The following is a 71,167-nucleotide window of genomic DNA, read 5'->3' on the forward strand; positions in this document are numbered from 1 at the left end:
GCAGGAAGAATGGTCCCCAGGGTACATTTGAAGGAAGTTAGATGCCAGGAAAAACAAGAGAGGGATTGGGGCCAAAAGATAAATTTGATTTATTTTGAAATTTGGCTGAGGGTCAAACTGTCCACAGTTCAGTCCAGGAAGAGTTAACAGTGTACACGTCCCCAGAACTAGAGGCAGATGTTCCACAGTCTGAAGCTGACTTTCCCCTTCACCTTTTCCAGATTCCTGAGCCCTCAAATAGGCATTTGAAAAACCTCTTCTCTGAGTTCCACACCTGTAATAACTCATTAAAGAACTTCATTAGGCAGATGACACAACCCTGCTTGCTGAAAGGGAAGAGGACTTGAAGCACTTACTGATGAAGATCAAAGACTACAGCCTTCAGTATGGATTACACCTCAACATAAAGGAAACAAAAATTCTCACAACTGAATCAATGAGCAACGTCATGATAAATGGAGGATACATTGAAGTTGTCAGGATTTAACCTTACTTGAATTCACAGTCAATGCCTATGGAAGTAAAAAAAAAAATATGGAAGTAGCAGTTAAGAAATCAAACAATATACTACTGCATTGGGCAAATCTGCTGCAAAAGACCTCTTTAAAGTGTTAAAAAGCAAAGATGTAATTTTGAGGACTAAGGGGCGCCTCACCCAAGCCATGGTATTTTCAATCACCTCATATGCATGCAAAAGCTGGACAATGAATAAGGAAGATCAGAGAAGAATTAACGCCTTTGAATTATACTATTGGCAAAGAATATTGAATATACCATGGACTGCCAGAAGAACGAACAAATCTGTCTTGAAAAAAGTACAGACAGAATGCTCCTTAGAAGCAAGGATGGCAGGACTTCGTCTCACTGACTTTGTACATGTGATCAGGAGGGTCCAGTACCTGGAGAAGGACATCATGTTTGGTAAAGTAGAGGGTCAGTGAAAAAGAGGAAGACCCTCAATGACATGAACTGACACATTGGCTGCAACAATGGGTTCAAACATAGCAAGGATTATAAGAATGGAGCAGAACTGGGCAATGTTTGTTCTATTATATAGAAGGTCACTTTATGGCACCTAACAGCAACAATAGCTTCATGCATCTCTTTTATTAGCCCAGGTTTACATCTCCCAAGGTTTTGAAATAGTTTCGTTCCCTGGGACATCCGGTAGAAACAAGCACCACCGGAGATCATTTATACAGAGCAAGCACTTTTGTGCCTCACATTATTGAAAGGCAGAAAATAAATTTCACAACGCCCAAGAAAAAGCCTCAGAGAAGAAGCCAAGGACACAAAGCTGTCCAAAACCTCTCTCCTCACCACTGCACTCAAGTGGATCTGCCTCTTTTGATTCTAACCAAGAGGCTGCTGGGAAGACTGTGAACTCACTGAAGGCAAGAACCAAGTCCTGCCTCTGATCACCCCTGCAGCACTGAGCACAGAACCTCGTATGCAGTAGGAATAAGCACCAATGAAACCGAGAGGACCTAAACAGAGGAGAGTGAGCAGGAAGGAAAAGAGGGAGCGAGAGCTCCTTCAGGCTGTGTGCAAGTTCTAATGAAAAGCCTGACAGACCTCTAACGAGAGCTAAACTGCCAGCGGGCTGTGATTGCTCATTGTGTTTGGTTATAATTAGCAGCGATTCTGCGAAGGCAAAGCAGGCAGCAAGCGGGAGCTGGGCTGAGGAAGGGCTGCCACCCTCGCAGCCACCAGCCCTCGGTCCCAGAGCTGCGAAACCTGGGCTCTTTCCCTGTGCTGTGCCTGGCCTTGCCTGCCCTAAGCCCACGGGTGGGCCTGTGGCCGGCAGACCTAAGCGCTGACACTGTGTCAATGCCATACCCTGTTCCAGGCTAAAGGGTAATAGCATACTGTGATTGGTTGGGAACATTGGCTGGAAAACTGGGGACACCTGAGTTTGAGATCAAGTGTTGTGCGCAATGTACAAGTTACGTGACCTCAAACCAAAAACGAAAAACAAAACCCATTGCCATCAAGTTGATTCCTATTCCTAAAGATCCTATGTGTTAAAGGGTAGAACTGCTCCATAGAGTTTTCTTGGCTGTAATCTTTATGGAAAGGAGCCCTGGTGGTGCTTCACCAGCACTTTGCTAACTGAACAGGCTGCAGTTCAAACCCGCCAATGGCTCCTTGGGAGAAAAAACCCGGCAACCTGCTCCTGCAAAGATTATAGCCTGAGAAACCCTACGGGGCAGTTCCACTCTGTCATACAGGGTCGATATGAGCCAACATCGATTGGACAGCACACCAGAACAACAACAAGCCTCACGGAAGCAGATCGCCAGAACTTTCTTCCATGGAGCCATGGGGTGGGTTCGAACCGTCGACCTTTAGGTTAGAAGTTAAGAGCGCACTCTGAACCACCTAGAGATCTTAATGTGACCTTAGGCAAGTTATTCAAGCTTTTGAGCCTCAGTTTCCTTATCTATAAAACAGGGACAGTAATAATACTTCTCATCTTCCTTGCAGGGTGTGGTGACACTTGAAAGGTATGTCACTGAAGGCACTTGGCAGGGTGGCTGGCACTTGATGCATGGTGGCTGCAAAAGTGGAGGCGGCTAGAAATGAGCATTTGCTCACTCCTTTCTGCACTTTGTCTCACCCTCTTGGTGAGGCTCCCCCCACAGTGCTTAGCGTCCTGCCACTCTTTTCTCCTTCCCTATACAGGGTTGCTATGCGTCGGAATTGACTCGAAGGCACTGGGTTTTTTTTACACCCAACCAGCTCTCAGGGGAGAGCTAGCAGTTTCAGTCTCCCTGTGAATACATGTAACTGGGTGATGTCAAACTTTTTTGACTGTGATGTCAAGTTTTTTTGCCTAGGAGAGGAATGTCAAACTTTTTTGGCTGTGGCCCACAGGACAAAACACATTTACATAGTGACCCAGACACACGTACGTATAGACAAAACAGAAATCAAAGTTTCGTGAAACCATACTTATCCAAACCAAGTGTGATGCATTTCAAAATGTTCTGTTCTCTTCCCTTCTCTCTTCTATTTTACTCTTTCATTAAAATTGTTTCAAAGTTTTGCCAAAGGACCCACTCAATTGGTTTCATGACCCAACAGTGAATCGAGACTGTTGGTGTGAAAAACAGTCTCAGGAGGAAGCAGTCAGTTAACTCTCATCTCTCATCGTGGAATAAAAAGCCCTGTCCCCAGTAAAGGGGTTTTTATCAGAAAGCTGGTGGGAGAGAGAATTCTGAAAAGCTGGAAGCTTTTCTATCAAGCTTCATATCCACCTCTGAGGCTTACAGGTAGAAACAAGTTTGAGTGTCAGTCCATGATGAGGTGCATAAATTTTGGGAGCCTCAGAATCAAGCCATCTCCCCAAAATGGAGAGATCACCCACCTTTGCTCCTACACCAACCTGTAAGGTAACTTTTCCTTAGTTGGAATTCCAGCAAATCTTCCAAATGCTACTTCGCCTAGGTGCCCGAGAAGGGCAAGATTTATGTAGACTCAGCTGGGCAGGAAATGCTCTGAGCTAGGATAATACAGTTTTTTTCCATAACAAAATCAGGGCATGCGGCCTCACAAGTACTTATAAGGACAACAGGATAAAGTATTTAAAACTGGAACTGTTCTGGAAAGTCACCAGCTTGGGAACGCACCATTACCATGAGAAATGGAGAATTTGATGCCAAGAGAGTCAGAAGGAGGGAGAAGGTGTCTCTCTTATGCATCTGAGTCTTACCTTCCGACTTGGGGTGAAGGAGCTTTGGTCTTCCAGAACTTTCTATCACCATGCTAATACCCTTGAGGGTGTTCCATTATTAAATACTTCAGTGGATTGGTAGGAAGACTGGATCTTGAATTGGTAAGAGGACAAGTAGTGAGAGGTAAAGGAAGTGAGAAGCCTCCAAAGTATCCTACGATTTTGCTTACAGCTCCCAGCTTCTTGTCCATCCTGACCTGTTTCAACCACCCCTCCACCCCGACTACCTCCAAAGTGCCCTCAGCCAACTCTACCATTAACAACTTGACTATGGCCAAAGGTTGCTGTTGTTATTAAAAAATGAAGAGCAATTGGACTGCTCTTTTTCACTTGGCTGTTTTCTTCATAGATCATTTCCTTGTAGGAAGTGATGTAATCGTTCTTTGTCATTTGGAGGTTCAAAGGTTGGGATTCTTCCCTTCTACATTTTGTCCCAGATTTCTGAAGCTTGAGTAGGAAAACAGTCCTGTGGAAGAGCCTAAGGACACCCTTAAAAAAAATTAGGCTCCTCAAATATTCCCTACCTCACAATTTCTTCTACTCCCAGTCCTAGTTCTATACGCTATCCACATCCATATATTGACGTAGCATACACTGCAAACGGCAGTTGTCTTCTCCAGCCTTGGGTCTTCTGAGTCCCTCAGAGTGAGGAGGGTGGGCCCACACAAAGGGTGTTGATTCCAGCATACACTCAAGGGCTTCCTTTGGGCCCTATGGGAGGGAGCCAGGTGAGACAAAGTGAGGAGAACCACTCTGAGACCTTTCTCCCCACAGATTTCAAGGAGAAAAGGTGAGGGGAGGTGGGGGTCACCTCTCAAGACCTCTTTCAGCCTCTAAAGCTATCACATAAGCCCAGCCCAGCCCAGCCCAGCCCAGCCCATGAGATAGGTGTCCCATACACCCCCGCCTCACTGCCAGAAAACTCATAAGTTTTTTAATGACTTGCCCAGTTACTTTGTTTCCAACCTCTAACTGCACTCTTCCTTGGCCCTGTACCTTATAAAAACAGTGCCTTTAATTAAAACCCCCAACTGCTGTTGCTTTCTGCCATCTGCCTTCTTTGCCCGCTTGTTTCCTATGTCTATGTTTCTAGGAGTCTAATTGTGATTAAATTACAGGGTAATACTAATAGAGGGGTGAGGACCCAGCTAATGGTTCACTGTTCCACCAAGGGACAATTGTAGTAATCACCAATCCAAAGGCTCCTATGCATTAGCTGGAGGCTGCTGGGGTTTCCTGGCCTACGCTTCCTCCACACCCCTGTCAGAGCAAGTGAATACAGTTCACAGGGCAAACTGAAAACCCAGAGGCAAGTGGAAACGAAAAAGACATTACTGAAAGAATAAGGGGGAATGTCAGAAAACTCTTTCACGAATAAGAATTTGAGTCACAGCAAAAGCAGAACCAAAGGGAATTGAGTTCAAGATTTCAAAAATATCTTGGAAAATGAAACTAAGTAACCACATAAATTATTACAGGAACTTTGGCTGGGGTTTCCTGGGATGTGGTGAGGTTTGGGTATATTGGTTCCCCCACTTACTTTCTCCAGATTCTATACGATGAAGGGCACATATGAAATAAACATGCAGCTCTGCAGAGAAAAGCCACACCTACCAACACTCCAAACAGTCACATGCCAGCAGCACCACCATTTTGTCCTATCACATGTGCTAGAACTGGTATAGAAGAAAAACAACACTACATGGTCCCTGACTTTAAGGTTCTTACTGTCTGAGATGGGATAATAAATAGTGTCTAAAAATTTTTTAAACTACAAGTACCTATTCCTGCCATTTGTGACCCACTTTTCAATTTAGAAAGCACATGACAGGAGCTAATCTGTGGGGAGCATTGTCGTTGTCAGTTGCCACTGAGCTGGCTCCAACTCACGAAGACCTTATGTATAACAGAGCTGTCCTGTGCCATCTTCGTGATTGTTGGTTTGAGTCCATTATTGTGGCTACTGTGTCAGTCCATCTCACCGAAGGTTTCCTTCCTTTTCACTGACCCTCTACTTTACCAAGCATCATGTTCTTTTGGGGAACATAGGGATTGTTATTCTCATTCTACAGATGTGGAAACTGAGGCTCAGAGAGGTACAGAGACTTGCTCAAGGTAATATAACATGGGAGTTTCTGAATTCCTTTGGCTTTTGCCTCCTCCTGCAGGGAGTCCCCAGGAAAGTTTCAGTCTGATCTTAAAGAAGTCTTTCCTTATCACTGTTCCACTATCTTGCACCAATCCTAAAGATGTTTAAAGCAGGAAGGAACTCTGGGGTTAGAATACCATACAGGAAAGCCCCAAGTCCTTACAGAGTTTGGTTGGAACATAGCTCTATTTTTATGTAGAGCCATCTCTCTCACTAGAACTCAGACTTGGATCCCTGAGGGCCTGGGCTGGGAGAGAAATCCAAATTACAGACATTATCTTATGCTTTAAAAATAGAAGTAAAAGTCATTTAGTGTTCAGGATTCAGAAAACGGGACTGTTTGGCATCAAAATGTGTTGTAAATCAAACGTAACCAGATGTTAAAAAGTAATTTCCACCAAAACACAATATTTACCAAATTCCAAAATGAAGTGCTAAACCAGGATTGAAAAGTCAGTGGCCAAGAATATTTAAGGTATAAAAGATTCGAGGGGAAGATTTTAGGTGAGAATTTCTTTGGAGAGAGCTGAGCTATGAGGCCTACCCCATCCCACCTCAATCAGAGATTTCAAGCCTGAGAAATCAAAATGGCCAGAGGCACAGCACAGAAGAGGGTTATTCTTGGGAAGTAACTACACTGATGGAGTTGTTGGGTCCAAGGGGTGGGCCATGAGTGAGAGACACAAAGCTGGTCTGGGGTGGTCAGAGATTCTATCCAAGAGGGGCAGCTTAGATGGTCAAAGAGACATCAGTCAAGAGAAGCTGGATATGGGGCCACATTCCTAGAGATGGAGGAAAGAGTAAGTGATGGGACAGAAGAAAGTGTGTCACCTGAATAGTAGGAACTGCAGGTAAGAGATCCCCAGCAATGGTGAGGAGGGACAGGGTGCAGGAGGCATACCACCTGAATTTAAAGGGACAAGGAAAGAAAAATTAAGGTTCTTTATAAACATGTCTCATGAGTTGTGCTTATTTACGTTGCTCAAAAAAGGTACTGAGAAAGCTAGAAACAGTTATGCCATTAATAAATAGACCTCCCAGCAGTGGATTATCCAAGGGACAAGGTAAGCAGAGTGCTTACCTCGCTTGCCAGATCATCTATCGTAAACAATTTCACATTTTTTCACCACTTCAAAGATTCTGCTTGTAGGTATGGCTGGCATCTGTCTCTCTCCCAATCCCACAGCACCTTGCTACAGAATCAAAACCTCTTTTCAAATTTACAATCCCTGACAGGGGCGAATTAACCAGTAAGCAAGGTAAGCACGGTTTTGCTAGTGCTTACCAGCAAGGTAAACACAGGCTTACTTGTGCTTACTTAACTAATCTGTAGTAATTAGTCCCTGCCCCTCCCCCTCCTCCGACAGGCATTAGGCTATCTGGAGGAGATAAGTCAATGAGATAGAGAACCTATTTGAGGGAAAGCATTCAGTCAGGAGCAGGCCTGCTTCTGCAGAGCGGAGCTGGGGGCAGCGTTATCCATGGCCAGGCCCTGGCCACAGTCTGCAGCTGGTGGAGCTACACCCAGTCAGTTCTGAGGATGCCAAGATCCTGAACCTCCACCAGCTCTTCTGAGACAGGGGAGACAAGAATTACGTAGCGGAGCCTTGGTCTAGGAGGAGCCATTAGCACAGAATCTGCTCCATGTGTCTACATGGGCTAAGGAGGGGAGTTTGAGCAGGTGGTGCCACTTCTTGCTTTGTTCACAATGTACCATCAATAAGGCCTCTTTGTATGTATTAGTGCCTGGGGTGGATCGGAATCACTTCAGCTGGAAGCATGCAGGTGGGCAAGGGAGGATGGAAACAGACTGTAAACTACTGAAGGTAGTTTAGAGGGCATGCTTTTGGAAGGCAGCCAACCTGTTCATCAGGCATGTCCTGGCAAGTCTGAATTCTGTCTGAGCATCAGGCTGCTTGCTCACACACACACTCTCTCTCTCACACACTCATGCATGCAGCATTAGGAAGTAAAATGAAGAAAAAGCGGAAATTGGAACCCAGGAGTTCTAGCACATGCCTCCCCACTGCAATAGTGTCCTCACTGGCCTCACTGTCTCAAAAATAGTTGTCCTCCAGTCGGATCCAACTCGGTGTCTCCATGTGCATCAGAGTAGAACTGTGCTCCATAGGGTTTTCAACGATTTCTTTTTGGAAGTAGATCGCCAGGGCTTTCTTCCAAGGCACCTCTCGGTAGACTCAAACCTCCAACCTTTTAGTTAGCACCCAAGTGTGTTAACCATTTGCACCATCCAGGGACTCCGTCTCAAAAGTATCCCTCCTCAGATGCAGCCTGCCCAACACCACCAGCCTAATATCCCTGAATCCCTGTTTTTACCTTGCCTCTTCCTCAAGCATGAACTTCCCCAGATTCCCTATTACTTATAGGCTCTACTATCCCAAACCCTGGGAGGGCTTTCAAATCACCTGCTTTTCAACCTTCTCTCCCTTTCCTTTGACACAACCCTTCTTCTTCCATAGCTATGCTGCTCTATTTACTGGCCCCTGGCGCCACAGTGGTTAAGAGTGCCACCGCTAACCTAAAGGTGAGCAGTTTGAATCCACCAGCTGCTCCTTGGGAAGCCTATGGGGCAGTTCTACGCTGTCCTGTAGGGTCAGTATGAGTCGGAATCGACTTGATAGCAACAGGTTTGGAAGAGGCTTCATATTTTCCTCCCAACCTGCTGACACCTTTCCGCCAGCTTACGGAATTCCACAAACCTTAGCCATGTGGGGCTGAGGAACTAGCAGAGGATGAAAACCAAGTACCCAGCTCCTGCCTCTGACTCCACCACTCTTCAGCCATGTGACCTTCATTTAACCTCTCTAGGCCTCCTTTCTTTTGTCATAATAAGTATTAGACTGGAGAACTTTGAAGGAATTTTTCAGCTCAAAAGTTCTATGATTTCCCCGCCGCCACCCCCCCGCCCCCCCGGCCTGCAATTAACCCTACTTTTAAGCAAACCTTTGCCTTTCAGGTAATTCCCAAGCCCAGGTGCTCTAAATCCTATGACATGTCATTGTATCTCTTTGGTTACCCTTTGAGCACATTTTCTCTCTTTTTGTCCTCAACAGAGATGGGGATGCTTTGCTTTTGCAAGCATCTCTAACAACAAAGGAAGCTCTGCTTCTTTTTTTTTCAGTATCTCTGGGTCCCAGTATTTGTGTTTTCATGGCAAGCTTGTCTTGAAGGTGCTAAGTATTTCAGATTCTTCTGTCCAAACTTAAACTGGACACAAAAGACTCTGGGTGGTTCAACTGGGGCCGCAGGAATAGAATTCTAAAGGAGTGTGAAGGCAGAGGGTTAGTTGCAGTGACATGTTCAAAGCCCAAGCCAGCCTGAAATTACATCACTCAGAAAAGGCTGGAGACTTCTACATTCCAAGCACCTAGCCAGGAGATGTTATGATTGCCTGCTTATCTGCTATTGGGACCCACTCTGGGAATAAAGGGTCAAAGTGCCTGTCCTTTCCAATCATAAGCCCATTTGAGAACCCCATTCAGATGGACATAGGATCATCAGAATTGACATTAATCCTCAGAAATGCAAACATCTGCATTAAGAACAAGGCGCCCTTGAGTATCAATCCTAAACAGTTGTTCACTAGCTGATTGACCTTGGGTTAAAGTCTTAACCTCTCTGTGTCCCAGTTTATTATGTACGGAATGGGAAATAACAATAGGGTTATCATGAAGATTAAATAAAATAATGCCTGTGAAGCCCTCAGCACAATGCTTATCACTAGTGGTTTATATGACAATAAGGGCAGTGGTCATTCTAGGTCTGCATTGGAGGGAAGGGCTGGGCAGTGAGAGGACACAGAGGGAGAATACAGGGGCCCAGGTTCTAATCCTTGCTCTCCTAATCTCCTTGCCTTCCACATGAATTCCAAAGCACCTCCCTCAACATCAATGCTATGAACAGTCCGAGTTAACATACAGGCAGCAGTATCATCAGTTATTACAAAGGTCTGTTATAAAAGAGTTCTTCTTACATTCTAGTTACCAGTTGCCGTGAAGTCAACTCTGACAGAGTAGAACTGTACTCCACAGGGTTTTCAAGGGCTGAGTTTTCAGAAGCAGATTGCCATGCCTGGGTGGACTTGCACCACCAACCTTATGGTTCGCAGCAAGCACGTTAACTGTTTGCACCACCAGGGACTCCATATACTCCAGATACAAGTCCCTTTTTAGAGCTACGCTGTACAAATATTTTCTCCCATTCTGTGTCTTGTTTCTTGTGGGTTGATTTGTCCTTAAAAGCACAATCTTTGTTTTAAATTTTGATCAAGTCCAGTTTATCTTTTTTGTTATTGTTGTTACTTGGGCTTTTGGTCATATCTAAGAAACCATTGCCTAATCCAAGGTCATGAAGATTATTTGCTTCTCCAGATGTTCTGTTATGTGTAGCAATGTTCGGATGAATTATAAAGACATGATAAGTTATTCTATCTTTCTTCCGTAAAACTTATTTTTCTTGCTTTTATCTCAGCAAAATCACTAATTATGTTGTTGGAGTGCAGAATTTTTTGTCACTAAATATGTGTTCTATTGATGGTATTCATCTAAGGAAGGACTGGCAAACTATGTACAGCCCCCTGGCCAAATTCAGCCAGCCGCCTGTTTTTGTAAGTAAAGATTTATTGGCACACGGACGCATTCACTTATTTTCTTATTGTCTTTGGCAGCTTTTGCACTGCAACAGCAGCATTGAATTTGCAGTAGAGATCACATGCACTACTAACCCCGAAATATTTGCTATCTAGCCCTTTACGGAAAAGGTTTGTCAACCCTCAATATAAAGGTTAAAAATAAAATGTAATTTTATTAAAAATACATACAATTTAAATGTTTTCATCAAAAATATAGATTAAATGTCAAGTATTGAAAAATTTGTGGGAGAAAGATGTGACAGTCTACTTCCGTAAAGATTACAGCCTTGGAAACCCTATGGGGCAGTTCTACTCTGTCCTACAGGGTCGCTATGAGTCGGAATCGACTCGACGGCAACGGATATGGTCCTGGTTTATTGAAAAACTGTAATTGCTTTCATGTTAAAAAAAATGTTTCTTCTCAAAACTAAAAAGTATTTATTAAAATTAAAAGACAAAGTACAAGTTATAATTAATGACTATCGATATTTTAAATTGAAATAATTTAAATAAAACTGAAATTTTTATTTAATTTTTCACAAATTTCAATTAAATTTTATTATATTTTTATTAAAATAAAGCTATTCTCAATTCTAAGCATTCAATGTCCACCTAGTGACTAACGTAAAGGATCTGTATCATGCTTTACGCGTTACCTACGTATGTACACATTTAAGAGTAAAACAAATTGTGTTATATTGCACAATATTCCTCAGTTACTATGTGCAACTTCTGCAAATACCACACTAATAAGGGTGACCCACAAATGAAACATAAAGAGAAGCAAGAAAATGGAAGCTTGGCCCTGCTAGGAAACAATACTTCATTATGCAAGGATCTATTGCATCCGTACTATCTGAGAGGAAGGATTTGACAAGTTAATTTGTCTTTTCTCTTACCTGAGCCCCTCTGCCACTCAAACCCAAAGCAGTCTGTCTCCAACACTGGCAGCAGCACAATCCATTTTGTGTCACAGATGCCGGGCATGAGCTGTGATGAATCATCACCCCAGGGCCTGAAGAGTGTTCATCACGACAGGGGATGTTTAGGATGATAGGTCGTGCTGCGTCAATGCTGAGCGTAAGATCCAGAGTGACAGAGACACCTATGTTTTTAAAATAAATGTGTGTTTGTGATATGAGATCCTGTTAAGCACCGGACCCATAGCAGGAGACTCTCTTGCCTGTATCTAAAAAAAAAAAAATTTTTTTTTTTTCTAGCGGTGGTATTTTCAGGACTGTAGTTTTTTTTAAGAAGGAATTCGCTGCAAAAGACCACTTAAAAGTGTTAAAAAGCGAAGATGTCACCTTGAAGACTAAGATGCCCCTGGCCCAAGCCATGGTGTTTCAATCACACCATACGCATGTGAAAGCTTGACAGTGACTAAGGAAGACCAAAGAAGAATGGTGCCTTTGAATTGTGGTGTTGGTGAAGAAGATCGACTATACCATGGCCTGCCAAGAGAAGGAACAAATCCGTCTTGGAAGAAGTACAACCAGAACGCTCCTTAGAAGCAAGGATGGAGAGACTGTGTCTTACATACTTTGGACACGTTGTCAGGAGGGATCAGTCCCTGGTGAAGGATGCCATACTTGTAAAAGTACAGGGTCAGCAGAAAAGTGGAAGACCCTCAACGAGATGGATTGACACAGTGGCTGCAACAATGGGCTCAAGCGTAACAAGGATTGTAAGGATGGTGCAGGACCCGACAGTGTTTCATTCTGTGGTACATAGGGTCGCTATGAGTCAGATGCAACTCGACGGCACTTAACAACACCAACAATAAAAAGATGGGTACTTCTGTGACTCTGCCAACTTGCCAAGTCACCCACCATTCCTCTATCCACTTTCTACTTTACTGTATTGTGGTTCAAGGCCTCACATGTCTTCTAGTTTCATCAAAGACCGAGTTTATATTTGTTTTATGTTCTCGTGTTTTTTGAGATGAGAACGGGGTAGAAATGTCTTTTCTCTGCCATCTTAAAACCAGAAGTTTTCTAGAATCATGCATTTATTTTGAAATGTTTGATTGATATTGGTGATTTTAATCTGGAAAGTTGAAGAGAATCCAGTTCATTTTCTAAATAGAATTTTACAATTATTGGGTTGGTAGGTAGTGTTACAGTGCTTAGGAAAATTTCCTTTATATTAGATTCACATGGTCATGAGTGCTATATATGGGTGCCATTCCCAACACACTTGTGTACTGGGTATAAATTAAGTTATCCCAATTAGATGTATTGGTGTCCTACACAACAAACTATAAAACTTCCAGCTGTAGGCAACCACTACTAAACATCTACTATCAGCAACAAAACAACTACACAATAATGCCTCCAAGGGATGTCTCTGATTTCAGCTGTCGTGGGAGTGCCATTTATCCTTTCCCATTTCCATAGTACCTACAGTGCATGCTCAGCTGCTTGTAGTTGGTACGCTGGGAATTGAGCTGAAGGGTATGGAAGATTAGGATCATCAATCAAAAACCAAGGCATAAAAATGATAGTATCAAAATAGCAAATCCCAAGCATCAAAACATATTTACTGAGCAACTTGGAGTGCTTGTGCCAGGCATTATGGCGTGAAAACTTTTTTTAAAAAGTACTAATACATTTCTTCATGGGGGTTTCACTTCATTTGAAGAATCACAACATCCATGTGAGCAATAATTATCAATAAGACAGATGTATTAAATTTGTAATTATTTTAAACATTTAACGACATTTGATAAATTACTTGCATAATAGTGCAAATATTTCAGGATTTAATCTTTTAAATATAAGTATTTGGTGATCATTAACCACAGAACAAATAAAAATGATGGATCTTCAAGTAGACACATGAGGCTACGTTGGCATCTCCTATCTGGAGGGGAGATGAGAGGACAGAGGTGTCCAGAAGCTACCCGAATGGACACGAGGAGAGAGAGTGGAGGGAAGAGCTGTGCTATCTCATTAGAGGGAGAGCAATTAGGAGTGTATAGCAAGGTGTATGCAAATTTCTGTATGAGAGACTGACCTGATTTGTAAACTTTCGCTTCAAGCACAATAAAAATTAATTAAAAAAAAAGATGGATCTTATTTTTTAATACAATATATGACTAGATTAATAATTGTCAATATTTTTAAGTTGAGCTTAAAGACTTAAGACAAATTAGGTTTTAAAACTTAAGAGTTTTACTACATTGAATATCAATTAAAACATAAGTAACTATAAATAGTATGCCACCCCGCAATAAAAAAAAAAAAAAAAAAACCCACTGCCATGGAGTCGATTCTGACCCACAGTGACCCTATAGGACAGAGTAGAACTGCCCCATAGAGTTTCTAAGGAGTGCCTGGTGGATTCAAACTGGTGACCTTTTGGTTAGCAGCTGTGGCACTTAACCACTATGCCACCAGGGTTTCCCACCCACAATAGTAAATATGAATACTACTCCCCTGTAAAAAGTCTCCCCTTAGACATTAAAAATAAAATTGCCATTTAGCACTCTATCTCTAGCCCCTCGAGAGTGCCTGGGGAAATTTGTTAAGTGAATGAGTGAGCAACAATACTGTGAGGAGGGTTTTATCATCACAATTTTAATGACGAGGAAAATGAAGTTGAGAAAATTTAAACTATATCAGTGGTCTCTAAAGCCGGGTGTGTGCATCCAAGCAGTGTGTTGTTGTTGTTAGGCGCCGTTGAGTGGGTTCCGACTCATAGCGACCCTACCCACAACAGAACGAAACACTGCCCGGTCCTGTGCCATCCTTACAATCGTTGTTATGCTTGAGCTCATTGTTGCAGCCACTGTGTCAATCCACCTCGTTAAGAGTCTTCCTCTTTTCTGCTGACCCTGTACTCTGCCAAGCATGATGTCCTTCTCCAGAGACTGATTCCTCCTGACAACATGTCCAAAGTATGCAAGACGCAGTTTCGCCATCCTTGCCTCTAAGGAGCATTCTGGCCGCACTTCTTCCAAGACAGATTTGTTTGTTCTTTTGGCACTCCATGGTATATTCAATATTCTTCGCCAACACCACAATTCAAAAGCGTCAACTCCTCTTCGGTCTTCCTTATTCATTGTCCAGCTTTCACACACACATGATGTGATTGAAAATACCATGGCTTGGGTCAGGTGCACCTTAGTCTTCAGGGTGACATCTTTGCTCTTCAACACTTTGAAGAGGTCCTTTGCAGCAGATTTACCCAATGCAATGCATCATTTGATTTCTAGACTGCTGCTTCCATGGCTATTGATTGTGGACCCAAGTAAAATGAAATCCTTGACAACTTCAATCTTTTCTCCGTTTATCATGATGCTGCTCATTGGTCCAGTTGTGAGGATTTTTGTTTTCTTTATGTTGAGGTGTAATCCATACTGAAGGCTGTGATCTTTGATCTTCATTAGTAAGTGCTTCAGGTCCTCTTCACTTTCAGCAAGTAAGGTTGTGTCATCTGTATAACGCAGGTTGTTAATGAGTCTTCCTCCAAACCTGATGCCCCGTTCTTCATATAGCCCAGCTTCTCGTATTATTTGCTCAGCATACAGATTAAATAGGTATGGTGAAAGAATACAACCCTGATGCACACCTTTCCTGACTTTAAACCAATCAGTATCCCCTCGTTCTGTCCGAACAACTGCTTCTTGATCTATGTAAAGGTTCCTCATGAGCACAATTAAGTGTTCTGGAATTCCCATTCTTCACAGTGTTATCCATAGTTTGTTATGATCCACACAGTCGAATGCCTTTGCATCATCAATATTCTTATTATGTACACAATATAATCCTGTAGAAGTCATGTATGTAATACATAAAAATATCCACGTATCAGGGGTTTGTGCTCAAAAATGTTTTACTGATGAGGTGAGTGGTTCTGTTTCAGGAAAGTTTCTAGGCTACTCTACTAGGGCAAGTTGTCCTGGGCAGGCATTATGATTTCTTTATCCCCCTAAAGTCTAGTCTAGGGCCTGGTGTACAGAGAGTACTTAAGAAATGTTCAGAATGAGAAGAATACGTGAGCAGGTACAGAGCAATGAATAAGACGACATTAATTAAGATGCAACTAATACAGCTAGTAAGTGGAGGTGTCAGAATTCAAATTCAGATCTGATTAACTCCAAAATTTAACTTGTACTTTTCCAAAAATAGGCTGCTGCCCAGCACAGCAAACAGATTAGCAAGGGGAAACCTGAGATGTTTTTCCAACTAGTTAGTTGTTTAAAAACACATAGATAAGGCCTGATCAACAGAGAAAATCATTACGTTAATTAGAAGGCTTTATCATTCTGTCAGTTTTTCCACTAGGGAGGTATTTTTCAGGCAGGTAGAAAGGCAAAGAGTCCTATCACATTTCCTCCAGTTATAAATTCAGGTAGTGTTATAGGCTGCGTCTTGTGTGGCCAGGGACATTTCTTTTCTGTACGTGATATACGAAGAGAATTTCTCAACTTTCTTTTCAGCACACGTCATGTCTCGCCCTCCAAAACAAAATAAAGCAAAAAAATTTAGGCAAGAACTTCAACCCCCTTTTCCACGCTACTATTTATGCTACGCTGCTAACCAAAGGGTCAGCACTTCAAATCTGCCAGGCTCTCCTTGGAAACTCTATGGGGCAGTTCTACTCTGTCCTATAGGGTTACTATGAGTCGGAATTGACTCGATGGCACTGGGTTTGGTTTTCTGTTTTTTTTATTTATCCGCAATATCAAATTAGTCACAAGATAGACTGACCTGAATTTCACTTCTTACTCGTTCCTCCAAAGAAGCATACAGTGGATCAAACTCTAGAGTACAACTGTTACAAAACCAAGAGCACGGGTGTCCACAACCGGAATAAGTGTCCTCTCAATAAAAAGACACCCATGGAAGCAGCAGTCAAGAAATCAAAAGACGCATTGCATTGGGCAGATCTGCTGCAAAGGACCTCTTTAAAGTGTTGAAAAGCAAAGATGTGGCCTTGAAGACTAAGATGCACCTGACCCAATCCATGGTATCTTCAATCACATTATATGCACGTGAAAGCTGGACAATGAATAAGGAAGACCGAAGAAGAACAGATGCCTTTGAATTGTGTTGGAGAAGAATACCGAATATACCACAGACTGCCGAAAGAAGGAACAAATCTGTCTTGGAACAAGTACAACCAGAATGCTCCTTAGAAGCAAGGATGGAAAGACTGCGTCTTACATACTTTGGACACGTTGTCAGGAGGGATCAGTTCCTGGAGAAGGACATCATGCTTGGTAAAGTATAGGGTCAGCGGAAAAGCAGAAGACCCTCAACGAGATGGATTAACACAGTGGCTGCAACAATGGGCTCAAGCATAACAAAGATTGTAAGGATCGTGCAGGACCCGACAGTGTTTCACTCTGTGGTACATAGCATCGCTATGAGTCAGAAGCGACTCAATGGCATTTAACAACAACAACAATGAAAAGAACCACTGCTAATTATTGAGAACCTCAGTGTGCAGGGCATTCTATGAATTGTTGGTTTCATTTAATTTTCACAACCCAAGGAGGTACTATTATTATTCCCGTCTTATAGTTGGAGAAACAGAGGCTAAGGCAGTTAGATTTAAGATCACACATCTGGTAAGTGGTATGTTGTTGTTGTATGCCATCGAGTCGATTTCGACTCATAGCGACACTATATGACAGAGTAGAACTGCCCCATAGGGTTTCCTAGGCTGAAATCTTTATGGAAGCAGATCACCAGGTCTTTTCTTCCACAGAGCAGCTGGTAGGTTCAAACTGCTGACCTTTCAGTTAACAGCATGAGTGCTTAACTATTGTGCCAACCAGGGTTCTCTACAGTGTTATCAAAACCCATTGCCTTGAGTCAATTCTGACTCTTAGCAACCGTATATGACAGAGTAGAACAGCCCCATAGGGTTTCCAAAGAGCAGCTGGTGGATTTGAACTGCCAACCTTTTGGTTAACAGCCAAGAAAAATCTGTCCTGTTCAAAGCCTGTCTTCTTTCCACCACACCATTCTGGCTTTTCAGAAACCCTGGTGGAGTAGTGGTTAAGTACCATAGCTGCTAACCAAAAGGCCAGCAGTTCGAATCCAGTACTCTGTGGGGCAGTTCTAGTCTATTCTACAGGGTCGGTATGAGTCGGAATCAACTCCATGGCAACAGGTTTGGGTTTTTATTCTTTTAGTGGATCCAGATTCCAGAGTGATAAGTGTTGGCCCATGGTTGCCAATATGTAACATAATCAAGAAGTAAACCTTTGTTATTTTATCACTCCAGTAGGATTTTGGAGGTTGTTATTGCAGCCTAACCTAGAAGCTGGCTGACACAGGTATCTTCAACTATTTACTGTTTATGTTGGTGTATGTCTTGGTAACTTCTTTAATAACTTGGTAAGCGTAAACCACGCTTGGTGAGGACCTCTGTTAGTCTATACCATCCCAAACACAAGTACTCACAGTTATTTAGACCAGGGCTTCGAATCAGTAGAACAGTGGTTCTCAAAATTTATTATACAAAAGAATCACCTGGGATCTTGTTAAACTATAGGGTCTGATTCAGTATATCTGGGGTGGAAAGGCAAATTCTCAGCAGGGGTTCAAACTAGAATGAACTGGTTCAAAGCCCTGATTTAGACAAAGGCTCAAAAATGATTAAAGCTCTTCAGGGGAGACTTTGTGAATCCGTTGGGGCACAGCTTTGGCATTCAAATAATTAAATACAAATTCCTGCATAAATATCTAGAGAAATATATTTTCGTAAAGGTAATCAGAGAACTTTAAGAGTACATTGTGTGACTTGAAATGTAACTAAAAACCAAATCCAGTTGCTGTTGAGTCAATTTCGACTTATAGCAACCCTATAAGAAAGAGTCAAACTGCCCCAGAGGGTTTCCAAGGACGTTATCTTCATGGAAGCAGACTGCCCATCTTTCTCCTGTGGAGCTCTTGGTAGGTTTGGGCTGTAGACCTTTCTGTTGGCAGCTAAGCACTTAACCACTACACTACCAGGGCTCCTTGAAATGTAACTAGATCCCCATGTATTCATGTGTGTACATGCAAACTAAAAAATTTACAAGAAACTTTCTAGAATTGTGATATGACAAAACATTTTAACAAGGTACCCTGGCAAAAATGCTTATACGTGTCTAAATTTTAACCTGAACTGATTTCACTAAAGCTGAGAAAACACATTTTAAGGTGATAAGCAGTTATTCTGTCTATAGAGGTGGAAGACCTGAATAATCCTTTAAAACAAAAACAAAAAAACTCACTGCCATCGAGTCGATTCCGACTCATAGCGACCCTATAGGACAGAGTAGAACTGCCCTGTAGAGTTTCCAAGAAGCGCCTGGCAGATTCTAACTGCTGACCTTTTGATTAGCAGCCGTAGCACTTAACCGCTACGCCACCAGGGTTTCCAAATAATCCTTTAGAGTAGACTATTCCCATTGTTTTAGGAAACCTACCTAAAAGGGCTCTTTAGTTACACAAAATTAAAGCAACACCCACTTACTCTTCTTTAGGAAAACTCTGAAGAAGGCTTTTCCCTGAATGCAGACATTTTACACTGAGGAGATGAATATATTACCTAGGCATATAAATTGTTTTTGGTGAAGACATGTTATGCTGCTGCAGAAGTATTGTGGGGGGTTAGGAACGTACAAGTGTTCTGGAGTACTTACTTGTGCTCGTGAGGAACCTTTACATAGATCAAGAAGCAGTTGTTCAGACAGAACAAGGGGATACTGATTGGTTTGAAGTAAGGAAAGGTTATGTGTCAAGGTTGTATTCTTTCACCATACCTATTCAATCTGTACGCTGAGCAAATAATACGAGAAGCTGGACTATATGAAGAAGAATGGGGCGATTGGAGGAAGACTCATTAACAACCCGCGTTATGCACATGACACAACCTTGCTTGCCGAAAGTGAAGAGGACTTGAAGTACTTACGAATGAAGATTAAAGACCACAGCCTTCAGTATGGATTGCACTTCAAAATAAAGAAAACAAAATCCTCACAACTGGACCAATGAGCAACATCACGATAAACGGAGAAAAGATTGAAGTTGTCAAGGATTTCATTTTACCTGGATCTACGATCAACAGCCATGGAAGCAGCAGTCAAGAAATCAAAAGACGCATTGCATTGGGTAAATCTGCTGCAAAGGACCTATTTAAAGTGTTGAAGAGCAAAGATGTCACCTTGAAAATTAAGGTGCGCCTGACCCAAGCCATGATATTTTCAATCACATCATATGCACGTGAAAGCTGGACAATGAATAAGGAAGACCGAAGAATTGACACCTTTGAATTGTGGTGTTGGCGAAGAATATCGAATATACCATGGAGTGCCAAAAGAACAAACAAATCTGTCTTGGAAGAAGTGCGGCCAGAATGCTCCTTAGAAGGATGGCAAGAGTGCATCTTACATACTTTGGACATGTTGTCAGGAGGGATAAGTTCCTGGAGAAGGACATCATGCTTGGCAGAGTACAGGGTCAGCGGAAAAGAGGAAGACTCTTAACGAGGTGGATTGACACAGTGGCTGCAACAAAGCGCTCAAGAATAATGATTGTAAGGATGGCTCAGGGCTGGGCAGTGTTTCGTTCTGTTGTGCATAGGGTCCCTATGAATCGGAACTGACTGGACGGCACCTAACAACAACAACAGGAATGTACAGATAGAAATATTTTTTATTGTGCATTAGGTGAAAGCTTACATAGCAAGTTACTTTTCCATTTGATAGTTTGTATACAAAGTGTTCCAAGACATTGATTCCATTGCCCACAATGTGCTTGCCTTCCCCCCATTTCTGTCCTAGTTCTCCTGTTTCATCTTGAATTGCTACCCTGTCCTGCCTTCTCGTCTTTGCTTTTGGACAAAGGTTGCCCTTTTCATTTCCTATACTGGATTGTTCTAAGGAACACATTCCTCTCAGGTGTTATTTATTTTATGGACCTATGGTTTGCCTGATGGGTGGTTTCCAGTAATGCCTTCAGTTCCGGTTCAGAAGCCATAGTCTTGGGGGTTCCTTCAGTCTCTATCAGACCATTAAGTCTGGTCTCTTTAGAAATATTTCTTATCTTTATACAGATGTAGATGTGCCTTTGTGGGGAGGTATATGTTCTTGTTTAACCTTGTTTACTGAAGTTGCTCAGTGAATATACTTTGATGCTTGGGTATTTGGTATTTTGATACTGACATTTTGAAGCCTTGGTTTTGCTTGATTATCCTAATCTTCCATACCTTTCAGACACCAAGATCCAGGAGATAACAGAAAGGATTTTCAGACTTGACTTTCACCACTTACTAGAGGACCTGGAACTGGGAATGGAAAAATGGTGTTGGACCACGTTTGACTGGCAAAGTTCAACCTTTACTGTGTACGGATAAGGTCCTACCTACATGTGGTAGTAATTAAATATGGGCAATCCAGACTCCGTAAAAAGTATCAATGTTGGCTTATTAAGATCTGATAAAACCGTTCTGTTTACAACAGTGGGAGAGGTTACATCCCTGCAGAAGAGAGAGGAGGTTCCTATAAAGGTAAACAATCTCACTGTCAATCGTCCTAGGGAAAGGTAGATCCTAAGACTGGAAATGGTGTCTCAGAGCCAAGGAAGGAATTTTTTTTCTCCCATGGAGTCTGGATTCTAGAGGAGAAGCTGAGTGGCTCCTGGCCACATGTAGGCAGATGGGGAGCCAGACGGAAAAATCCCAGGGATATGTAGACTACAGGGGTATCTACATCTAGTAGACCCTATGGGCCAGCATGGTGGTACCAGCACCAACCTGAAGATGAGGGATCCCAGAACTGCAGAAAGCAATCTGCAAATTTTGTAAATTTCATCTGTAAATTCCACAGTTGAAAGGATGTAGATACTTACTTAAAACAAAAAACGTTAAGGATTCTTTGCAAGAACAGTTACAGAAACCAGCACTGTTGCAATCACTGACCAATTTTGAATCAACTAAACTACAAAGAATGCAACCAACTGGAGCAGGGTACACCCCCTCTTCCAGGTCAGGTAGGTGGCCAGGGGAGCGTGTTTTCGCCAGCTCTCAGAACTTATCACTGAACTACAACGATGGCGGAGGAAGCATATGCAAACAGCTATCACTTGAAGCAGTGTATTACCTATGGTTTATAAAACTAGTATCGCTATAAAATATTGAAAAAACCAAACCCGTTGCCATCAAGTCGACTCCAACTCATATGTATTGACCCTATAAGACAGAGTAGAACTGTCTCATAGGGTTTCCTAGGAGCAGCTGGTGGACTTGAGCTGCTGACTTCTTGGGTAGCACCCATAGCTTGCTGTAGCTCTTAACCACTGTGCCACCAGGGCTCCAGCAATATAAGATTTTACCCATGACAAAAACATCTACAAGAGGGAAAGACCATGACAAAACTGAACAATTTGATTTAGGTTAAGTAAAAATTACAAAAACAGGTCATTATTTTCTTATCAGTCAGGGGTTGGCAAACTTTTTCTGTAGAAGGCCAGAGAGCAAATACTAAGTAAATAGTAAACTTTAGGCTTGCTGTCGTACCTACTCAGTTCTGTCACTGTAGCATAAAAGCAGCCATGGACAATATGTAAACAAATAGGTATGGCTATGTTCCAAAAAAACTTATATATGGACACTGAAACTTTTTTTTATATGATTTTCCTGAGTCACAAAATCTTCTTTTTATTTTTTTCAATCATTTAAACATGTAAAAATTATTCTTAGCTCGCAGGTCTTACAAAAACAAGCTATGGGCCAGATTTGGCCAGCAGGGCTATCATTTGCTAACCCCATGCTGTAGGTCTTATCAGCTCTGCAAGTAAATGTAGCAAAGTAACACTGAGAGTTTTCAACTCACTTAATCTGGGATACATTTTAAAACAATAAAGAGAAAAAAAATAGTTCCACTCATAAAATTTCAAATATAATTTTATTGAAATTAATTTCTAACATACTTAGTAGCAGTACTAACATATAATTCTAAAACTCTATTACTAATAATTGCTAACACCCAAATATGACTCACAATGAAGGTTACTTTGCAAAAAAAAAAAAAATTAGCATTATTAGTAAATAAAGCATACCTGACATTTTTTATATGACTTAAATAGGCAAGTACTCCAATTAGAAAATATACAATATGAATTGGAGTTCTGGTTTTTAAATGAAAGAAATAAGTGGAAAGAGGAATAAAACCAAAACCCAGTGTCGTCGAGTTGATTCCGACTCATAGCGACCCCATAGGACAGAGTAGAACTGCCCCACAGAGTTTCCTGGCGAATTCGAACTGCCCATCCTTTGGTTAGCAGCCATAGCACTTAACCACGACACCACCAGGGTTTCCAGAAAGAGGAATAGAGGGGGGTTATAGTAGAATAGGAATAAAGACATGGTGAAAATATATCTCTTTGTAATACAACATTTTAAGAGCTGTTTTCTGACAGAATTATATCCTGTTGTTATCAATAACGGGATAATAAAGACGGAAGAGGTAGTCAAAAAACAAACAAGAACCAAGGAATGTGGGAGACGGTTCTAAATTAAGATTGCCAAGACTATATTCTTAGATGACTTATTTGGGTTTAAAGAGTGGCCATCTTTATTATACTTGGAAACGAAAAACAATCCTTGTACTCATTGTGTCTCTCCACCGACAGCAACAGGATACGTTTCCATAGAAACAACAGTCTGCTCATCTAACATCCCACCTTATTCAAAGAGCATAGCCAGTAAACAGTCAATAGTATTCGTTTTAGCAGAGAATTTACCGGTAATAAAGGGAGCTACAGCAGAAATCTGTCCTCAACATAATTAGGGAAGATGAGACAAATATGAATGAAATAAAAAGGTATATACTATTTCCTTGCTTTTCAGAGACTGTCACGAAAACTAGTAGAGCAAAGGAATAGAAAATTATGCAAGTGAGCTGCTCCTAGTAGAAACTCCTGTACGAAGTGGAATCAAATATTCCTAACCTTTGTGTAAAGTTAACAGTTATCCCCAGTGAAGACAGTAAGGACCGGCACAACAGATGCTGAAAACTGAATTTCCAGATTAGAGAAGCCATATTTCAGCACAAATTGCTCTCATATACCTCCCACTAGGTATGCTACAAGAGATTTTGCTAAATGTGGAATTATGGAGCTTCCCCCCAGTCATTTTTTAAAAGTTTTATTGAAGTCTAATTTACATACCATATTGTTTAAGTGTACGATTCAATTATTTTTAGTATAGAGTTGTATAACCATCACCACAGCTATGATAGTTTTAAGTATTAAGCAAATCACTGAAAAATTGAGTCTTGTGATTTCAACTCCTTCAGTAATTAACTCTTTGAAGTTCTGTTTTTTCTCTAAGTAATCATTTTCAGGGTAAAGGATGGGGCTGACACTAATATATGCTTACTGGCTGCTTACCAAAAGGTCGGCAGTTTGAATCCAGCAGCCACTCTTTGGAAACACTATAGGGCAGTTCTACTCTGTCCTATAGGGTCACTATGAGCTGGAATTGACTCCACAGCAACAGGTATTGAATTGAAAGTACCTAAAAGGTCTCTTTTTCAAGAAGCAGTTTTCCATAAACAGCAACAGTGTTGAAAATAAGGTTGCTTCTGAGAACTAAAACTAGTAAAAAACATAATAAATTAACTGATTGTGAGAAAGTAATCCATAAGACTGCCTGTGATCAGTAATTGAAGAGTTTAGAAATGTCTCAAATCCAATTAACAGAAGGATGTACTCTCACGAGGCAAAACTGAAGAGGTTGTAATTTGGTCAGCAGAATCCTTTTCAATTGTCTAGTACAGTATTTAGAGAACGCTTGTGTGAAGTTAGCCTATAAAAATAAAATTGCCAATCTTTACCCAGCACTGTCCAGGGAACAGAGATACAAAATTCAGGGGAAATGGATTTCCTCGTCTTTGAAGAGGTATACTTACTCTGTTGTGGGTGGAGCCCTGGTGGTACAGTGGTTAAAGCGCTCAACTGCTAATGAAAGCATTGTCGGTTTGAACGTATCAGCCAACCCTCAGGAGAAACACGTGGCGGTCTGCTTCTGTAAAGACTTAGAGCCTTGGAAACCCTATGGGGCAGTTCTACTCTGTCCCGTAGGGTTGCTATGAGTTGGAATGGACTCGATGGTAAAGGGTTTTTTTAAATCTGTAGTGGGGCAGGGATCATTTATTAGGTCTCATCATCCATGAATGATTTAGGATGACTCATCTCACTTTGTTCTGGTTCCTCATTTACTAAAGCAACTGTCCGATTTGCCTTCCAGACATGCCAAACCAGTTGTACATTGTTGGCACGTACAATATCAGCATCCGGGTCATGAAAAATAAATATGCCTTACCCCCCAACAAATGAATAAATACCAAAAAACCAAACACGTTGCCATCGAGTTGATTCCAACTCATAGCAACCCTACAGGGCAAAGTAGAACTTTCCCACAGGGTTTGGGTTTCCAAGGCTATAATCTTTACAAAAGCAGACTGCCACAACTTTCTCCCTCGGAGCAGCTAGTGGGATCAAACTGCCAACTTTTCAGTTAGCAGCCTAGTGCTTAACCACTGGGCCACCAGAGTTCCTAAATGAATAAATAGTTTGGTTTATTTGCATTATTGTATGTTGACGCTTGTAGACTGAAATATCTTAATCAACTCCAGGACATGATAACATTAAGATCACCTCCTTAATTGCAGCAATCATCAAGTTAATGTTATCCTAAGAGACCTCTTCCTACCATGCCCTAAGCCCATCACCTACAATTTGGTTAAATTAAAATATAAAAAAGAGGCTAATAGATAAACAACAATACTCTATTCACATCTATTAAGCTTTATCTTGTATTCCTCTGAACCAAACAAAATCAGAAATAATTTCATTAAATTGGACAAACGAGAATAAACCAAAACAAATGCACGGTTTTCTAATTTTTTCGGCATGAAAATGTCTTGAAATTAAAAGCACCCGTACCTATTTACTCTGTATGCTGAGCAAATAATCTGAGAAGCTGAACTATATGAAGAAGAATGGGACATCAGGATCGGAGGAGGACTCATTAACAACCTGCGTTGTGCAGACGATACAACCTTGCTTGCTGAAAGTGAAGAGGACTTGAAGCACTTACTGATGAAGATCAAAGACCACAGCTTTCAGTATGGATTACACCTCAACATAAAACAAAAATCACAACTGGATCAATAAACCACATCATGATAAACGGAGAAAAGACTGAAGTTGTCAAGGCTTTCATTTTACTTGCATCCACAATCAACACCCATGGAAGCAGTAGTCATGAAATCAAAAGATGCGTTGCAGTGGGTAAATCTGCTGCAAAGGACCTCTTTAAAGTGCTGAAATCAAAATTGTCACCTTGAAAATTAAGGTGCGCCTGACCCAAGCCATGGTATTTTCAATCACATCATATGCATGTGAAAGCTGGACAATGAATGAGGAAGACTGACAATTGACACCTTTGAATTATGCTGTTGGCAAAGAATATTGAATATACCATGGACTGCCAAAAGAAGGAACAAATCTGTCTTGGAAGAAGTACAACCAGAACGTTCCTTAGAAGCAAGGATGGTGAGACCGCGTCTTACATACTTTGGACATGTTGTCAGGAAGGATTAATCCCCGGAGGACATCACGCTTGGTCAAGTAGAGAGTCAGCGAAAAAGAGGAGGGCCCTCAACAAGATGGATTGACAGTGGCTGCAACAATGGGCTCAAGCATAACAAGGGTTGTAAGGATGGCGCAGGACCGGGCAGTGTTTCATTCTGTGATACAAACGGTCGCTATGAGTCAGATCCAACTCGATGGGATGGTACCTAACAACAACAACATGAGGGTTCATTCCCTGGAGGATATCATGCTTGGTAAAGTACAGGGTCAATGAAAAAGAGGAAGACCCTCAATGAGATGGACTGACACGGTGGCTACAACAATGGGCTCAAACATAACAACAACTGTGAGGATGGCACAGGACCATGCAGTGTTTTGTTCTGTTGTACACAGGGTTGCTATGAGTTGGAAATGACTCAACAGCACCTAACAACAACATGTTTAAATCACTTCAATTACCACTGATTTAGCACGAATCAAGACAGGCCTGAGTAATTGTACACCAATAGATAAAAATTGGAACAGAAAGAAAAGTGTGCTTAGCAAATAACTGTTAAAAGAACTAATGAGTACATGATAATGCCAAAGAATTTTTTAAAACCCTCTTCTGCTATTAACTGAATGGAAGAGTGCTAGAAACTGAATACATCTGTTGAAATGCTATCTTTTTTAATCAGCCTCTTCTATTAAAAAAAAAAATCAGATTCTTTTTTATTAAAACCTCAGTTTCAAAAAATATTGTTGAAGGACAGCCTGAAGGATAGACAATCTATCCTTTCCTCTAAAATTTTCAGAGGTTCCTTCCCTTTTTTATATCTACAGACCCCTTTAAGAATGTGATTAAAATTTCAAATCCTCTTACTTTTTTTTTTTTTTCCCCCTGAAAAAAGTACATGCACAGCACAAAGAGTCCAAGGACTACTACAGGTCCTCCATGCATCTGCTGAGGATCTACAGACCCAAAGTAAGCATTCCTGCTCACAATATTTCAAACTAAATTTATATTTTCAGATCACTAAGAGCTACGGCTGCTAACCAAAAGGACAGCAGTTCAAGTTCACCAGGCGCTCCCTGGAAACTCTATGAGGTAGTTCTATTCTGTCCTATAGGGTCGCTATGAGTCAGAATGGACTGGATGGCAACAGGTTTGGTTTTTGGTTTAGATAGACATTTGAACTAAGAAAACATGCCCTTCTCCTGTACAATTAATCTATTTTTATATCAAGGCACTTTGGGTTTTGAAAATACTTGTCTACCCTTCTTTACTGCGGCCTCTAGGAAGACCAGAGTGAAATCTGCAGTCTATCTGCAGGCTCTTACTGCAGACATTTTGTGTACTAACCTTATCCGGGACTTCAACTTAATCCCCTAACCCCTTATTTTCCCATTCCCCTGATTTCTTCATCCAGTTTTAATGTTTTATGGTATCCCTGTAAGCTGCCTTGCATCCTTGGGGAGAAGGGCTGTTGTAAATAAATACATAATATGAAGAAAATCATCCTTAAACTTAAGAGTGCAGATCTCTTTTAGCATATTTATCACTGCAGGGCTTTTTATATTTGAACTTATTTCCAACATTTTAAATAAGCCCAACATCTCACATAAAAATTCAGATTTCAGGCGTCTCTAGAAAAATGTAAAAAATTATCTCCCTGAACCAACACTCGAGGAGGATCACAGTCCCAACAACTGTGGTCTCCAATGGGAATGAGTTTAAAATCTTGCATATAATTAATAGGGGAAACTTTTGAAAACAAGATTAACTTCAGGATTTTACAAATACTACTTCTTTCTAGTTCTTTGAAAGGAGGAAAAATGACAAGCACAATCCATTTTTGAAGTATTCATGAGCCTCGCCTCTCCTCTCCGCTAGGCCTAGCAATAGGCCATCAATGAGAGGCGGTGCGGTCGGTGGTTGACACCCTTCCTGGTTGGCAAGTGCCGCCCCTGACTGATCAGGGTACGACCTACACATACCGCCGGTAACAGTTGGCGTGCTGAATCGAGCTATTCAAAGTTAAGTTCTGAGCCGAAGATGGAACGGTACTTAATGCAGAATACTTACTAAGGAACCTGAAATGCACTCCCCTAAATCAGACAGGTGTCTAAACAGCCCATGGCTTATTTGCAAGCAGCGGGGTGGGAAGGCAAGGCTACGCCCTGGCGCTCTATTAACTCCCCAGCGTCGCAATTCCTGGACTAGGCGCACTCTTGCCCGTTTCCGGAGCAACTGGCCGATCCCTCCCCCTTTGACTCCGCCCCCGGGAGTCTTTCCCGCCAAAGGCCGTTAACTTCGCGGAGCATTATGGGACAAGGCTCTAGGCTAGGTTTCACCAAATTCTAGCAAGGCGCCGAAATGCTCCAAAAGAGGCTCATTCCTGGAGACCCTGACTATCCTCGACGACCTGACAGGCATCAATAGCCCCTTTAACGAGTGCTCTGTATTTAATTTTTATCACACAACTTATCACCCCGTTGGCAAACTGCTCCGCAGCTGGGGAGCGCGGGGAACTTTTTTCTCTTCGTGCGGAAGGTCACGTCGCGGGTGCGTATGCGTCCTTTCAAATGCGTCCGTTACGCACTTGCGCGTGCGTATTGAGATCGAATAGCTGCTTCCATCCGCTTCTCTTCCTCCCTCCCCCCCATATCCGTGCGCCGAGCAGATAAAGGCGCCATTTTGGAGGGGCCGCGGGAGACGTGGTGTCGCTGCGGGCTCGCTCTGTCGTGCGCTAAGCTTGGTGGGAAGGCCTGTTCTCGAGTCCGCGCTTTTCGTCGCCGCTTTTCGTCGCCGCCATGTCGGGAGGTGGTGTGATTCGTGGCCCAGCAGGGAACAACGATTGCCGCATCTACGTGGGTAACTTACCTCCAGACATCCGAACCAAGGACATTGAGGACGTGTTCTACAAATACGGCGCTATCCGCGACATCGACCTCAAGAATCGTCGCGGGGGACCGCCCTTCGCCTTCGTTGAGTTCGAGGACCCGCGGTGAGGCGGCATGGGGCTTGCAGTCTTTACGAAATAGGTTGGAATAGTTAGGGGAGGCTCTTTTGAGAGGAGAAAGGCGCTATTGCCCATGCAGGAGTTGAGTAAGGGGTCGAGTCGGCGTAGTTTCTCCGGTGGCTGGGCCCCGTGGATATCTGCGGAGCCGACTCGCAGGCTTGGAGCGGGAAACTGAGGCGCCGGGGGCTGTTGTAGTTGTCGGGAGCCTGGCGTGCTTCTGGGTGGGGGAGGGGCCGTTCCTATTATGTAGCGCATGTGGGCTCTTTGGCCTTCGGTGCGCATGTGCGGGGGGCCGCTACGTCCCGACTGAGTTAGGCTTCCCCTTCCTATTCCTTCTCTCATGCCTTTTGCCTCCTGTGATCACGCAGAGACGCGGAAGATGCGGTGTACGGTCGCGATGGCTATGATTACGACGGTTACCGTCTGCGGGTGGAGTTTCCTCGAAGCGGCCGTGGCACTGGCCGCGGCGGCGGCGGGGGTGGAGGCGGTGGAGCTCCCCGAGGCCGCTATGGCCCACCGTCCAGGCGGTCTGAGAACAGAGTGGTTGTCTCTGGTAAGCTTACTGCTTTTGTGGGTTCATGAAAAAAGGGGCAAGAGCTGCTTTAAAGTTTTCCATGCATGACTGGTTTGACAACTGAAAATTTCATATCAGATCCTTTATTAGTTTTTTGGGTGAGTTTAGTAAGCGTGTATAACTACTAGAAATTCAGCAAAATAGATTGCAGCACTAGAGTAGGAAGATGCGTATTCTTTGCAAATCAGTTCGGATTCTGGATTCTAGAGTCTTTCAAGTACGTTCACTAAGTATTTGTTCTGGTGTACGCTATAAATTTAACGTGAAATTTGGGATAGTATTGAAAAAATAAATCACTTTTCAGGACTGCCTCCAAGTGGAAGCTGGCAAGATTTGAAGGATCACATGCGTGAAGCAGGTGATGTATGTTATGCTGATGTTTACCGAGATGGCACTGGTGTCGTGGAGTTTGTACGGAAAGAAGATATGACCTATGCTGTTCGAAAACTGGATAACACTAAGTTTAGATCCCATGAGGTAGGTTATACACTTAATTCTTTTCTTTGGCCAGAATTGGATACAGTGGTCTTAAACAGTGGAATTTGAAGGTAAGGATTCAGGCAAGGGTGTCCAAGTAAAGTACCAGATTTCTGGTATTAGTTACATTGTATTCATTCAGCATGCCTGAAGACAGGTGAAAACTTAGATGTTTCAATCGAAAGTTCTGTCTATCCAATAGGGAGAAACTGCCTACATCCGGGTTAAAGTTGATGGGCCCAGAAGTCCAAGTTACGGAAGATCTCGATCTCGAAGCCGTAGTCGTAGCAGGAGCCGTAGCAGAAGCAACAGCAGGAGTCGCAGTTATTCCCCAAGGAGAAGCAGAGGATCACCACGCTATTCTCCCCGTCATAGCAGATCTCGCTCTCGTACATAAGATGATTGGTGACACTTTTTGTAGAACCTATGTTGTATACAGTTTTCCTTTACTCAGTACAATCTTTTCATTTTTTAATTCAAAATGTTTTGTTCAGAATGGGCTGAAAAGTGTTGAATTGCATTCTTGTGTAATATCCCCTTGCTCCTAACATCTACATTCCCCTCATGTCTTTGGTAAATTGTATTTTAAGTGATGTCATAGACAGGATTGTTTAAATTTAGTTAACTTTCCATGCTCTTCAGACTGTGATATTGTGTAAATGTCTATTCTGCTCTGGTTTGTGTGAACTGGGATGTTGGGGGTGTTTGTGGTTACCTTACCTGGGGAAGTTCTTATGTTTATCTTGCCTTTTCATGTGTCTTTCTGTAGACATATCTGAAGAGATGGATTAAGAATGCTTTGGATTAAGGATTGTGGAGCACATTTCAATCATTTTAGGATTGTCAAAAGGAGGATTGAGGAGGATCAGATCAATAATGGAGGCAATGGTATGACTCCAAGTGCTATTGTCACAGATGAAATTGGCAGTATTGACCTTATACTAAAAGACAAGGATTAAAAATGATTATATACATCAACCTTAAAACAGTTGCAAACATTTTATGCAGTTACCTTTAGCTACAATTGCTTTGCTCTTTATATTTGGCAATTGTGGCAAAATTACATTGCCCATTTTGTAACAAATTTATTTTGCTCCTTTCCCCCTTTTTTTGTTTTAATAGGGACTAATGTGGGAAGAACTGGCTAATTTGTCATAGTGCTTAGTTACAACTGTTAATGTGTGACCTGCTGTTGGTGTACATGTGGGTACAGGGTGTCTTTAATTCCAACCAGATAGAGTATAATATCAATACTGCTAAATTTGCATGTCCTCTGTGTGACTGATATAGCGTTGCTATTTCATTTTTTTTTTTTTTTTAAGACAAAATGAAAGCAAAATATAGAATTCCAGCATATTGGTGTAGATAATCTAGATGGGAATACTTTGTCTCACCTTTCCCTTTAAACTAATATTCATAATTGATTCGTGTTAAAACACTTTAATTTACAAATTGCAGACGAGAGCATTATTTAGTTTAGACTTAGGTGGGTTTAGCAATACCAGTAAACTTTTCAACTACATAACTCTTTTTGCAACCACAAAACCTGTAATACGCTGTACAGTAACAAGTGTTGGCATTATCAGTTGAACTGTAAATATAAATAGCTTCTTCCAATTAGTCTCTATAATGATTAAGTTTCTAAAGTTTATCTGAACACCATTCAGAAACTTGTTTTGGGGAATTTGATAGTTATTGATGTACATCTGTTAAACTGATGACAGACATAACTCATCATTCCCCAGAAACCTTTTTTGATTACAGTATCTAACATTTTGCCTCCTCTTTTTTGGTTTTGCTGGTTATAAAGGTTTGGATTGGAGAGGGCTCACTGGATCCCAATCCTTGGAGCTGGATCATTGGATTCAAATCATAATGTGGATAGGATAGGGAGGATGAATTACAAGGATTCATGGAGCGGGATCAGATTACCAGGAACATAGGAGTGGATTCCTGCCCCAACCAAACCGCATTCGTGTGGATTTTTTTGTTTTTTGTTTTTGTTTTTATTCAACTTAATTGGCTATTCCAAAGAATTTTTTTTTTCCTATTTTTGACGATTGGAGCCCTTAAGATGCACGATGGAATTGTGTTTTGCAATTTTTGGTAAAAGGAGCAAAGCGAGGACCTGGAGATAATACGCTGGAGCAATCTCCTTGGAAGGATTCAGCACGAGTAGATGGTAAACATTTAAAGGGGAAAAGGGGGGGTTTGTTTAAAATAGTAAATCAGTAAGTCACTTCTAAATTTAAAGAAAACAAAATTGGAGTTGAAGAATAAGTAGGTTTCCAATTGGCTATTGCCGTTTTTCTTTGAAAAAATAAACATTTTTTTAAAAACTATGCATGGTTGTCCTTTTTCCTCTTCATGTAAGTTGATTTTAACTGGGTGACTAGTGTTATCAGTTAATACCTTAAATTAATAAGTAAGGTAAGGTCTGACCCCATTTATGTGTCAGTAAATTAAAAGTTCTTGAAAGGCAATCTCTAATAAATGGTATCAGCCACCTTTTACTGTTAATTGTTAAAGTCTTAAGGGAAAAATAAGAAGAGGTGGGAGTAAGTTATTTAATGTGGTAAATGAGAGGGTGGTCTTTAGAAGATAAACTTCCATTACTGTGATAGAAATGATTAAAGGCTTAGAGATACTACTTATTTTGGGTGATCATCTAGACAGTATAGGCATTTGTGCAAAATTGGGTGGTGACTAGTAAGTCAGTGTTCGCTTGGGGATAGCATTTGAGATTCTCAGTGAAACTTATGTCAAAAATTGGTAAGTATTAAATGTTAATTCAGCATAGATCTATTTGAACAATTAACACAAATCACATTTACCTTGTGAAATGTGAGTGATATACTAGAGTGAATCATTAATAAAAAGCTGGGGCCATTCTTCAGAGTTTTGTCTTGTAAATCCTTCTGAAGCATAAGGTAATTCTGCACCCAAAACATACCAAAGCAGTGGTTATATCTTGGGGTTTGTTTTTGTGCCTATACTGGACAGCCCCTTGATGCTAAATTTTTAAATTGTTTAGGGTATGGGATGAGAGTTTTACTTAAAATTTCTAATGTCTTTTTTTCTGATACTTGGATTGGTAGTCACAACTATCAAACCACTTTTCTGCAACCCAAGAGGAATCACTGGCTTTCAGCATTTCCCTTGGGCGCTTAATTATAGTTGCATGCTGAATTTAAGATTGTTCAGGCGACAGTTTGAAACCTAGGTAAACCAAAATTAATCTTGAAAATGGGCCCCAAGAAAAATTTGCATGAAGTCACTCAACCAATATATTTAAATGAACCTTGTGGAATGTCAGGTGGAAGAGAAGGTTCCACACACTGATAAATAGGTCTTTTTCTAGTACTGATTTAAGAAGATAGGCCAAGAAATGAAGATTTACTATTTAAAGCTAAATTTCTGAAGAATTGAGAATTTTACATGATATGCTTAAGTTTTTTTCAAGTGGCTGAAAGAAAAATGAGAAAGTTAATATGACCTAGACATGTTATTTGTGTTCATTGAATGTTCTAGAAACAACTAAAATGGAAATGACCTTCATTCAAGGTTGAGTGTGTGTAAGCTAAATTGAAAGACGCACTCATACAAAGAGTTTTGGTAGTTCAAGCCCCAAGGTAAAATAGGAAGGAAGTAGTCCTTGCCTGGTTCACAGGCTGTTTGAAGATTAGAGAGAACTTAGTGCGTCTGAGGAAACGTAGAGGAACGTAGGTTCTGCCCAGAAGGTGACGAGGCTGCTGCTCTTCTAGTCGGTTAGGAAAGGAGCCATAGACTGTCCATGTTGGGAGCTATTAGAGGAGAGTCGTGCGCTTTGGGGACTACAAAGGCTGGCTACAAAAGTTTTCCCACTTTTCCGCATATTGATGTTCCTGTAGAATATTTTAGGGAGCCTGTGATTAGTTTGTTATTTTCTAACCAAGGAGAAATTTAAATCTTTTTAAGAAGCAATTATTTTTCATAACATCAGATTGAATAACCCATCTTGCTGTTCAGCCCACATCCTGGAAACAAAAGGTAAGACTCATTTTTGATTCCTAATGGCTTGGGATCTGAAATTTTTTTTTTAAAGCTAAGTTTACTATTTTAAAAATACTGTTTGGAATATGAACAGATTCCCCTCATTGGAAATGTTTTTTCCCTAAATTTTATATTTTTAAGTGCTCATACATCCATGTAGTATAGTGCTTGACTTCAATATGATTAATTCTAGAGCCTCAATTTTGAGAGTTGGAAAACATGTTTTGGTCTTTAGGCCTGATTTTCAGATTTCTGTAATCAAGGTGAATTTCCTTTGTGCCTTTTTGCTTTGTGTATGAAATTCGTAATGAAGTAAGTTGGGTCTGTAAATTTATTAAATAGTATTAAGAGACATTTTTGAATGAGTACTGTTGTAGTGCAACTGCCCTGCGGTTTAACTTATTTCGATTACAGTACAGAGTATGAAGACAGGAAACAGATTCACAATCTCTTATCCACAATTCTGAAATCCATCAAATGAAAGTGAAGATTTGTTGTTGAACTAATTTAGTGTAAAACCTGACCAGAATTGGTGTATCCATTTCGCACCTACCCATGACTAGCCTGTTCTGCGGAAATACGCATTACACTGTTGCTGCAGATGTGGCTGTTGCTGTTACATAATAAAGGTTGTAGAAAGTGCAAACAACTCCGCCTTTCAAATACACCTGCCCTCAGGAGTTCGGATAAGGGATTGTAGAATTGTGCTAGAATACCCAGGGCTAATGCTTCTGTATGTAATCTTGGATGTATGTGTAAAAACAGTGTTAACTGTAGATCTTTTATTGAGATTCAAGTTCTCCATCTTTTTAAGCTGGAGTAGTCACATGACAAAAAGGTATGACCCACATTTTTTATTTTGTTGGTCTAATGGTCTCATAGCAGTTGCATTTCATTGAAGGAAATATTCATTCATCCTAAAATACAGTGGAAACACTATATTCTCTTTTGGACAGCAGTTGTTGCAGTACTTTCCTTGAAGGAATATTGACCAATATGATCTTAGAGGAAAAGCTGGAATTGGCATAAACTAAAGAGAGATTATAAGGAAACCTCTCTACATGCTATAAATATAGGCCCAAGAATTTACAGTATATTTAAGATAGAATTTGTTCCTGTGATTGAGAACTTTGGATGCTTTTTGCTAGCTTTGAAAGCTGTGGCTGGCAACTTTGAAGGTGGTTGTGAATTTGTAGGGATTGAAAGAACTTTTTACTACAAAAATCACCCAGTGCTTTTCTGATGTGCAGAAAATGAACCAGTTAGTCTTGGCATATAGAAGTTAATTTAGGCAGAAATAACCTCATGATTTTTTACAGCATTTTAATAGGTGTTAGGCAAGGTTACCAAGGAGATTTGAAGAAGGCAACCTTATCTAGCCAAACAGATGAAACAGAACACTTGAAGAGTTCAGCAAATCCTGGGTTTTTTGTCCTTTGATCTCTTAAAAAGGAGGTACACCAAAGCATCAGGTTAAAAAAAAGTCCCTGTCACTGTTAAAATTTAGAAGTCTGTAACAGTAGGACAAAGTAGAGATTGTTCCTGCTCTTATCAATGAGAATAGAAATTGAGAGCTTATTAAAAAAAACAAACCCACTGCCATCGAGTGGATTCAGACTCACAGTGACCATGAAATTTTTAAAAACAGTGAGATTGCCAAATGTAATGAAATTTGTTTACAATAGTCCACTACTTTTTTTTATAGTGGAATAACAAGTGCTAGGGAAATCGCTTAACCACTAGAGGGAGCTATATGATACAAAAGGAACTAGAAAGTTATCCCTGTTAATCCATAGGGGGAGGTGGAGATCAGCTACCTTAATCCTTTATACCAGCTCCAGAGTTAGATGATTTTGATGGTTCCCTTCCCGTAACTTTGCTTCTAACTTCCCATTTGTTGGGCAAACCCTTCCCTTTTAAGCTTCTGGTCCATTTAGGTTTCAAATAGAGCTTATGGGTACTCAACTTCTGTAAATCAGGAAAATATGTCTGGCTTCTGGGACTTTGGAGAAAATGCTGAAGATGTGAATCTGATTTTTTTTTTTTTTTTTTGCCTGTCTTGTACATCTCAAGGCACGAATAGTAAAGCCAGGAGTGAAAATTGGGTACAGGAATAGGTGTGCCACAAAAGAAAAAAAAAAAGGCCTAAAATTGGTCATGGAGTAGAAGACATAAATACACTTTTCAGGCATTTATAGTTTTTATGGTGTGAAATAATTTTAGGAGTGATCGGTATTTTTTGACAATATTGAGACGCATTTTAATGATATATTTGTTTGTCTTAAAACACTGTGCATTAGTCAAAATTAGCTGTTTGTGCTCTGTATTTTCTAAGTCTTGCTTAAGTAGGCACAGAGTATCCTTTGTGATCAAAAAGTCAATACACAGTTCTCTTGGTGTGTTACTGCCATTTTATTTTTAAAAGGGTAACTGAAAACTATTGGGAATTAACACTTTAGCATTTGTCATTCCCATCATCTTTCTCCCATCTTCACATGAAAATGTAAAGGATACAGACTTGCCTCCTGTTTAAAGTATAAATTGCCACTAAGAATAATGTATAACAAGGCTTATTGGATTTAGTTATCAAAGAAGATGGGTATGGGAATAACTGTTTTTAAACACGAATGTTACTTGTCCATTTTGAAGGGTAAGACACTAAAAGTGGACAAATAAGGGTATTTTTCCAAGGGAGAAAAGCAATCTATTAAGTTTACACAATAGAAATTTCCCTGCCTGCTAAGACTGTAACAAGTGAGGCTGCGGAAGGTAGTTGCTGACCAGCATCCTTGCTGCAAGTTGTATTGAGAGCATTGAAGAATAGATTAAGCTTGTTCCTAATCCTAAAAATGTTAGCTCTTTGTGTCTAAATTTCGAGGAGACACTCTGAAGCCACAGACTGTATAAATGAAAATACAGAATTCCCTTTGTAAAAAATTACTGAGATTGGTAAAATACCAGAAGGCATAGCAGAATTGTTCTTTGAGCGTTGGGTATTAGGGCAGTCCTTGGGTGTAAGTTTTGGATAAGCTTTCAGGTTGCAGCAATTATCAGGATCTAATACATTGGAATGAACTACAACGTTAAACAAAGGGAACCTACAGCCTTAAATTAGGACTAGGAAGCCCTGGGCTGAATTTCTTCTACCCTTAGAGAGGCATGCCTAGAAATTTCAGCTAAAATGTTGAACCAAGGGTGACATCTACATCTTAAGACTAGAAGTGTAAAATAGTAGTACAAGCACACTACAACAAAGAAAACTAAAAATTGTCCCTTGTCTTAAAACTAGGCATAAAGTTCTTAAAAATGCTTCTTGGGTTTGTCTTCATCTCCATTTGCCATATTGGTATCCTTGTCTGTGCACCCAAATTCATCCCTAAAGTCTTTTAACTGGCTTCACTGATTCCAATCTTATTCATCTTGGCCATCCTGTAAATTGTTGAAATCTAACTCCTAAAACATTAACATGTCACTCCAGTAGTACAAATCAATGATGGGTTATACTCTATCTTTGTAATTTATCACTATTCCCAATCGCATCTTCCTTTGCTCTGGTTGATCTGGTAAATACTTCTCTGACTGTTCTCATTTTTATTTAATCTCCCCACAATGTATCTTAATGAATGCTTTGTATGTATTTTTTGTACCTAATGTATTTTTTGTAATATTTGTATTCCCGTGAGCCAAATGCAGTGCTAACAGTTTAATAAATGTTGATTGGCAAAAGAAGTTAGTACTCCTTAAATTCAAAGTCCTAAATCTGTTTCACAAACTGTTGCCTAACTGTAGGTAGATTATTACAGAATGTATTTTAATCCTCAAATTGCATCAAATAATTCCTCCTTAGATATGAAGCCAGGAGATATAAATTAAATGTTAGCCTAGGCTAAGTATAATTGGAAAAGTAAATATTGTCCAAAAAGAAAGTTACGTTTTGTGATAAACTGTGCACAGTTTCTTCAGTCCAGATCATGAAGAATCCATGCCATTGTTTCCTAAAGATGAGAGCAGTTCCCTTTTGCTGCTTTTCCTGGGTCTTTTTCTGTTACTTTACGTTAAAATTGATTATTTCAGAGGAAGCTTTGAATCACATGTGAATTTCGTGGTCCTGCCACAGTGAGGATCCCTGCAGATTTCTCACTGGGGTTGAATCATTTTGGTGTTCAGGATTCATGAATAAAGATTTGTTTAGAGTGAAAAAACTGGACAGCATATTATTTCTTTGAGTTGGGAAAGAGTCTTAAACATGACTCTAATACCCTGACCCTGGTCTCTAGGCTGATAAAGGATCAACTGAGATTAAGTAATTCTGTCAAAGTCTAGTAACCCTGCATGCATGTATTTAACACTACCCTTCCCCACCCCCCCAAAAAAAATCCTACAGTCATTCTCAAAAATAATTCCACTCCTTCATGATCAGCTAAAGACTAATTCAAGCATTGTTGGACTAATGGCATTCTGTTTAGCTTTTATTCAGCATGTTTATATAGTATGTCGCATCTAACATACATTGCCTTTGAGCTTTTCTCTAGTCATTTCATGAATATGTTTTATTTCCCCCAGCTGCATACGACCCCAGTATGGTAGTACACACACCTGATACAAACGTTTGAATAAACATGCTAATGGAATCGTAGACAGTGTGCTGCATAGTTGAGATTGGAGATGGCAGTGTGCTTCTCCAATCAGATTGGGCTTATTCCCACAGTAGTGATTTCAAGGGCTTGTGTCCTTTTTTCTACCTTTTTTTAACCATGGAAATTTGAGGGGAAAATGTTTGCAAGGCCATTGACTATTGCCTGGTCATTAAAGTGATAGCTCTTTGTTTACAAAATACTTTGACTCATTTTGATCCTCCAGAGGTATTTGCCTCGTTTTGCAGTTTAAGGAAATAGGTTTAGGAGATAATGTAGCAGGGCCAAAACTTGAATTCAGATCACATTGCTTTTTGAAGTCTTTTCTACAAAATTCTTAGGGGGAGGAGGATAAGTTTGACTCAAGTGGACGGCGCTTGTAATATCTACCTGATGCCACCAGGGTGTCCCATGGTGCTGTCTTTGGTCCATGTTCTTATCCTGGGAGCTGGGGGCTGATCCAAAGTAGGAGTTAATCTAGTCACAGTGGCTATGGCCCAGAGCCCAGCAGCAAGAAAGTGGAATGCTTAGCTTCCTGGCTTTCCGGTGTGCACTGCACAGCCAGCTCTCAGAGAAGCCCTTGCCCTCTTTTGATCCCTACTTTATAAGTCTTGATTTCCCCACTAGAGGACATCCTTATAAATATCCCCCGTGACTAGTCCAGTTACCAGTACTTAATAGGTGCTCAATTAGTATTTGTTGACTGGAATAGCAAACTCTCCATAATAGTTCTGGGATAATTCTACACATGAGCCATTTTTCTAAGGAAAGAGCCTCTGTTAGACAGGTCTTGTTTCATCTTCAACCTGATTAGAAGCCTTTGTGAACACAAGTTAGTCACTGAGGTATCCTTGCTGGCCTTTCAGAATCTTTACTGTGTCACTCTAGGTTGGAATTCTCAGCACAACCTGAATTGGGGGCTGTATCTGAGCTGTTTCTCTTTTATCATCCATGTCATAGCTCTAAGACTGTTTACCAGGGTTCTTAAATCCTTAATTTAGTAGGAGAGACTACTAAATTAAGAATGTAAACATTAATGATTTGGGATGTTGAGCTTGTGCCCCTTTCTTTCCCTCCCTCTTTTCCCAGGTGAATTTCCATCCTCCCACGAAGCCATGGTTTTAAGATCACTGGAACAAATCCCAAATCTACCTTCTAATAGTCCTCTGATGAGAGAGCTCACCACAGATTATAGTACCAACTTTGATCCTTCTTCCGTATTTTTTTTTTTTTTAAACTTGGTCAGAGTTGACTGTCTCAGCTAAATACACTTATGTGTAGAGCACATTGGAGTTTCTAGGCTTCAGCCAGTTTCACTAGATGGACTATATGAAGGAGACAGTGGGACTTGAAAACTATTGTAGGAGTAAGTTACCAGTTCTGATTGTAAACAAAATCCTTTATTCCTAAGAAGCCATCACTAAGGGATTGTGTGTGTGTGTGCCATATTATAAATCTAGTTTTAATAAATTGGTCTGAAAATATTCTTCCATATGTGAAGAACGAGCATATTGTGTCTTTCCATCTAAATTGCAAACTACTAAAAGGCAGAAACTGTATTCCAACCCCGACAAAGCTTAGCTCAGGGCTTTGCTGGTACCTGGTGCTCAGGAAGCATTTTCAGTAGCTTGGATTGACGATTTGCCATCTGCTCTGAGCATTCGGTGCTGAAAGAAAGGGGAGAGAAAGTGAAAGGGGGGGGCAGGGGAAGCAGGTGAAATTAGAGGAAACAGCTGGGAACTAAAAGGGTGGGACTTGAGTAAAATCAGTAAAACAAAAAGCCAAGGGAGGAGAGGGCAGGGTCAAGCCCTGAGGGTGGAAGGCTAATTAAACTTGGGTCAGCTAGTGCAGTAGAGCCTTAGTGTTTTGTTAGAGACTAAAGTTACTTAAAAATCTCAGTTCTCTGAAACTGACCTGTCTTCCCTGCATAGCTTAAATTGTTTATCACATCAAAATATATCCTGCCTTCTAGGAATTCTGGGCCTCTTCAGGCCTACAGATAGCTTGCAGCCTCTGCTCAGGCAACCAGGAGTGAAGTGCTTCAAGTTATATTTGTGGATAGTAGGTAAGCTTGATGTATCACAACTCAAATAAATTCGGCGTATAGCTGCCTTCCCCATGTAGAGCTTTAACAACCAGCTCACCAGGCAGCCCTCAGTACCTGCTTTTATGCCTGGACCAAGTGATTAAATAGCTTTATGTAGCTTCTAGTAAAGATTTCTCAGGATCAAGAAGCTTCCTTCAAGGAGTGGATTCCCTTTCCCATGTGGAGCCTTAGCCAGATCTCTTGCTGTCTAGGCCATGTGTTGCCAATTGTTTTGGAGGAGTGCAGCAGTTTCCCAAAGCTTAGTGTGGCTGGCTAGTCTTGTGATGTCACAGCAGTGTCTTAGATCATCACTGCAAACTTTACTTATGCAGGAAACATACTGCATAGGTTTCTCAACACCTGTGTCATTGCTCCCTTCACTGCCAAGAATGGGGGGCAGGGGAGGTTGGCCCTCAGTTGAAGATTAAAAAGACCCAATGAGGCTTTTTTTTTTTTTCTAGCCTAGGCCAATGGAAGGGAGAAGAGTACTGACAGAGCCATAAAATCTGCATGTATTAATATGCTAACTCTTTGGAGACTTCTGAGAGATAGGATCATTCTTACTGAACTCAAACTATCCCCAAATCTGGTGTGAAGAAGAAACTTGGAGATGTTTCTGTTGGAGACTGGGTAAAGGAGTGTTCACTTGCTATGTCTATGTTTTTGCTTGCCTCTCTAGGAGAACATTTGGGTAAGCATTAACAAATGGTACTATCTTCTGTTTTGCACATAAATAGCATTTTGAGTTTTTCTGGTAATGAACATGGGTGGCACAATGCTACTTAGTATTATTATATCCCTTTCTTAACTACAGGTAGTCCCAGACTTACAATGTATTGGAGTTAGGATGAACCACACTTGTTGGCCTTTTTTTTTTTTTTGGTAGATCTTATCGCTAGTAATACAATGAAGAGGTATTCCTCAGAACTGACTTATGTCAGAGTCGTGGGAACATATTCAGGGACTACCTGTAGTGGAATGTATTCGGGGTGAGGCCATAGACGCTGAAAAGAGCTTTACCTCTGTACCAAGGTAACTTTAGGTAAAGATTTAATTTATTTTCTAGATTATTAGCATGATGCTGTGACTCAGTTAAGCTTTGCAGTTTAGTTCAGGCCCACCAATTTTGTGTGACTTGCAAAATATAAACTTTTTTCAAACTCAGCCAATATCCTAGACCTAGGGCATTGGAGGGCAGTGAGGAACAGGTGTCCAAAGGAGAAATGTTGGTGCCTGAGAATAGGTTTTCTGGCTGTAGAGAATTTCTTACTTGGTGTGTTTTTGACCTGTCATAGTTTTTTCTTTCTTGTTGCCTATGCTGTTTTGCTTACTCTTGGATGTTCTCTGTCAGCCATTCAGGAGTTGGAAAATGGAAGCTAGTATTCCTACACAAATACTTAATGGATGAAATGGACAGATTTAGTATTGGTTTTTGAGAGCTTCTTTCAAGAAGAGTTAAGGTGATGAGTATGTTTATCTGGCTTTGGACTCATTTTTGGAGTCTTGGGTGTGTGACCCTTCTTAGAAACAATAGAGTGTTTAGGAACCCTCAACCACCAGCTGAACGTAATGTCTACTAGTGATCTGAGTGCATTCGTTCCCTATCCCTTTGGTTTCTGTGAAATATTCAGGAAAAATCTTCATTGTTTCCCCTTCCTACCTTACCAGCTGAAACAAATGACTAGTGATGACAATTTAGGTGGTAGTATGGAAACACAAACCTAACTTCTGACCACATGGGCCACAGGCAAGTGGCTTAAGACCTTAGTGTGGTTATTGAGCTTGGTGGGGTGGGGAGATTACTTCTCTTTTCCTCACCAGAGGCTTTTTGTCGTTTTGTTCACTTTGGTCTAGTAAAGAGTTCTTCCTTTTCTGCTCCAGTTTCATCGAAGGGACACGTTTCTCTTTGGCCAATGCTTTTTGGTATTTGTAGATATTGCAATCTTAGTTCTTAGTGGTAGATCAGTTTTTTGCCTGAAGAACTGGTCTGTTACTTGCCAGTTGAAGAATCTTCTAGCTGGGTATTCTGTATTGAAAATTTGGATTTGTTTTTGGTTTGTTGAGCAGTCTTACCTGGGGACAGCGTAATAGACTACAGCAAAGAGGTTTCTATTCCTAGGATTCTAAGTCTGTAATCCATCCAAATCCTTAATGTACTCAGGACTTTAAAATCCTCTCTAGGATAGGAAGGAAATATTCTCTTGCTCTCAATGTTTGCTATAAATTGTCTTTAGAAAAGCAGAAGATCTGAATAGGCATCTTCCTTTGTCATGTGTCTTTAGCCCTTCTGACATTTACCCTAGGGCTCTTTGAAGGAGAGAGAGATGGGGGAGGGCAAAACTTGTCACTTTGAGAGAAAGTGAGAGGAATAATGAACTGGCTCAGAACTGGTATGCAGAGTTCCCAGCCCTGAAGTTAATTTAGAAACACTCAAAGCACCAATAAAAACATCTGCTTACAACCTGTTACATTCCAGGAAATGTTCTAAGCACTTTATATACATTTTCTCATTTAATCCATGAGTCACCCCTGTGAAATAGGTATTTTGTCTTCATTTCCCAGATGAGGAAACTGAGGCCCTGAGAGGGTAAGTGACAGGTCTTAATACAACCTGGGAGGGGGGATGGGGGGGAACCTGAACAAGATGCAGAAGCAGGTGATCTGGGTTTTACTTAGGTGGATATAGAGACCACCATAGTTTTTACTTAGACAGACACTCAACATTTCAGATATCATATTCAAAGGTAACATTTGGTTCACTCACTGAGAGTTGTTCACAATAATCAAGATGAATTTACTGTCTTTAGACTTCCATAGTCTTTTGACTGGACCCCCCAGTATGGTCTGTGGAAGTTGGCTTGAGGGGATTGTTTTTGCTTCTGGTTTGGGATTTTGTCCTAAAGATAGAAATGTCCTTTCTAGGGATAGTCTAATCTGACTGATTTCATTGTATGCCTCATAAAAGGTTGGAGCTGATTATTTTGAGTACTGAGTCCAAACTTTGGGATGTTTTTCCTTTGGAAAATATCCTAGTGTTTAAAATGTCATTTGAATTTTAAGAGTTTATTTATTTGTTTATTTTTTTAAGGGAGAGTTTGGAGAGCAATCAGGAATTCTGACTTTGTCTTCTGAGAAAGATAAAATTAGTCATTTACGTTAAGAAAAAGGGTATTTCTGAATTTGAGCTTTTCAATAATAAGAATTGGCCTGTTTTCACTTGACCTCTACTTCCTATTAGTGGGGGAAACCCCTCCCCAGAGGCGCTGTGAGAAAGATTGCTTGTGAAGGGTTTCGAGATCCCAGGATTATTAGAAACTCAGGAGAGTCTAGCAATATTGTTATTAGAATTGTGGCCTAATGAAGTACTGATTTTCATAATCTTGAAGCTTCATTTTCAGCACAATTTGAAAGGCAGTAAAGGATGAGAGAATACACAGGGGAAAAGGAAGACTCTGAGGAGATGAACTACAGAGCCCTTGGGGTGACTGTGTTAAGGCAGGAAAGAAGCAGAGACTTGCATCCATTGAATGAGAATAACATTCAGTGCCCACGGTAGAGCAAGAACATAAAGGTTTTGGTTTACCTAGTAAATAAATGCCTTAGATTTACATCTTCATGCCCTCCTTATAATACAGGAATATATAAACTTTGAACCATTTTCTTTCCATAAGAAACTTTGGGATAGGCATTTATAGGAGACCTAGGGGCCACTCTAGCAATTTACCTGAGAAATATATCAGAAACTTCATTTTCTGTCCCCTCCTGTTTTAGGCTGGAGGTTCCCTGTGTTACCTGCTTTTGCTACTGATCCAAATTGCAGAACTTCTCATTCATCCTCAAGGCCTCCAGGCAGTATCCAGTGGGGAATCATCCCTAAAAGGAACCAGACCAGCATTTTCCAGCCTCTTCATTCCTGGTGACTGAGGGAAGAAAAGGGTGGGAGGGGGATGGAAAGGAAACATGAACTGTCAAATTAATATACTTCTTCAGTGTCTATTACCAGTATACTTCTGCAACCATTTTTTGGTGTATGTATGGGGAAATTGGAGGTTGTGACTAATTAGAATGTGTTGGTAAAAGGATGAATGGATGGGGATGAAGTAAGAGATGGTTATGAAAAGATGTTGAAGTCTTGAAATAACGTGGCCATCTGAGGAATTTTTTCTTAAACTGCAGTTTATAAAAATTTCACAGCCCCCTCATTTACTGCCACAGGAGACTTCTTAGACGGGAGACACTTGTTTAATAGCTTGTTTCTGATATTCCCAGTAGCCACTTCTATGTGAGGAAAGGATAGAAAGCATTCAGGACCTCATCATACAGGCTCATCTACAAAGTTCCAGTAGCAGTGACGCCTACACGGAAGACTTGGAACTGCAAACTGAGGTTGGGGCCACCTCAGTGACATTCCCTGATACAAGTTCGATTTTTGTTTTGAGGGATGAAGAAGGAAGCAGATTGTACTATACTAAAGGACTAAAATAATTTCCTTGCTTATATTTTCTCATTTGTTTTTAATGTGTGTGTGTTTTGTCTTGGGGGAGGCAGGAGAGGAGGGTGTGAATTCGGGCAGAATTTCACATCATATACGGAATGAGGAAAGGATAGGGAAGCTCAGCCCTTCACCCAAGAATAACCCAGTAATGATATCTCTACGCGTGGGAAATGCTTCCCTCGACACTAGGATGATCCGAGGCTGCACCCCAGTGGGGTTCCGTGCTTGGGTTGGAAGGCCACTCAGTGGGAGATACGTATCACAGCGAGTATGTGGAGGGTTGAGCCAGCCGTGGATGAAATACCAGAAGGGGAGAGACACAGAAGTCGAAGGGAGTTCCCCCAATTTGCAGATTGGGGCTATCCAGTGCAGAGGGGGCTGGAGATCCAAGTGACCGCCGTGGCCTGTGCCTTCCGCTGAGGGTCAAATGGGCATGCAACGCTGCCGGGCACTGTGTCTGAGTCACGGAAACGGCCTGGCTGTGCCCAGCGGGCCAGCGCCAGATCCTGGCGTCCTCCATCTTCTCCTGAGCTCCCCCTGCTCCAGCTGCCTGAGCCACGGACCGCAGCACCACACACCCCCGCGGGGGGGGACGCCACGGCCCATCCCCGCCCCCGGCCCCACCCCAGCCCCCCCGCGGGGGCGCTGACCCCACCGCCGCCGGGCACTGGCTGAGCTCCGAGGAGGCGAGCCGGCAGCGGGGACGCCCAGTAGGGGTCCGGGCAACTGGGGGCGGCGGCGGCCGGGCCGGGGCTCCCCCCCCGCCCGCGCTCGCCGCCGCGGTGGTGCGTCCCGGAGGTTACCGGAAGTGGCCGCGCTCGGCGCTGCCATGTTGAGGAGCCGCCGCTGCCGCTGCCGCCGCCGCCGCCGCCGCCGCTTTGTTGTCGCCTCCTCCGGCTGAGGAGGCTCCCCGAGCGGGGGGAGTGGGGAGGAGGGGGGGTCGGCTGCCGCAGCCATGGAGGCCAACTGGACCGCGTTCCTGTTCCAGGTACTGGGGGCCCCCCCGGGGGGCACGGGGGGGACAGGGGGGCCGGGCCCCGGGCTGGCGGGCGGGAGGGCGCTCCTCCTCCCCTCCCTCCCGGCTCCGCTCTCCGGCCCGGCCTTAATCCCCCTTTGTTTTTCCGCCCGCCAGCCCCGGAGGAGCGGGGCTGCTGAGGTGAAAGGAGGCGGCCTCACGGGGTGCGGGGGAGAGAGCAGGCCTCGGGGTGAGCCCCGGGGCCCCCCCCCAGCACACTCACGCACACACACACCCTTCCCTCCCGCTCTGAAGCGGAAGGGAGGAGGCCGGTCGCTGTCACCACCAGAGAAAGGAGGGCGCCGGGCCGCTGGATAGGCTAGCGCGGGCCGCTCGGCCACTGCGCGTCCGGCCCGGGGCCGCACCGTGGGGTGAGGGGGTCCCCAGGTCCTACTCTGAGTCCCTTTCCTTCCCTTCCCCCATAATTCATCCATCTTTCGCTTTCCTCCTCCTTTCACCTCCCTCTCCTCTCTTTTTTTTGTTGACTTTCTGAACCCCCTATTCCCGCGAATAGCGGGCATCCTGGGCTCCCCGCCACTCCCCCTATCCGCCGCCCCCCCCCGTGTTTACCCCTTCGGAGTGTGTTTTGAGTGTGTACGTCTTCCCCAAACTTTTTCACTGAATTTCCATTTTTCTTTCCCAAACCTCTGCCGAGCCTTGGCAGCTGACACCCTTTCCCTCTGTCCAGCTCTCCCGCCGTCCCATTCAGCCCGGGGAATCCCCCAGCCGATCCCGGGCGAGGGGAGTGGGGCGACAGGGGCGAGGCGGGTGCCGGGATTCCTGGAGGCCGGACCTCTCCAGCAGCGTTTTGCTCTCCTGTCCCACCTCGAACGTTTCCTCTGACCAAGTGGGGGAGACGGAAAGTGGAGAGAGCAAACAAAGTCTGCTTACAAAGCCCCCAGATGAGTCACCCGTTGGGGTGTTGGTGTTCGCTTTTTGCAAGAAACTTGAAAGTGACTGTAGTTGATACGTTGGCAATCCTCTTGCCGGCTTACTTTAGCCGGAGGACCCCTGCATGGAAGACTTGGGCTGGAACTTAGTTTTTTTCCTGCTTCGTTTTCTGTTTGCAAACGGAGCACTTTAATGGGCAGTAGTGATGAGCTCACGGGGAAACTTCCGAACCGGAGGACGTTAGGAAGCTCGTCGCTTTAAGTGCGTTCTTCCCGCCTCTCCGGGTTATTTTCCTTCTTTGAATAATTTCGTGAAACCCCAAAAGCGTAGTTGGGGCGCTTGAGGCCATGTAGAACCAACCAGGAACGGATGCACAATTTTCAAAATACTGTTCTCCTAGCTACTGGACCCATCCCAATGGAGTTAATATAGGGAATTTGAGACCTCAGACGTTCCCTATTGTGTAGACTGGTTTTATTGTTTTAAAACATGTGTTCTTTCAAATGTGGGTAATTTGATTTTTACGTAGTTAAAATGTATTCAGGCTTCTTAAAATTGAAGATATTCAAAATTATGGAATTCAAACTTTCCTCTTATTCTGATCTGGTATTTTTCTGGGCTTCAATGAGCTTGATAATAATGTGATAAATCAACTTAAAATGCATTGGAAAAAAAGTGATAGATAACTAGCTGGTACCCAGGTTGGTGTAAAGGTGGTGACTGCCGTCTTTAGAAAAAACTTTCAAATGGTCACTTAAAAGTGGAATTAATGGACCTCAGCAGTGGTTTTCTTGTGATGAATGATGTAGATTTACCATATTAAACCTGATGTCTATAAACTTAATGGAGATTGAGAAAAAAGAGTTCTTGACATAAAGAACCCATAACTAATCTTTGAAAAGCTAATTGAAAAACCTTTTGAGATTCTTTTTTTTTTAATCTTTCCCTGAGTAAAGTAAATGCCAAGCATTTATTGGTCAGTTTTTAAATTAGACTTTATATTAATGTTTTTAACTATTAAAATCTTCTTTTTTTTTTTTTTTTTCCTGATGGCGAAGTTTGAAAACTAATATTTGATCCTGGGCTTGGCAGTGTATGCAGTGAAAATTGTTGGAGAACTTATAATTTAGAACTGAAGACAGTTGAATAGGTAAAGAGACTATTTCAGTCTTTTCTGTGGAAAGGTATGAATAGACTTAATCAGTTCTGATTTAATGAAATTTTCACTGGGGAAATGGAGAGTTAAACTCTCTTGTTTCCTGGAGCATCCTATTGAATTTATGTTTTAGAACAATTTAACACCTGCTTGCTTTCCAGATAACCTGGTGGAAAGTGAAAGCCATAGCTGTTAAAATGTTTGATGGATGATTCTCCTAACAGGACATTCAAGATATGACTCACCAATGCTAATTTGTTTCAGTACAAAATCTTTTACCCTCTAGCACTGGAGATTTCATGGTGCCATATCCTTCCACCCTGGGTGATGAAACAACATTTCTGTGTTGTTTTTTGCCAGCCCAGAAAAAGGATAGCTTGGGCAGGGTTAAAAAGCCTTGCAGTTGAAAGAGATGGGAGATAATTAAAACTCTGATTTAATGATGCTAATCAAATACAAACCTACACAGAAAGTATATTTTAAAAATAAATCACTTCACTGAAGGCAGGCTGTGGTGGTTACTTTCTCTCTCCCCCAGAGAACAAGTTGGGAAAACCCAATACCTGTCTTAGAAGGGCTTCATGTAAAAGTGTGGGGATCTTAGGAATCCTCAGGGAGTGATTACTGTAGTGGTCAAGGCATTCTACAGCATTTCACCAAAGAAGCAGAGACCTGGTGTGACCCTCGGGTGAGAGTGAGCGTCAGCAATGCTGTAAAAATACTTTATGTTGCCACAGACATCTGAATTGATAAAATGGCAGTAAGTGCTTTTAGTACTTCATTGCACTAATGGTCATTTAGGATTGAAAAATACCTCTAAATGCTGAAAGTCTGAACTTTGTCCAGAAGATTTGCATTCTCTATTATCTGATCTGTTAGCCTTTGAAGTTGTATATGTTGAGCTAGCTCAGCTATTAACTATTTGTATACTGTATGGAAACTTGGGTATCCTACAGCTAGGTTGGAAGTGGGGTAAAATTAGAGTTCAAATTCTGTAAAGTTTCTACTGATGTCTCCTGGGTAGACATCTGACAGTTACAGGAGCCCCATAAATTGAAAGTGGACTGTAAGTTCAGTATGATCACTTAAGTCCAAAAAGATGCTCATAAGTAAGCACATAGTTAATAAGAGTGTTTTCAGGACTCAAAGGAAGATGAAATAAAAAATACAAAATTTGAAACTGATAACTCTGGATACAGTACCACCTAATCATTTACCAGGTTTAGCTGCTGTGCTGCCATCAGATAAAGATAAACATGATCCATGTGTGGTAGAGTTCTTATCCATCAGCATCGTGTGGGAAATGTTCTTATCCATCAGGAGGAGCTCTGTGTGTGTGTGTCTGTCCGTCTGTCTGTCTCCTTATTTTTCTGTCCTTAAGTTAGCTGTAGGACTTGTGATTACAGCGTGAGAAGGGTGAATAAACATCTAAAGTGTGTAAGATGCTCAGAAGGGCCTCTCCTAGGACAGTGTATGCTTAAAATATTTGGAACTCTTTACCTCTGAGTGCATAATCCTTTTAGGATTACAAAACTCAAGCTTAGGGACTTGGGCTGACTGTCAAGAGTTTCAAAAATGATGTTGCTAAAGAACAACATATTAAAAAAAAAAATTAGGAAGAACTATTTCAGGAATATTTTCCATCATTTCCTAAATGTTTATCAGTATGAAGGTGTGGAGAATTTTGAAAGAATCGAATCCAAGGAGTGTAACTACTCATAAATACCAAGAACCTGAACCACGATGAAATTTTGGTTTCAATGCAGCTAAGGAAAATTTCCAGGCAGTGTCCAGCCCCCAGTTTTGGAATGGAAAAGCACATTATAACAGAGCAAATGTCTGATACTTTAACAAAACCTGCAACTGCTGGAAGAAGATGAACATGGAGGAATTTTAAATATAGTTTTTTTTTTTTTTTTTTCTTATTAGTCTGTCTTTGAGCATTTAGGACTTGAACAAGTAGTGTTGGTAAAGGATGCAGACTTCTAGTGTAGGATTAAATGAACTGAGAAACAACTGACAGGTGTTTTGCTATGGGCTACCTTCACAGATGCCTTCCAGGTCAAATAATAGCAGGTTTCATTTCAACCAATTATTTTAGTAGAGTTAAGTGAAAACTTTAAAAGGAAACTTAACTAGCATGTGTATCCAGAACACTAGATTGCTTTCATCATTAGCAGCAGCCCCCTTGCTCAATCACTAAGTTCTCTGATGGAAAGGGAGAGACCTGGTACCTTTCCTTTCCTAGGTAATGGCCAGGTAGATGATTATGTTGTGTGTGTGTGTGTGTGTGTGTGTGTGTGTGTGTGTGTGTGTGTGTGTGTGTGTGTGTGTGTGTGTGTGTGTGTGTGTGTGTGTGTGTGTGTGTGTGTGTGTGTGTGTGTGTGTGTGTGTGTGTGTGTGTGTGTGTGTGTGTGTGTGTGTGTGTGTGTGTGTGTGTGTGTGTGTGTGTTACTGCTAAATGCTTAAGTCGGGAGTGTTATTTTTTTTTTTGACAAGTTATTTAAACTCGGTTTCAGCGCTGACAGACTAATGCACACTGATTTCATCAGCTGTTATATCCCTTACGAACCAGGCTGGTATATAGTTTAGTCGGCTGTTTGAAAGCAAGATCACTGTCAGCAACTTAAAAAGTTTTGTGTCTGCACACTGATATTTTAAATGTTTTGTATTAGGAGCTTTGATTGTAACTAGGTGGTTGCTGGATCTCAGAGAGTTAGCTCGCAGGCTCTTTGACTGCTTCTTCTGGTCTCTGTTGTCTGGAGCATGTTGAATTTTGAAGGTCATTGTGAGAGGCTGAGTTTCTGAAGTGTAAATGTTTGGTTTTAGGCCCATGAAGCCTCCCATCACCAACAGCAGGCAGCACAGAACAGCTTGCTGCCCCTCCTGAGCTCTGCTGTGGAGCCCCCTGATCAGAAACCATTGCTTCCAATACCTATAACTCAGAAACCTCAGGCTGCGCCAGAAACATTAAAGGATGCCATTGGGATTAAAAAAGAAAAACCCAAAACTTCATTTGTGTGCACTTACTGCAGTAAAGCTTTCAGGGACAGCTATCACCTGAGGCGCCACGAGTCCTGCCACACAGGGATCAAGTTGGTGTCCCAGCGAAAGAAAACCCCCACCACAGTGGTTCCCCTTATCTCCACCATCGCTGGGGACAGCAGCCGAACTTCGTTGGTCTCAACCATTGCAGGCATCTTGTCAACAGTCACTACATCTTCCTCGGGCACTAACCCCAGCAGCAGTGCCAGCACCACAGCTATGCCCGTGACCCAGTCTGTCAAGAAACCCAGTAAGCCCGTCAAGAAGAACCATGCTTGTGAGATGTGTGGGAAGGCCTTCCGAGATGTGTACCACCTCAATCGGCACAAGCTCTCCCATTCAGACGAAAAGCCTTTTGAGTGTCCTGTTTGTAATCAGCGCTTCAAGAGGAAGGACCGGATGACTTATCATGTGAGGTCTCACGAAGGAGGCATCACCAAACCCTATACTTGCAGTGTTTGTGGGAAAGGCTTCTCGAGGTACTGCGTTTTGCTTTGCTTTTTTAAATTATAACAGTGAAACTTCAGATTTATTTCTGTGTGATCTTGAAGGTTTATGTGAGAATAGATGTGGGCTGGCCTGCCTTGTTAGAGGAGATTGGTGATAAAGAAGTGTTATACTCCAGATCTAATTCCAGTTTGGTGTAGTTGACAAGTGGCGACATAGTGATCTAACTTACTACGTCAGTTAAGAAGTGCCTTGGTAGACTCAAACCTTCACTTGGCACAGGGATACTTATCACTGCAAAACCACCGGTTTCCACTTCAGTTGGGTGACTAGATAGGAGGTTCACCGTGCGAATCAAAGGAACTTGCTTCCTGAAAGTTGAGGTGACTTGGGAGACGCTCAGTAAAACTTTTAGGAGAATATTTTCCTTTTTTTTTGTGGTGGGAACTAACATTTGAATATTATTTTTAAAAGCTTTTAAAGTTACTATAGTAGTAGCTATTTCTGGCAAGCGTTAGGACTAAAAATGTGGATATTTTATAATCGTAAAGAACCAAGACCTAATGTGATTTGGTATTGACTAGAAGAGAAAATGATCAGGTAAAGGACTAAGACTTTTTAATGGCAAGAGTGGTAAGGAGGCTTGTACTGGGGGGAGGGGGAGTTGGTAATTATGCTAGCCGTCTTTAAAATGCTCCCCAAATCTGCCGATCATGTACACATCACAGTAAGTAGCATTTCTCTGAGTGTGTTCCATTACATCTTCTGTTGAAACTCTCTCTTTCACAGGCCTGACCACTTAAGCTGTCACGTAAAACATGTCCATTCAACAGAAAGACCCTTCAAATGCCAAGTAAGAGTTAAAAATGACTTATCCTTAGTGTAGCGCTTAATGCACGTTATCCAGAAGGTCTGAGCCAATCAACTCTCGTGGCTCTTGAGTGATCGTAAAATCACTGACTTGAGTAAATGTGGTCCATTTGAGTTTTAGTTTTAGTATAAACGACAGCTTCTCATTCTGTGAGGCAAGAGCATTTAAAAATTTAAATGTATTGTTTTTGTTAAACTACGCTTCCCTTTCCTTGGGCAACAAAATTTTTTATTTTGAGGGAAAAAAAATTATAGCTCTTATAAAGATCACTATGTATTTAAAAGGAGTAAAAGAATGAAGTGCTTTGAATTTCTGAGTTGATGATTGAGATTGTTTCAGTTGTAATAGGGGAAAATATTAATTTTCTCTCAAATATTATCACTTAATGAATTTTTGTCTGTTAATGCCAAATTGGAACTTTTTCTAATTTGAATATCTCTTCGTTAATGATTTCATTTGACATAAGTTGTGACAATGAAAAAGTTAAGAATTTTGCTAAATCAAAGGACTGTTTTAGGCATTAGTAATTCTGGTTATTGCTGGAAGTCTTTTTGTGCTCCTTTCAGTTAAGTTTGTTAATGACTGATTTTATTAAGTAAATGATTTGAATTCTAAGAAAAATCCAGCTGAAGGGAGGAAGCTAATGTTCTTTGAGTAAGTGCTTGCTGCATGCCAGGCCTGGGGCCAGGCTCTTATCCAGCAGCAGTCCTGTGAGGTAGGTATTACTATCCCCATTTTATCCATGAAGGAACAGATTCAGAGAGGTTAACTAACTTGTTCAAAGTTATGCTGTTTAGTAAATTGTAGAGCTGGTTTTAAACCCAGGTTTAACTGACTCTAAAGCCCCCATCTTTTCATTACTCTGTGTTGATATTTTTTCCTCCCCTGAAATGGAAGTGTCTAAAATTCACCAAGTGTTTTGAAAATTATGATTCTGAGTAACACATGCAATTAAAATTCAAATAGCTCAGTCTGCTTGCTGATGGGGGTAGAGTAATGCATAGAATATAACATATTTTAAAATGAGTGGAACAGGATAGTCTATATTTAAAAAAAGTTTTCCTCCCTCATGCAGACATGCACTGCTGCCTTTGCCACCAAAGACAGACTGCGGACACACATGGTGCGCCACGAAGGCAAGGTATCGTGTAATATCTGTGGGAAACTTCTGAGTGCAGCATATATCACCAGCCACTTAAAGACACATGGGCAGAGCCAAAGTATCAACTGTAATACATGTAAACAAGGCATCAATAAAAGTAGGTGACTCTTCACATTTGTTTTTGCATTTCAAATTGATGAAATCTAGCTGTTTTATGATGTATCAAAGGTATTTTCACTATGCTCTCAGGACTAGATTAATGTCCATCTTACGTGTTTCCTCCTGTTACTGAAGCGTGCAAACACACATCAGTGTCAGAAATATGCTCCACGTGTATCTACACAAACCTCATTGATAGACTCTCCACTGTGCTTGACTGCGGATAATACCCGTGTTAGGAGAGCAGGATTTCCCCACAGCTGTTTTTCAGTGTGTCCCTTCTATGGGATGTGAATAAAAAGCTCTACTGGGTTGGAAATGAAATAGCAGAAACAAAATTAGGAAGCTGTTTCTTTTCTAGGCAATTTTTATTATTTTATTTAATGTTAGGGAGATTCTTGAATAGCAATGTCTACTAACTCCTGATTGTATTAATAACATGTTAATAATAACCTTAAAGGTGAAAGTAATATTAATAAGTTTGCCTTTCAAACCCAAATCTGTAGAGAAATGGGACATATATCCATTCAGAACTTGTGGGTGAAATTTAATACTTTAATTTACCCAGTCTGCTGCTTTTACGATTTCTTTTCCACTAGAAAAAAGCATTTTCTTAATTCTGTGTTACATATGTACTTTATGCAGCAGAAACATCAAATTCTCAAAAAGTAGGGGGCCAAAGTGAATGAGAAAGAAAGCTTAATGTGTTTTAATCTCATCCATTTTGCTCCTTTGTAAGTTCCTTGGGTTTATTATCTAGCACATTATACCTTGTTAACTTTTAAAAATTTTACTTTTAGTGTACATCATTGTGGTCAAGTAAGCAAGTATATTGAATATTTTGGTAAACATATTGATTAATCCATGATAATATTCCCCAACTTCCATTAAAAGACACTTGCTTTTTAATATAGCAGAAATCTCTTTTCTCTTTTATATTGGTTTTCCGTAGCTCTCTAGATATTTTATTAACTCATCTGTCATGACCAATATAAACACAAGCAGCAAAAAGAGATGCACTGTAGTAAGAGCTATAAAGTCAAATGAGAAAGATCTCAGAGGCGTGAGGAGTCAAAGTATCTAAGTTTTGGATTTTGAAAAAATGGCCACACTTTTTCAAGGTAAATATAGTATTTCTGGTTTGTCTTTGGAGTAGCATGCATGAGTGAAGAGACCAGCAACCAGAAGCAGCAGCAACAGCAGCAGCAGCAACAGCAACAACATGTGACAAGCTGGCCAGGGAAGCAGGTAGAGACACTGAGACTGTGGGAAGAAGCTGTCAAAGCAAGGAAGAAAGGTAAGACGAGGCTTCCCGTGGTCAAGGTATAGCTTCGGAATTGTTTTAATTTAGTGTGCGAAGTGATCAAAGTAGAGCACCTAGAGCTTAGGGAATCTGGCTTTGTGAAAACTTGTAATTACTAAATGGTGGGACATGTCTGGTAAAGTTTAGTTACTGGCAACAAAACTTCCAGATAAGTTTTTATTACTAGAAAGTAAAAATTCTCAGTACTTCTTAGCATGTTCTTTCTTTCGACTTACTTTTCGTTATAAATTTGGAGACAAATTTTGTTCTTTGCTTTGCTCAGAGTTCCGTTTTGTTGTTCATTTTGTTGTCGACATCCCTGCATTATGGGCTCCTTTTTTCTTATTAAAGTATTCCCACTTTGAGGAAAAAAAAAAAAAATAGGTGGGTGAAATACCAACCTTGTGTGTATCTAAGTTCACTTTCTTACTACTGTGCTATGTTTTGCTCATTTAGTATCCTTTCTGCATTGTTTTATTTATTATACTTTTCAGACTGTATAGTGCTGACTTCTTTCCTTTTGGTTTCACCCTTAATCTCCTCAGTCATAGCTTCATAACTTAACATGTTCTGTGCTTCTGCTGTGAGGGACTCCACTGTAGTTGTCACAAAAATTGAGAATGGTGTGCTTTTCTCTCTTGTATGTCTTACAAAGAATCATTTGGGGTGTCAGTTTTCAACATAGCTACTTGTTGCAGCTTTGGCTTCTAGTCTGTTGTGTAGCCATTTCAAGTAAGTCATTTTGTCAGTGTATCCTCAGCCATAGGACGGATTCCTAAATTCCTTCTTTCTTCTCCCACCCTTGCCATGCCTTACAGTTGTATTTTAAATTCATAAAGAATCCTCTGCATATAGGCTCTTCTGTAATTCCTTTGCTGTATAGTTTCTTCACCTCTTGCTTTTATGCAGCGTGGTTCTTCCCTTCCTCAGATCCCTTCTAAAAATCCCGTGTTTGGATAAACAAAAAGGGAATAGCATTCTTTTTCATACATCTGCTGGCATCGGAGGAAAAGAAGGAAGCAGTCCAGATAGGCTTTCTACCCTTCTTCAGGTGCTGCTTGTTCCTGTCTTCAAATGAAGAGTTGTCGTTACTTTGATAAAAATGTTTTTTGGTGCAATGATAATTACTTAGTGGGTTGAAAGTGTATTATAGAGAATGTTTTACTTGGAGGAAGAATAAAAGTTTTTAACTAAGTCATAGTTAAAAAAAAAAAAACTGTTAGATTGAAAAGAAAATGCGGGGAGCGGGGGTGGGGCAGGGGGCGGTGAGGGGTGGCACTAGGCAGAGGCAGGCTGCGTGCAAGGGAGAGTGAAACTCCTGTGGGGAAAGCCGAAGGAGACTGTCCTTAGCAATGCTACCATCACCTCAAAAGCAAGTTGGCCTTCTCTCGCTCTCTCTTTTCTTTCAGCACTTTTCTATTTGGTATTGTATTTCAGTTTGCTTGCACAATAAGACTCAATTGTTTAGCTCATCTTCTGACCTCCAGGAAACAAAATGCTATTATATTCCCATTCATAGCATGAATCTCTCTGGAAGTGACCACTGATGTTAGCAACCTCTGTGTTCATGTTAGTAAACGTCACCTCTTGAGGGAAGGAAGGCTCCTGGCTTGAAAACCTAAACTTGAATCAGCAATGTCTCTTTAAATATTGGGCCTAATGTAGAGTAAGATAATACCAGTTCTCAATCTAAATCATAATCTTAGGGAGCTTTTTAAAATACAGGTTTCCCAGGTCCCATCTAAATTTCACTATTGAAGCTTCCTGGATAGATGATTTTGATCATCAGCCAGATTTGGGAATCCTTGATATATAGTATCTGCCAAACTTATATTGACCAAGGAAGGGCTGTCTATTGACTATTTAACAACTCAAGGGTCCACCTGAGATGATTTGATCCCTGTGTAGGAGTGTGCAGACCTCCGTCTTTAGTTTCAAATGCATTTCTCCATTTTGACAACCAAGTCACAGCCAGCCCACCCATTTGTCTCCATATTGCCATTTTTTTTTTTTCTGGCAAACCAGCAGGTGGTGTTGAATTTTGCTTCAGGATGGGAGTGTCACTTTTGCGGGAAGTTTTCTTTAGGAAGTGCCCAGACTTTGCAGATAACAAGGACTAGGGGTCCCCAACTCACTGCAAGATCTCCTTGCCTGATTAGTCCTCCTTAGTATGCTTGGTGGTGTGTGATATGTGCAGTTAAATTATACTAGATGTAAAGTAGGTGACTGTGTTAACCAGAAAGAGAAGAGGAAATGGGAGTGGGGAGGAGAACATAAAGCCTACTGAGGAGTATTTTTTTCTTTGTTAGCATCATTAAGAAACAACCAAAAACAACAGGATTATTAATCAAAAACAGTTTTCTAAGACTGAATATAAGCAGGTGATAATAAAATAGCTTGCTTCTTGATCCCTAATTATGAATTTTTAAAACCATAACAGAATGTGGCTTCACCTCTGAGAGGACTTTAGAGCACATACTATTGAGTATGTACACCTCTCTCTGATAGTTACAGTGTGCCTCATGAGAAGATTTCTCTGATTATATGTTATTGTGTAACCATTGGCTCAACTCTGTAAACAAGCTCTTTTCTCCTGTTGGTGGTTGGCTCTTCCCAGGAGAGTATTTAGAATTCAGAGGAACTGCATGAAGTAGTAGTGGGACTACTTAGCCATACTCCGTATCTCTGTCCCCCTCCCCTCAGAGCACCTTGCAGAAGTTAACTATCTGCAGAAGTTAAGCATCACTGTGAGGTAGGTAAGTAAATTTGAACTTGAAACCAAAAGTGTAAGGCTAAATAAGTCGCCTCAGTTCTTGTAGGAGGTATAGCATCAGAAAAGAGATTCACACACTGGGGTTCCTGGCCCCCAGTCTTGTGCTCGGAAGGCTCCTCCCTCTTATTGACTACTTGGTTGAAAACTGTAATTTAATTTATTACATGTTTGTCCTTTTTAATTAAAAGAAGTTGATTCAGAAACTCTTTGTGAATTTTGTTCACTGTTTTGAGAGTCTAAAGGCCCTTTTGTCTTCTTATTTTAGAAGCTGCTAACCTGTGCCAAACCTCCACGGCTGCTACGACACCTGTGACTCTCAGTACTCCATTCAATATAACGTCCTCTGTGTCGTCTGGGACTATGTCAAACCCAGTCACAGTAGCAGCTGCAATGAGCATGAGAAGTCCAGTAAATGTTTCAAGTGCAGTTAACATAACCAGCCCAATGAACATAGGGCACCCTGTAACTATCACCAGTCCATTATCCATGACCTCTCCTTTAACACTCACTACCCCGGTCAACCTCCCCACCCCTGTCACTGCCCCAGTGAATATAGCACACCCTGTCACGATCACATCTCCAATGAACTTGCCCACACCTATGACATTAGCTGCCCCTCTCAATATAGCAATGAGGCCTGTAGAGAGCATGCCTTTCTTACCCCAAGCTTTGCCTACATCACCGCCTTGGTAAACAGTATTATAAAATCAAAATATGAGTTTAAAGTAAATATTTACCAGCAACTTATTTTTAGTTCATTAAAGCAAAAAGTAAACCATGAAACTGGGAGATTTTATTACATTAGTTAATAAGAGTATAGTAGCATTTTTCTCCAATTTTGGCTGGAATTGTTCAAAGTAGGGTGTATATGTAACTTATCATTGGACCACTTTAGTTTAATCAGAAATTCCTTTTAGTTCACAGCATTGCTTAAACAAGGTAGTAGTTGGCCAGATGAAATGCCAGAATTAAAACCAATCATAAAAAAGTAAAACCCATTTCAAAATAAAAAAGCAGCGTTACGGTTTCTAATCCCGAGAAGTCATTTTATTATAAACACTAGCACAACTTTTCTCCTCATACAATGTGGATGACTGATTTTAACCTGAAGTCCTAAATCCACAGATGGAGAGCTAGTGTAGAATTCTTTGTGTTTATTGTTTTTATGAGTAAAATACATGCATTGTCATAATAAAATGCATTTCAGAGAATATGCATTTTACCTTTGGGAATATGTTAATTTCAGGCAGCATTCCCTATGGGAAAGGTGATACCAGCTCTGATATGCAAAGCATATGATAATTTATCATTCTAACTTCAACATATAATAGGGATTGTGACCTGATATTTGGAGATGTAAATATTGCTCAGCATATTAATCCTGACGGAATATAGCATCGTAGCTGACTTTTTTAAAAAATTAAAAAAAAAAAAAAAAAAAGAAGAAGAAGAAGAAGAACCCAACCAAAATATACAGATTGTGTTTTGGTAAGAAAAGACCGCAAGTGACAGAAGTCAAGTGTGCGGACAGGCAGGCTCCTAACAAACGGAGGCCAATGGGACTCCTACTCAGGAGCCAAGGAGTACTTTGGAACAGTTAAAATATATTGCTTTAAATTGGAAGACGCTGGAGGCACTGGGATGTGATATGCCCCTCTCTCTCCCAATCAGAGCCTGTTGATGTTACAACAGGGACAATGTGTTAGTTGCTCACTAGAGTTTATGTCTTATATTAAATTGTATACAGTTTTTATTCTAACCACTAACTAGGTAGTATCCCCCTTCAGAACAAGCAAAGCGTGTCTTTATTCTTTAATTTTTCCTTCCGTTTCTTAATCAAGTATTGTGCAGATTTGTTCAACTTTGTAAATATGGACATCATTTTTTTTTTTTTTTTCCTTCTTTGAAAAAACACTTGTATCAGCTTTGTGGCGTTTTCAGGGAGACAGCTGTCTGCACTCCCCCTGGAAGCCCAGCAGTGATCGTGCACGTTGAGACATGTGCTTTTTATTCCTTAGCAGGACGTTTTATCTCTGTACCTAAAGTAGAAACCAAAATCTAGGGAAACAGACGCTCTTATACCATCATGCCACACGTTGATGTTTTTAAAACATTGTGTTTAAAAAAAAAAAAACTACAACCAAGACGCTGTGATTTTTTTTTTTCTAAGTTGCAATATGTTTTTGTTTTGTTTTTTCCTTTTTTAATCTTGCAGTTAAGAGAAATGGAAATTAGTTGTTAATCTCACAGAATGTTTGCAGGACTGACTATCAAACTGGATGACTTCCGTTTATACCCCACTGTGTCAGTTCAAGCATCAAAACACCTTGCATCTGAGGCAGACTTCCTACATCAGGGACAGGTATCTGTGTATCATTATACAAAACAGTTCTAGGGGGTTGAACTACATAGTAAAAAAAATAAATAGTACTTAGTGTAAAATAATTTTATAAATGATCTTTTGTACTTTAGGACATTAAATTGTACAACTTTTGTATATATAAAAGCTTAGGAACTTTCTGTTTAGCAGGAAGGCAACACATTCCTACACTTTTAATGTATATGTTTGTTATAATGTCCATGTAAACATGCCCTATGTTTGTGCCTTTTAATTAGTTTGTCTCAATAAACAAAATGTAGAGAAAAATATGTAGCTATGACTTTGTTACAACTGTTCTTATCCACAGTACAAAGATGGTTTGTTTTAATATGTAGAGAATTATGTGTGGACTACTGGAAGGACTCATGTAGGGAAGGCCCATACATGGCCCTGCTGAGGCCAGGATTGGGAAGGCAGTGGCCACATTTGGAGGAAGCCCACATTTCCTGGCACATAGCCCCAGGACCTGGTTCTAGCTCTGCCTGCCGGGATCTTTCATCTCTCCCAAGGCTGGGCTGGCAATCTCGCTCATCCACAATTCAGACAGTCCAGGCTTCCTCCACTGGGGCCCAAGGAGCAGTCCTCAGTGGGGGCAGGTGTGGGCTACCCCCAGGCTAGAGTGTGGTCTTCAGAACCCTGAAAGTATTAGTTCTTTTTAAAAAAAAGAAGAAGAAGCTATTTACTAGAAATGATTGTTTTATCAATTCATTGTATAATAAACAGGAGTGAGACTTCATTGTATGACTTCAATTAAAATGCTATTTTGTATGCATCCTTCATTCACCTAAGAAGCTTGTCTGCAATAATAAAGCCACATTGTGTCTTCTTTTGGAGGGGGAGAGTTGATGACAGAATGAGGGTGAGGGCAGGCCACTGAAACAGGGGGTACAGGTAGGTTGTGTGGTGAAATTCTCCTGTCTTGGAACTGGAATTGAGTTTTGATGCTGATGAACTGATTCAACCAGGTGTTGAAAGCACGACGGCCGCCAGTCTACGAAAAGGCAGTATGTTTTCCCTTCTGGTTGTAACCTGGTTGAGCTTCCCCTTTTATCAGATTGGCAGCTGAACAGTTGTATTAGATAATCCTCAAATCTGACATCCAGCCTGTTACGCTCTAGGGCTCGCTGCTTGGCCTGCATTTGCCTTTATTGTGTATCCATTTCCCTCCTAAGGTGTGCTCCTAAATGAAGGTTTCTATGTAAGCAGATGATGATTTTACTTGTCAATACCAGCACTGTATTACTAACATGCAAAATACTGCAGATTTATTTTGACAAATTAAAGTTAACCGGTCACAAATGTTATGGATTGCTTTATACCTCAGAAGCTTCATCAATTCACTGTGAAATTTTTGAAGCACTGCTCCAGGTGTGTACATCTCAGTATTGGGGTGGAGAGAGGGCAAAGGACTAGTGCTGAGCTGGTTGGTTTGGAGATACCCTGGAGACAGGGAGGGTGGAAAGGCACCAGACTACAAAAAGGGAAGCACTCCTGTTAAGTAGCTTGTTCAGAGTCAGGAAGCCAGGCCTTAGGGCAGTAGCCACAGACTTAGGCCTCTGCCTTACCCAAAAGAAAGATGGGTTTAGAACATTCCTTCTCATGCCCTACGACCAAGTTTCTTTACTTGAAAAAGGTTTTAAGCTGAGTCCCTTGCCCTTTGTCAAATAGATTCATCAGATGTTACTGAGTCCCCACAATGTGCCAGACACTGTTAGGTACTAAAGGGCATGTAAAGGTGATGAAGACATGGTGGCTACCTCCAAGGGGGCTATTAGGACAGATATTACAAGTACCCAAGTGATAGTATCACCAGACAGCAAATCAAGATGAATCTAATTATTTCACTTAATGAAAACTTTTGGATAACTACATATTTTTAATATAGAATTGAGGATTTTCAAACTTCCTCTGATAGTTGCTTTAGTCCCCCTATTGACTGTGAGAACAGCTGGGGTGAGGAGTGTCCCTTGTGCTGCTTTTGTCTGGGAATGAGAAGTGTTACTTCACTGAGTTGCTAATGTTTCTAGTCCTGGCTGTTCACATGTCTCTTCTCAAGGAGCTGCAGTTTGGTCCATTCTGAAGAGATGTGGATTTGGGATGTAGAGAGAATGGTGGAAGTTGTCCCTGTGCTATCCTCAGGAGTCACTGGACATAAAAAATCTCATCTGTGCATGGAGTGCTAATCACTTTCCCCTCTCTACCCTAGTTGCTCTGACTCTCAGTCCTGCACCCTTTCCATTTCCTCCTCAAAGAGCCTTGTACCCTGAAAGAATGTCATTTGTCCCCATTTGGGCCTATAAATCTCCCCACAGGTGGCCTGGTTTATAGCAGATCACTGGATAATCTCTCCCTGCCTTGTAAAAAGTAGGGGGCAACCAGGGCTGAGTACTGAGTTGGGGCATTAATCTGGACTCCAGCTTCTCCCAGCCACATACCTTTGGGCAATCTAAGGCCCATTTAGTTTCCAAAAAAGGAATGGAGGTTCAAGGGCTTTGGTTTGGATCTTTGTGTGATCTATCCATCTCCTTGAACTTACTCATCAGGGGTTGGGTAGTTAGCCTTCTCCTTCCCAAGACAGGAACAACCAGGTCTTGGCCCGGGGCCATGAGGGCCAGGTACATTTTGCTTTACAACTACTGTCCTGTTGTGGTAAGGGTTTTCATACTTCAAATCTCTGTCACTACTGACTTGCATCATAATTTCAGAAATGTTCTTCATCCCAGATTATCTTTAAATCAGCATCCCACCTGCCTCCCCACCCCTAAATATCCCTTTGAAGAGTACATAAAACAAGAACTTAAAACCACTACTATTAATTGGAGTGAATCCTTTCTAATATATTTAACTGCCAACCACACAGGAAGAATTCACTGTTTTTGTAAATTCACATTATTATTTATGGAGTTTTCTCAAAGTGGGGTCCACCTGCATTGTGTCAGCCCTGTTATTTGAATGCCACCTTTTCCTAAAAACATCTATAAAGATGGACATTTGAGGAAGACATTCTGGTCTGTCCATGAGCTATCCCTCTGGCATGACAGCTGGAGAGGACAAGGAGACCAAGGAGAGTAGAAGGAACATAGAACACGCCCTTCCGTGACTGGCCCAGCAGCTCTGTCTGGCAGTCTGGTTCAAGGCTGAGGGCAGATGTGCTGCTTCTAGAGGCTACTCAGGGAGAGGAGAGCCAGCCTCAGAGACTGGGACAGGGAGCAGTTGGGAGCCACCAGAGATTTTTTCTGACTCTGCCCCTACAGAGTCAGTCTAAACTCCACACATACATAGCTTGAATGAGCCTGGATCCCCAAGGCCCTTGCTGTGAGCCAAGAAATTCCTACTTTGTTAGTGGTGGGAAAAGAGCCAGAGAGAAATCAACCTTGAATATGTGTATACAGAAGGAAGGGGTAAGGGGGAGAGGGAAGACGGAGTTAGAAAGAAGCAGAGAGAGATTTAAGAGGAAATGTCTTCATGCCTCCTGTGGTGTAACCCCTGTGGTGATCCTCCCTCCTCCCTTCCCCATGCATCTTCCCTGGGCTGGACATGACTACCTCAGAGGACTCTGAGACAGGCTGCTAGTCCAAACCAGCTGTCATCATTTCAGCTTCAGTGAATAGAAAAGGTTCAGAAAAGAAGAGTAGTTTCTGTCACCAGAAAGGGACAAAATCAGTAGCTAAAGAAACAGGCAAGATTCAAGCGATCAGAAGCGGACTCCTCCCCAACCTGGCAGAATGGACCCATGGGCCACTTATATCTGAGAGTGGTGGGGCCCACCCCTACCTGGAATCTCAGAGTTCTATCCAATGGAGCAGGCCCTGACCTTAGGGCAGTCCTGTCTAATAAATGTGAAGGAGGAGAATAAAGGAGAGGGGCATTGGAATGGAGGGGAGAAAGGAGACAGAGGCTTTGCATATGCTGTTCCCTAGGCCTAGAATGCCCTCCCGACCAGCAAATCTCCAACACAGTCTCCATTATGAATTCCCTCCCTCTCGCCGCCCCCCCCCCCCAATAGTAGCCATCAAGTTGTCTCATGGTGACCCTGTCTGCTTTGGCGTAGAAAACCCCTAGACATCCACAAAAGCCCAGCTTAAAAATGGCTCCTTCTGAATCCTTCCCCTATTCTTTCCAGCAGTTCCTCCTTGGTGTAATACTGATTATAATTGCATTTCTGTTTTCCCCACCATGTGAACCATGAGGACTGGTACAGCCCTCAACTTACACCCCCCATTGCCCAGGGCTTTGCCTTATGGAATAAACACCTGTTGGAACTGGTATTCACAAACCTCTAGCTTCCCTTCTGTGAGGGATTGGACTACCTCCACCTTTATTTTGATTTCTCGCAACTCCTTACTGAAGAGGCACAAGAGAGTGAGGTCCCTGCACTTGAAGGCCAGGGGAGAGCAACAGATACTTTGGTCCTTGGGAGTTTGGGGTAGAGGGCAGAGAAGGGGCCTGAGCTCCCAGAGGCCAGCCCTCACTCCTTGCGGTTTGCCCTGGTCAGGGACATGGGAACAAGTTGTCTGGTCTATCTCAACTTGCCCCTTTCAGTTTCTATCAGATGCCAAAGGGTCCTTGAAGGAGGGCAGGCAGTAAGGTTATGAGCAAGTCCTGTACACATTAATGACAGGTTAGAATAGTGACATGTTTTAAAAGCTGCATTGTCTTCCTACTTTCCCAGGGAATTTAGGGCATAAATGGGTAGCTGGATTAGTTCAATTGAAGAAAACTAATGAAAAAATTATAGTTTGCCTTAGCCTATGCCAAGATAAAATTCATGAGTTTGACTGTGAGTTCCAAATATTTTGCCACATCCGCTGCATCTCTGGTTCTAAATTAGTGGGGCCATGGTAGCCTGTGGTTTGGCTGATTTTCTACATCCATAAGTCCCAATGTCCAGGGAGGCCGACACACAACATAGAATCAAGCATCAAGCCCAGAATCAGGAGCAAGCAACAAGGTTTTAAGTAAGAAGGGCCTCCAGAGGATCCACAGTTGGGGGAAATTTAGCATAAGGCACAGCTGGGAGGTGCCGTAATACAGGGTCATCATCAAGAGCAGAGGCTTGGAACCTCATGGGCCTGGGTGTAAATCCAGACTCTGCCACTTTTTGGTGTGTGACCTTGGGTATGTCAAAAGGTATGTAACTCTCTAGCCTCAGTTTCCTCAGCTGTAAAATAAGGACAATAATAGTTCCACCCTAGTAGGTTTTTTTATGAGGATATAATTCATGTAAAGTGCTTAGCATAGACCCTCGTACAGAGAAAAGAGCCTCGAATTCAGTATATCCCAAACTGGACTACTCATTTCCCTCCACCTGCTCCTCGATATCCTATCTCAGTAATGGCAACATCAGTTTAGAGGTACCACCTGTATCCTCTGAAAGACCTGCCAAGGAGCCCAGTGCCTACCTGCATTTATCTCCACTTCAGACCCTGATTTTGGGAGCTGGCATCCAGCATGGGAACGAGAGCTTCATCCCAGGAATGAGATAGTGAAATGGAAGACATATCCCCTGAGAAGCAGCCAACTGGAGGCTGGCCAGAGACAACAGCAGGAAGGGTTCAGGTTAGACCCAGGGAGGAATCCAGGCTGGAAGACCTGGGAAAAGGGCCATGATATGTGCCCACCTGGGGATGGTCACCCTGTGGGGACGTTGTTCCATCTGCCTCCTGAAATCCTTCATTCTTCCACATACACTATATTCAGAGAAGGTGTCTGTACGGCTTCACCCTGCAATCTCACCACCCTGACCATCAGGAAGTTAGTTTTTAACAGCTAGCTGCAAGCTTGACCCAGTCTTGACCTCCTCTCTCCTTCCCAAGAGAAAAAGGGGGCATCACCACCTACCCAGGTAGGATGGAGGAGAGAAGCCACACATTCTTCTCACCCCTGAGTCAGCTCCACCTCCTCTTCCTAAGGCGACCTGACCTGGACTCAAGGGATCTGAGAGAAGAGCCACGCGGTGTGCGTGGCAAAGGTGGGTTTGCCATGACTAGATCAGTTAACCTGCCGTAGTGCCCAGACTGCTAGGCCTAGCATTTGATGCCCTCCACCACTGACGGCACTGGGTTTTTTTTTTTTTTAACCATTGACCTAATGGACATTGCCGGCCTCCTCTCAGCCTCTTTCGCCCTAGTCGGGTTAGAGTCAGAGCCAGCGCTGGTGGGGAGTCCAGGCAAACAAACAGCCCTCGGGCGTGCCGGCCCCGCCCCGACTAGAACATTGCCGAACCGGGATTGGCTGATATCTCCTGCGTTCTGATTGGTCGGTGTCGGTCAAGGCGCTCCTACACGCGTGGCAAAGCTACTCATCTGCTGGAGCGTGCTTTTCACTGTTACGTCCTGCTCAACAGTTGTAGTCTGTGCGAACCGATAAAGTTCAGTTCTGTGGTTTCTGCAGTTGGCGTGTCCCCGAATACAGTGTTGTCTCCCTAAAGAACGGCAGAATCCTTGATCCAACTCACACATGTGCGAGTGAATGGGAAGAGGCTTACAGGAGGCTGTGGAGGTTCGCAAATCCAGGCGAGGCCACAGTTCATCCTGGGAGACCGTTTGCTAAATTAGCCTTTCGGGAGACTCACTTCTGCCAGCACTGGCTCTTTCTACTTCCACACTTATATTTCACATTTCCTTGCCTTCGATCAAGCTATTCCATATTTTGGAATGCTTTTCCCTTCTTTTCATTCGCCTTTTTTTTTTTTAAATTTGTTTAGATAATTTTGTTCAACAGGACCCCGGGGGAGAAAAGGTTGATTGCAGAACTTGGACAGGAAAAATGCAAAATGAGCCTGGAAAAGTTTTTAAAAACTCTTTATTTGGAAATAACTTAAAGCTTACCAAAAGTTGCAAAAATAAAAATAGTACAAGGTACACCCAAATTCATCTATTACTGACATTTTTTCCCATTTGCTTTATCATTTGGACTTTATATCTTTTTTTTTTTTTCCTGAAACATTCAAGGGTTTTATACATCATGGCCCTGACCCCTAAATACTACTGTGTGTATTTCCTAAAAACAACAGGGACACACTCTTACATAACCGCAGCGCAGTTATCAACTTAATACATTTATGTTTATATAATACTTTTATTTAATCTACTGTCTGCATTCCAATTTTGTCAGTTGATTAAATAAAATCAAATGCATTCAATTAAGTCAAATTTACTTAAGAATTAATTTATTTTAAATTTATTTAAAACCAAATTTTGTATAGCATTTTTCCCACTCCAGTGCAGGAGCTAGTTTAGGGTCACATATTGCATTTAGTTGTCATGTCTCTCTAGCAACCTTACATCCTGAACATTTACATGCAGACATTAAAAGAAAAAAGTACAGCTCTCCTGCCTTAGTTTTCTTTAACAGAACAGTCCTCATTTTGTGTGTCTGATGGTTCCTTGTGATTAGATTGAGATTATGCATTCTCAGTACCACATCTGGAGGCACACAATGACCCTCTGTCCCTCATTTAGAAAAAAAAAAACCCAATCTGTTGTTGAGTGGATTCTAAGAGTGACCCTATTGGGCAGAGTAGAACTGCCTCATAGGATTTCCAAGGCTGTAATCTTTACGAAATCTTTATGAAAAGCAGACTACCACATCCTTCTCCTACAGAGCAGCTGGTGGGTTCAAACTGCCAACCTTTTGGTTAGCAGCTGAGTGCTTAACCACTGTGCGGCCAGGGCTCCTTTTCTGTCCCTCATAGCTTATGTTAATTTTGACCACCCAGTCAGGGTGTTGCCCAGTTTCTCCATGCTATAATTACTATTTTTTTCCCCTTACAATTAATAAACAGTCTATGAGGGAAACACTTTAAAACAATCGAAATATCCTTCTCTTCATCAAAATTTCCTAGACTTACCATCCATTGATGATTCTTGCCTGATTCAATCCTAACCATGATAGTTGAAACGTCTCTTTGCACTAGAAAGCAAGGAATTGCTCAAAGAAGATGGGGACCCACTCCTTACCTTTCTGGCCTCATCTTACTGTATTGCCCATCACCCACCCCACAGTTGCCATTCACCTGACACTCTGGCCACAGTAGATATTCACCCACATCTAAATATGCCACCAAACTCCCCACCTCCATGCCTTTGCTTATGCTGTTGCTCCAGTAGGGAATGCCCTTGTCCCCAGTTAAAATCATTTTTGTCTGTCAAGGCACAGCTCAAATGCCCTCTCCAATGCCTTATTCCATCACAATTAACCACTTCCTCCCTGCACAGTGCCAGAGCCCTTTGCTTACACCTTGATTTAGCAAATGTCACACTTGCCTTATATTATTTGCCAGTTGCTTTGTATGTGCCTTCCCCTTAGGCTTGGGGAGGGGAGGGGCTACATTTGTTCATCTTTGGAGTCTTAGTATGGATGCTCAGGAGGTGAACCAAAGTGGTCACGGAACTGGATGGAAGTCGTCTAAGTCAAACATAACTATGGAGGAAAGTTATTTATGTTCAGTCTTCCTTCTTTTAATAATTAATGATCTTGAAGGCTAAATATAGGTATAAAATCTGTTGCTGTTGAGTTGATTCTGACTCATAGCAACCCTATAGACAGAGTAGAACTGCCCCATAGGGTTTCCAAGGAGCGGCTGGTATACTGGAACTGCTGACCTTTTGGTTAGCAGCCGATTCTTAATCACTATGCCACCAGGGCTCCAAAATATAGTTATATATGTATATACACATATATATTTTGATTATAATAAAGGAGTATATATTTGATGTAGAAAATTTGGAAAAATCCAGAAAAATATTAGTAAAAAAATGAAAGTTATCTATAAAACCCTTATTCAACAATTGTTAACATTTTGGCATATTTTCTTCTAGTCTTTTTTTTTTCTATATTTATAATTAAATAAAAATAAATAAACCAGATCATACTGCATATACTGTTTGTAGCCTTTTCTCAAATGTTATATCATGAACATTTTTCCTAGATATTAAATAATACCCATTGGTGTTAAGTTGATTCCAACTCATAGCAACCGTATAGGACAGAGTAGAACTGCCCCATAGAGTTTCCAAGGAGTGCCTGGTGGATTTGAACTGCTGACCTTTTGGTTAGCAGCTGTAGCTCTTAACCACTATGGCACGAGGGTTTCCAGTATTAAATAAATATTCTTCAAAAAACACAGCTTTAATTGTTACATAGGATTGCATTTGTCTATGCCTAATCTCCACTCCCTGCCTCATAGAAGACCAGCTGGCAGCCTCTGGAGGGGGCAGGATCATCAGAGCCTTAGAAACTGCTAGCAACAAAGGGAAATACACATGGTTTTTGTAAGGCAAACCAGACTTGTCTCACTCACCCATCAGAAATCAATCCCTTGGCAAGTATTTACTCACTCTCTGGGGGCATGCAAGGCTTTGGGCTGGGAGGGCAGGCACAGAGTCAGAAGACGCTGCAACCTCCCAGGAACTCACAGGAGACCAACTATAACACCGTGTGCTATAGGTTGGCAGGATGAACAGAGAGTTTGCAAGTGAGCAATTTGTTAGGCAGGGGAAGAATGGGTCAAGTAAAGTGCCCCAGGCATGACATTGCTGCTAGTGCACTGGGGAAGGGGTGAGGGTCTCCAGGAACCCTTCTCTCAGATGAGGATTCCACAGGCATCCATCTAGTGATTATCCCAGAAGGGGGTAGTTTACTCATTTTCTTTTGGCTGCAGGTTCCATGTATCACCTTTGAGTTCTTTCAAAACCCTCAAGTGATGCTACCGATTTTCAAAACATTTTCTCCAAGTTCTTGGTCAAATTGGTGACGATGGAGAAAGGGCCAAGATTACCCTCATTATTTGGATGGTTAAGCCACACTCTTTTCCACCTTGGGCCTTGTTGAACTGCCTTTGTTGGTCCTGGAGAGGAGGAAACAGTCTTTTGGTGGTTGGGACAATGTGGTTGGTTCCAAAGCCATGGCTATATATTCTTGTCCACCATTAATGTTCTGACATTTGTCTTGGGCTGAGGAAATTCTAGAAGGAAAATGTCCTGTTTTCCCTATGGTCTAGCTGGAACCCATCATTTCCAACCCAGGCCCCAAAAGCTGTCCACCAGCATCATTCTCATAATTAGAGGTGAGACACTGCAGATAACAACATACACTCCCACTTATTTGCACTTACTATACCCAGTGTTAACAGGAGGCTGTCATTACCTTCCTATTCACTCTGTGGAAGAGCAAATGTTCTTAGGAGGTTCTAGCATGGGGCTCGGTGGTACGGTGGGTGGGATGAGGACAGAACTAGGAGGTCCTGGAACGTAGGATAAAGGCAAAGTGGGAAGGGCCCCTCTAGGGATTTAGAGTTTCATTTTCCAAGCAATGGGGAGTCATCCATGGCTTTGCAATAGGGGAGACACATTATCAATGTGTGCTGCAGAAAAATAACTGCTACCATTGAGGATAGATTGAAGGGCTGGGGGCCTGGTGGCAGACCTGAATCAGGGACCAGAGCAGTGGGAATGGAAGCAGGACAGATTAGGAAAACTTAAGAAGTAAAAAGGCCTGAGTTTGGCTAGGGGTTTGAATGGAAGAGGAGGAAAGCTGCCAAAGATTTTAGCTCAGGTGAATGGGAAGTGCCCTTACCCAGGACAG

General features: G+C 41.7%; 2 protein-coding genes and 1 long non-coding RNA gene across 6 annotated transcripts; 2 read left to right on the forward strand and 1 right to left on the reverse strand.

Moving 5' to 3' along the window:
• The first annotated feature begins 28,794 nt into the window (after positions 1-28,794).
• On the forward strand, positions 28,795-32,533 carry SRSF1 (serine and arginine rich splicing factor 1). 2 transcript variants are annotated; one of them, XR_007513995.1, is made up of 5 exons: positions 28,795-29,125; positions 29,509-29,693; positions 30,019-30,191; positions 30,394-31,079; positions 32,002-32,533. XR_007513995.1 is itself a non-coding variant. In XM_049859490.1 (4 exons), exons 1-4 carry the CDS (start codon positions 28,932-28,934, stop codon positions 30,586-30,588), a joined length of 747 nt encoding a protein of 248 aa, XP_049715447.1. In that variant the 5' UTR covers positions 28,795-28,931; the 3' UTR covers positions 30,589-32,533. The 2 variants fall into 2 exon arrangements, 1 of the variants encoding a protein (XP_049715447.1); XM_049859490.1 differs by having other exon boundaries at positions 30,394-32,533.
• A 6,077-nt stretch (positions 32,534-38,610) lies between these two features.
• On the reverse strand, positions 38,611-46,325 carry LOC126062224 (uncharacterized). The gene is made up of 4 exons (XR_007513996.1): positions 46,242-46,325; positions 44,736-44,863; positions 42,762-42,969; positions 38,611-40,524 (listed from the first exon to the last, which is right to left on the reverse strand). It is a non-coding gene; the product is annotated as an uncharacterized LOC126062224 (long non-coding RNA).
• Positions 46,326-46,341: 16 nt separating this feature from the next.
• Positions 46,342-60,097, forward strand: VEZF1 (vascular endothelial zinc finger 1). Of its 3 annotated transcripts, none has more exons than XM_049859486.1 (6): positions 46,342-46,426; positions 51,330-52,024; positions 52,782-52,845; positions 53,921-54,122; positions 55,281-55,421; positions 58,466-60,097. In XM_049859486.1, exons 1-6 carry the CDS (start codon positions 46,394-46,396, stop codon positions 58,891-58,893), a joined length of 1,563 nt encoding a protein of 520 aa, XP_049715443.1. In that variant the 5' UTR covers positions 46,342-46,393; the 3' UTR covers positions 58,894-60,097. The 3 variants fall into 3 exon arrangements, with proteins under 3 accessions (XP_049715443.1, XP_049715444.1, XP_049715446.1); XM_049859487.1 differs by having other exon boundaries at positions 53,939-54,122; XM_049859489.1 differs by lacking the exon at positions 46,342-46,426 and adding an exon at positions 48,512-49,260.
• Positions 60,098-71,167: the final 11,070 nt, after the last annotated feature.

Source organism: Elephas maximus, chromosome 19, assembly GCF_024166365.1.
Source record: "Elephas maximus indicus isolate mEleMax1 chromosome 19, mEleMax1 primary haplotype, whole genome shotgun sequence".
Lineage (NCBI taxonomy): Eukaryota > Metazoa > Chordata > Mammalia > Proboscidea > Elephantidae > Elephas > Elephas maximus.

What these genes read in the sequence shown, in the direction of transcription:
- SRSF1 (XM_049859490.1), top strand. Translation starts at nt 28,932, where the DNA reads ATGTCGGGAGGTGGTGTGATTCGTGGCCCAGCAGGGAACAACGATTGC. An exon ending in GAACAGAGTGGTTGTCTCTG is followed by an intron (nt 29,694 to 30,018) that starts GTAAGCTTACTG and finishes ATCACTTTTCAG; the next exon opens with GACTGCCTCCAAGTGGAAGC. An exon ending in CTAAGTTTAGATCCCATGAG is followed by an intron (nt 30,192 to 30,393) that starts GTAGGTTATACA and finishes TCTATCCAATAG; the next exon opens with GGAGAAACTGCCTACATCCG.
- VEZF1 (XM_049859486.1), top strand. Translation starts at nt 46,394, where the DNA reads ATGGAGGCCAACTGGACCGCGTTCCTGTTCCAG. An exon ending in TAAACAAGGCATCAATAAAA is followed by an intron (nt 54,123 to 55,280) that starts GTAGGTGACTCT and finishes TCTTTGGAGTAG; the next exon opens with CATGCATGAGTGAAGAGACC. An exon ending in TGTCAAAGCAAGGAAGAAAG is followed by an intron (nt 55,422 to 58,465) that starts GTAAGACGAGGC and finishes TTCTTATTTTAG; the next exon opens with AAGCTGCTAACCTGTGCCAA.